This window comes from Oncorhynchus keta, chromosome 7 (genome assembly GCF_023373465.1).
Source record: "Oncorhynchus keta strain PuntledgeMale-10-30-2019 chromosome 7, Oket_V2, whole genome shotgun sequence".
NCBI lineage: Eukaryota > Metazoa > Chordata > Actinopteri > Salmoniformes > Salmonidae > Oncorhynchus > Oncorhynchus keta.
Window position 1 is genome coordinate 41,125,809 of NC_068427.1, and position 72,089 is coordinate 41,197,897.

The 72,089-nt window shown below is 44.9% G+C and overlaps 2 protein-coding genes and 1 pseudogene across 3 annotated transcripts; all 3 read left to right on the forward strand.

Annotated features, from left to right (window-relative positions):
* Positions 1-6,143: 6,143 nt before the first annotated feature.
* Positions 6,144-32,915, forward strand: mrasa (muscle RAS oncogene homolog a). Its single transcript, XM_035774090.1, has 6 exons — positions 6,144-6,296; positions 22,731-22,948; positions 23,398-23,551; positions 25,506-25,605; positions 30,044-30,123; positions 31,079-32,915. Exons 2-6 carry the CDS (start codon positions 22,753-22,755, stop codon positions 31,176-31,178), a joined length of 630 nt encoding a protein of 209 aa, XP_035629983.1. The 5' UTR covers positions 6,144-6,296; positions 22,731-22,752; the 3' UTR covers positions 31,179-32,915.
* On the forward strand, positions 25,614-29,998 carry LOC127931156 (uncharacterized). Of its 2 annotated transcripts, XM_052522916.1 has the most exons (4): positions 25,614-26,140; positions 26,620-26,680; positions 26,772-27,074; positions 28,801-29,998. In XM_052522916.1, the coding sequence occupies exons 1-4, from the start codon at positions 26,029-26,031 to the stop codon at positions 29,336-29,338; spliced, it is 1,014 nt and encodes a 337-aa protein (XP_052378876.1). In that variant the 5' UTR covers positions 25,614-26,028; the 3' UTR covers positions 29,339-29,998. The 2 variants fall into 2 exon arrangements, with proteins under 2 accessions (XP_052378876.1, XP_052378875.1); XM_052522915.1 differs by lacking the exons at positions 26,620-26,680; positions 26,772-27,074 and adding an exon at positions 27,627-27,688 and having other exon boundaries at positions 25,614-26,558; positions 28,953-29,998.
* Positions 32,916-32,968: 53 nt separating the features above from the next.
* On the forward strand, positions 32,969-33,095 carry LOC118386558 (uncharacterized; annotated as a pseudogene).
* Positions 33,096-72,089: the final 38,994 nt, after the last annotated feature.

Genomic DNA, 72,089 nt, shown 5'->3' on the forward strand with positions numbered 1-72,089 from the left:
GATGTGAGCAATGACCAGCCTTTCAAAGCACATCGTGGCTACAGATGTGAGTGCTACGGCTCGGTAGTGGGCACAGTCACTATGGTGGTCTGCTTAAAACATGTTGGTATTACAGACTCGGACAGGGAGAGGTTGAAAATGTCAGTGAAGAGACTTTCCAGTTGGTCAGAGCATGCTCGCAGCACACGTCCTGTTTAATCTGTCTGGCTCTGCGGCACTTGTGAATGTTGACCTGTTTAATGGTCTTACTCAAATTGGCTGCGGAGAGCGTGATCACACAGTTTTTCTGAACAGCTGGTGCTCTCATGCATTTTTCAGTGTTCTTTGCCTCAAAACGAGCATAAAAGTAGTTTAGCTCGTCTGCTAGGCTCGTGTTACTGGGCAGCTCTTGGCTGTGCTTCCCTTTGTAGTCTGTAATGGTTTGCAAGCCCTGCCACATCCGACGAGTGTCAGAGCCGGTGTAGTACGATTCGATTTTAGTCCTCTATTGACGCTTTGCCGTTTGATGGTTCGTCGGAAGGCATAGCGTGATTTCTTATAAGATTCTGGGTTAGAGTCCCACTCCTTGAAAACAGCAGCTCTAGCCTTTAGCTCAGTGCGGATGTTGCCTGTAATCCATGGCTTCTGGTTGAGGTATGTACAGTACGCACCGGTCACTGTGGGGACGACGTCATTGATGCACTCATTGATGTAGCCAATGACTGATGTGGTGTACCCCTCAATTCCATTGGAGTAATCCCGGAACATATTCCAGTCTGTGCTAGCAAAACTGTCCTGTAGCTTAGCATCTGCTTCATCAGACCACTTTTTTATTGATCTAGTCACTGGTGCTTCCTACTTTAATTTTTGCATGTAAGCAGGAATCCGGAGAATAGAATTATGGTCAGATTTGCCAAATGGAGGGCGAGGGAGAGCTTTGTACGCGTCACTGTTTGTGGAGTAAAGGTGGTCCAGCATTTTCTTCTCTCTGGTTGCACATTAAACATGCTGATAGAAATTTGGTCAAATGGATTTAAGTTTCCCTGCTACTAGGAGCTCCACCTCTGGGTGAAGGTTTTCTTGTTTGCTTATGGCAGAATACAGCTCATTCAATGCTATCTTAGCACCACAGACTGAGGCTGGCACTATGTAAACAGCTACAAAAAATACAGATGAAAACTCTCTCGGTAGGTAGTGTGGTCGACAGCTTATCATGAGAAACTCTACCTCAGGTGAGCAATAGCTCGAGACTTCCTTAGATATTGTGTAGCAGCTGTTATTTCCTCTCTCCAGTGTCTGTGTTCTTTTGCCCATCTTAATCTTTTCTTTTTATTGGCCAGTCTAAGATATGGCTTTTTCTTTGCAACTCTGCCTAGAAGGCCAGCATCCCGAAGTCAATAGTCAATATTATGGTAAGAACAGCTCAAATAAGCAAAGAGAAATGACAATCCATCATTACTTTAAGACATAAAGGTCAGTCAATCCGGAAGAATTCAAGAACATTTGAAGTTTCTTCAAGTACAGTCGCAAAAACCATCAAGCGCTATGATGAAACTGGCTCTAATATTTACTTACTTACTTTTTACAAAATTCTGCATTGTTGGTTAAGCCCTCTTAGGGCTAAGGGCAGTATCCTGAATTTCCGGATGACTGACGTGCCCAAAGTAAACTGCCTGTTACTCAGGCCCAGAAACTAGGATATGCATATAATTGGTAGCATTGGATAGGAAACACTCTTAAGTTTCTAAAACTTTTAAAATTGTCTGTGAGTATAACAGAACTGATATGGCAGGCAAAAACCAGAGTAAAATCCATCCGGAATTAAAAAATGTTGAGGTCACAGGCCATTTCAATGCTAACCTATGGGATATACTCTACAATAGGCTCCAGATTGCGCGTTCCAGCTTCACCGGATGTTGTCGATTTTAATCCCGCTAGCGGGATCTGAGCCCTTAGAGGAATATATTAAGAGCTTGTAAGTAAGCATTTAACGGTAAGGTCTATCTATACCTGTAGAATTCAGAGCATGTGACAAATAACATTTGATTTGATTTAAAACGGGTTCCCAGAGGAACACAATGGTGTCTGACCTCATGGCAGGATAGACACATATTTCTAGCCAGTCTCTCTCTCAAGGAGAAAGGACCCACTCTGTATGTATCTGCAGAATCAATATAGGTGTTGTTTACTGTAAGTGAAGTATGGAGAGAAAAAGAACATGATAAATTGTATCTGTGCTATTTCAGAGCCTACACATGCAATCCCAAACACACTTGATTGATATGATCCTATCCGTCACCTGTCCTCTAACTGAAACCCACGAAAGAGATCAGAAGGATATTTAGGCTACTTGTAATGGCATGAAGGAAGCCTTAAATCCATCGCTTCAGCCTCATATCTGTTCATTTCACCTAAAAGTGTAAACATAATAACGTCACAATATCCGGCACCTCTCCGTTTTGTTCCGGAAACCTATTTGGCCGGATCCGGTACCTCTTGTGGCATGAAAAATAATTGTCACTTTTTGCAATGTAAAAATTCTTATAAAAGCGATCAAAGTTAATTCAAGTTGCCTCTTTGTTCATTATCCTGCCTCCACAAAAAAAAAATATATAATGTGAAAAAGTTGATTTTCAGCCTAATTTTCAAATAATTGATTTGGGTTGGGCCGGCCTGGGTTTATGATTTGCACACCATTGTAACCTATGTTTGAGACCAACGCGTGGCTGTGTGAGAAGTGTGCCAGTATCTCTCACAGAACTAGAAAGAGTTTCCCTTTCTATGATATATCTCCTTCTCTGCTCTGAAAGACACGAGCCTCCAACTCTCATCTCTCCAGCTTTGCACATAATGTATTTCCTTATAGAATCGCGTAAAGGGTTCTGAAGGAACTGCAGCACCCCTGATAAATGTAAATACATTTACCAAAGTTATATAATTACTGCTGTCTGTTCAGGAATAAATGAAATAATTCAGAATAACCTACTTCACCATGAGAAGGCCTATAATTCAGCCACAGAGTCTCAATAGATTTTAAAAATAGCCTAGCTGTGGATTGTAGCCCAACAGTGGCAACCCCGTCATTCAGGGGAGGTGGGGCAGAGCCTGTTTATCTATTTGTGTGCCTTTTTTTGCATGTTATTTAGCCATTAATACGTGTTACCTATCAGTTTGCAAACAATGTAAAACCCCAAAATCATTCAGTTAATAAAGCTGCATACAAACATGGTCGCTTTCTTGTGTAAGACAGCTCCAAAATGTAGGTTTTTCAGCCTAGCTCAGTGCTGTCTATGGTGGTGGCAGCCAGTGGAAAATACATTTACATTTACATTTAAGTCATTTAGCAGACGCTCTTATCCAGAGCGACTTACAAATTGGTGCATTCACCTTATGACATCCAGTGGAACAGTCACTTTACAATAGTGCATCTAAATCTTAAAGGGGGGGGGGGGGTGAGAAGGATTACTTATCCTATCCTAGGTATTCCTTAAAGAGGTGGGGTTTCAGGTGTCTCCGGAAGGTGGTGATTGACTCCGCTGTCCTGGCGTCGTGAGGGAGTTTGTTCCACCATTGGGGGGCCAGAGCAGCGAACAGTTTTGACTGGGCTGAGCGGGAACTGTACTTCCTCAGTGGTAGGGGGGCGAGCAGGCCAGAGGTGGATGAACGCAGTGCCCTTGTTTGGGTGTAGGGCCTGATCAGAGCCTGGAGGTACTGAGGTGCCGTTCCCCTCCGTAGGCAAGCACCATGGTCTTGTAGCGGATGCGAGCTTCAACTGGAAGCCAGTGGAGAGAGCGGAGGAGCGGGGTGACGTGAGAAAACTTGGGAAGGTTGAACACCAGACGGGCTGCGGCGTTCTGGATGAGTTGTAGGGGTTTAATGGCACAGGCAGGGAGCCCAGCCAACAGCGAAAATACAGAGCATTGTGGTTGATAATGTTCTCTACTTGCGCCTTGATTGGCTCAGCGAATGGGGACATTACATCACTACAAAATCTATGGGGAGAGCTCAAAAATTCAAGCCCCTTGGGTGCTGCCATATAATTACTGTACATTAGAGGTGCCCATTCAAGAAGGCTCAAGGTCATTGGCCACAGATAAAATGACATCAAATCACGTTATATCTACATTAGCTTTGATTGAACTGATCATATCAACATCATACTTTCAATATGTTAGCTAGCAAGCTAAACAAGCAGTCATCATGATGAATCGTGTTGACAATTACTGGCAAATAATTCTCAATCCTTGTGATATGAGGAGAAATTATAGATAAAACATATCTGTGCTCATCGGCAATTGGACATAAACATTACACTACTAAGTTGGAAATCGCAAATCCTACGATGAGTGATTTGGAAGGAATCAGTGGCTAACTGCAAGCGTTGCAAAGCAATCACTAACCTGCTATTCAGTGGGTTGTGGTCCAAGTCTGGGTTTCAGGGTCTCTTTTCCAAGCTTAAAAGGATAAACATGCACATGTCATTGGACAGATAAGGTTGAATACATTGGCCATGCTGTCAATCCAGCATGACTTCTGCTGTGTTCAAAACAACTGGAAACTCTGAACTGGGAAATCTCAGACTTCAGAGAGTTAAAGACAACTGGGAACTCAGAAAAAAAAGCTCAGACTGGTAAAATACATTTTAAATGGTCATCCATTTTTTTTTTTTTTGCCCCATCAAGATTTACATGCTAAAATTGCCACTGTAGCCCGATAGTAAGGAATAGCCTAGAGTGGGGAACACGAGGCAAATCTGTCAGTGAAAAAACAGCATGCAGACAAAACAGCCCTTTAGCAATATTTCAAATATGTTTTATTTAACCTTTATTTAACGAGGCAAGTCAGTTAAGAACAGATTCTTATTTACAATGACGGCCTAGGAACAGGGCTTACCCCGGCCAAACCATCCCCTAACCCGGACTACACTGAGCCAAATGTGCGCCGCCCTATGGGACTCCCAATCCTGGCCGTTGGTGATACAGCCCAGGATCGAACCAGGGTCTGTAGTAACACCTCTAGCACTGAGATGCAGTGCCTTAGACCGCTGAGCCTCAATTGAGGGAAAACACGGGTTGGAAAGCAAATGGCTCCTGCTGAAAAGAGAAGAATATGCTAGGCTACCAACATATTTGATCAACTTTCAAATATTGTTTTAGAAAAATATATATTTTTTTGGCACGAGCCCATCAGCCATCACCAGCGAGTGAGCACCGTGTCATTGGGTGAGCCAGGCTATTGAATTTAAGACAATGTCGTTTTTATTGATCTCAGATTATAGTTTTCTCAGTGTCAAAGTAGCCTGCCATTTCGATCATTTATTTGTGCGGTATTAAAAAAGATTCTGCCAACGTCATGTGTCATGTAAAATTATGTACAATTGCATGAATAGTGTTTATAAAAGGCCACATTTTTCTGGGATCCTAGGATACAATTTTTTTTCCGTCATGTGTGCAACTTCTGTACGTGCCTCTCCTCTACTGCTCGTTGGCACTTTTTTCTCATGCATTCGTGCTCACTTTTTGTTCCCGGCACCTCGATTTACAAATGAAGCACTGCTGTACCACACCGCAACTTCTCCACACTCAATTATGCATTTTTCCCCCCTAGTTTGTATACCTCTATTTTTCCATGATCAATGTACTTTGAGTCTCACATCTGATTAACTTTCTCACTTTCATTTTGTTAACATGTGATGCATTATAGAATAATTCATAAATGTACTGATCAGTGACCCATAGAAATACAATGAATTAGGCTAGTGACTGTAATTTCCACTAATCAAGTTTCATGGTCAATAAAATAATTACAAAAGCTATGTTGATGTTAAAATCGAAATGTGCTACTCAGAGACGCCACCTTAGAATTTAGACAGAGGTACCGCTTCAAACCATTGCTTGAAACCAGTCTGGGGGAGACATAACGGAACAGTCCACTTTCTCAAAAAAGGTGCGTTCCTAAAAATAATCATCAGATTTCTACATTTTGTAGAAAAAATATGTTTCTGTGAAACATATTTAAAATGTTTAATTTAGACCAAATTTGAATAGCAGTCATTATTTAATGCAGAGAGTAAAATCGGATGATTCTTATTTGTAACCAACATAAGGGTCCACCCCTATGAGACCGTTCTATTTTTAGTATCAGCTGTTGCAATAAAGATTTGCTACATAGCGGACTGCGTCGCATCGCGGATATGACAGGCGCATTCTCGTCACAAGATGATGGCAATGTTCTGAGGTAACGGATAGAAAGAGGGATGTGGAATATTTGTACGTGAAGTGCTGTAGTCTACTTCCACGACAACGGGTTTCATATTGGTAAGTTATTTGCTGAAATTGTCGTCGTTGGCCAGGCAGCTACACATAGCTACTGTAGTTTGCTTAAACATTCTTAGTAAGTATTTTTCATGTCAGGTTTTTACTCTGCTTTTGTAAATATTTAAATTGTGGAGTTGGGTTCTGCAACGTAAACTGGAGTACATTTTTTTGTAACATTGTGTGGCCTCTGTTGGATTCGAGAAATGGACGCCAATATTCAATTTGCGGAAATTGCTTGATGCAGCAAACTTCTCTAAAAGATTTTCACATTCAAGAAGCAACAAAAAACCTTTATCCAGGCGCGGCAACTCGGTTCTTATACACACAGAACTCCGACTTCAAAACAACATAAATAATGTTGTGACGTTTTATGTCAGTGGTGAAGTGAACAGTAGTATAATCTACTTTTCATTAAAAAAATATAATAACTTGATAAAACATCGCAAGATCAAACTTGATTGATACATGCATCTGCTTTGTTACAATGTTTATACCTCAGACTGTATTTCAACCAGGCATGTTATGAATAGATGCATTATAACCATTGTAGAATTTCTTCAGGCACCACATCATAGGATGAGGTCACCCACCATTGAGCAGCCTTCAATAGGGCTACACATATTCTATAGGGCTACACATATTCTATAGGGCTACACATAGTCTATAGGGCTACACATAGTCTATAGGGCTGCACATATTCTATAGGGCTACACATAGTCTATAGGGCTACACATAGTCTATAGGGCTACACATAGTCTATAGGGCTACACATAGTCTATAGGGCTACACATATTCTATAGGGCTACACATAGTCTATAGGGCTACACATAGTCTATAGGGCTGCACATATTCTATAGGGCTACACATAGTCTATAGGGCTACACATAGTCTATAGGGCTACACATAGTCTATAGGGCTACACATAGTCTATAGGGCTACACATATTCTATAGGGCTACACATAGTCTATAGGGCTACACATAGTCTATAGGGCTACACATAGTCTATAGGGCTACACATAGTCTATAGGGCTACACATAGTCTATAGGGCTACACATAGTCTATAGGGCTACACATAGTCTATAGGGCTACACATATTCTATAGGGCTACACATAGTCTATAGGGCTACACATAGTCTATAGGGCTACACATATTCTATAGGGCTACACATATTCTATAGGGCTACACATAGTCTATAGGGCTACACATAGTCTATAGGGCTACACATAGTCTATAGGGCTACACATAGTCTATAGGGCTACACATAGTCTATAGGGCTACACATATTCTATAGGGCTACACATAGTCTATAGGGCTACACATAGTCTATAGGGCTACACATAGTCTATAGGGCTACACATAGTCTATAGGGCTACACATAGTCTATAGGGCTACACATAGTCTATAGGGCTACACATATTCTATAGGGCTACACATAGTCTATAGGGCTACACATAGTCTATAGGGCTACACATATTCTATAGGGCTACACATATTCTATAGGGCTACACATAGTCTATAGGGCTACACATAGTCTATAGGGCTACACATAGTCTATAGGGCTACACATAGTCTATAGGGCTACACATAGTCTATAGGGCTACATAGTCTATAGGGCTACACAGTCTATAGGGCTACACATAGTCTATAGGGCTACACAGTCTATAGGGCTACACATAGTCTATAGGGCTACACATAGTCTATAGGGCTACACATAGTCTATAGGGCTACACATAGTCTATAGGGCTACACATATTCTATAGGGCTACATATAGTCTATAGGGCTACACATATTCTATAGGGCTACACATAGTCTATAGGGCTACACATATTCTATAGGGCTACACATAGTCTATAGGGCTACACATATTCTATAGGGCTACACATAGTCTATAGGGCTACACATAGTCTATAGGGCTACACATATTCTATAGGGCTACACATATTCTATAGGGCTACACATAGTCTATAGGGCTACACATAGTCTATAGGGCTACACATAGTCTATAGGGCTACACATAGTCTATAGGGCTACACATAGTCTATAGGGCTACACATAGTCTATAGGGCGACATATTCTATAGGGCTACACAGTCTATAGGGCTACACATAGTCTATAGGGCTACACAGTCTATAGGGCTACACATATTCTATATATATGTAATGCATGAGTTGTAATGTAATGCAATATGTAATGCATGAGTTCTGATCAGATTATAGAATGAGAGACGTTCAGAGCACATTGAGCACACAGCTGTCCATTATGTGATTGTGTATACTGTCATCACAGATGCTGAAGACCCAGAATCTAGTGACCTCATTTGTACCCAGAATCTAGTGACCTCATTTGTACCCAGAATCTAGTGACATCATTTGTACCCAGAATCTAGTGACCTCATTTGTACCCAGAATCTAGTGACCTCATATATACCCAGAATCTAGTGACCTTATTTGTACCCAGAATCTAGTGATCTCATTTGTACCCAGAATCTAGTGACTTCATGTGTACAGTCAACAGGACTTTAGTTGGCACACTCGCTGGCCATTTACCAGTGATGATGAGGACATGCCCTTTACTGGCAGAACTCCCTTAGTCATTGGTCAGCAGTCAGCGCTCACGTGAGGATCTTAGATGAGTGAGACAGATCAGAGCTGGACCTGTGGTATAAAATTGGTATGTATTGGGTGGTAAACGGTCAGTAGTAGTTTAATTGATTGATGAGGTGGTACAGTATGTTTTGGGTATGCAGGTTGTTCCTCTAGCTAGGTGTTCCCTTGTGAGGGATGGGAAGTTGTTCTAGCTAGCTGTTCCCTTGTGAGGGAGGGAAGTTGTTCTAGCTAGCTATTCCCTTGTGAGGGAGGGAAGTTGTTCTAGCTAGCTGTTCCCTTGTGAGGGAGGGAAGTTGTTCTAGCTAGCTGTTCCCTTGTGAGGGAGGGAAGTTGTTCTAGCTAGCTGTTCCCTTGTGAGGGAGGGAAGTTGTTCTAGCTAGCTGTTCCCTTGTGATGGAGGGAAGTTGTTCTAGCTAGCTGTTCCCCTGTGAGGGAGGGAAGTTGTTCTAGCTAGCTGTTCCCTTGTGAGGGAGGGAAGTTGTTCTAGCTAGCTGTTCCCTTGTGAGGGAGGGAAGTTGTTCTAGCTAGCTATTCCCTTGTGAGGGAGGGAAGTTGTTCTAGCTAGCTGTTCCCTTGTGAGGGAGGGAAGTTGTTCTAGCAAGCTGTTCCCTTGTGAGGGAGGGAAGTTGTTCTAGCTAGCTATTCCCTTGTGAGGGAGGGAAGTTGTTCTAGCTAGCTGTTCCCTTGTGAGGGAGGGAAGTTGTTCTAGCTAGCTGTTCCCTTGTGAGGGAGGGAAGTTGTTCTAGCTAGCTATTCCCTTGTGAGGGAGGGAAGTTGTTCTAGCTAGCTGTTCCCTTGTGAGGGAGGGAAGTTGTTCTAGCTAGCTATTCCCTTGTGAGGGAGGGAAGTTGTTCTAGCTAGCTGTTCCCTTGTGAGGGAGGGATGTTGTTCTAGCTAGCTGTTCCCTTGTGAGGGAGGGAAGTTGTTCTAGCTAGCTGTTCCCCTGTGAGGGAGGGAAGTTGTTCTAGCTAGCTATTCCCTTGTGAGGGAGGGAAGTTGTTCTAGCTAGCTGTTCCCTTGTGAGGGAGGGAAGTTGTTCTAGCTAGCTGTTCCCTTGTGAGGGAGGGAAGTTGTTCTAGCAAGCTGTTCCCTTGTGAGGGAGGGAAGTTGTTCTAGCTAGCTATTCCCTTGTGAGGGAGGGAAGATGTTCTAGCAAGCTGTTCCCTTGTGAGGGAGGGAAGTTGTTCTAGCTAGCTATTCCCTTGTGAGGGAGGGAAGTTGTTCTAGCAAGCTGTTCCCTTGTGAGGGAGGGAAGTTGTTCTAGCTAGCTATTCCCTTGTGAGGGAGGGAAGATGTTCTAGCTAGCTATTCCCTTGTGAGGGAGGGAAGTTGTTCTAGCTAGCTGTTCCCTTGTGAGGGAGGGAAGTTGTTCTAGCTAGCTGTTCCCTTGTGAGGGAGGGCAGTTGTTCTAGCTAGCTGTTCCCTTGTGATGGAGGGAGGTTGTTCCTCTAGCTAGCTGTTCCCTTGTGAGGGAGGCAGATTGTTCCTCTAGCTTGCTGTTCCCTTGTGAGGGAGGCAGGAATATCTTCCAGTACATCCTTCTCCAAGGGTCTGTCTGGGCCGCTTGAGGCAGGAAGGTCTGTATGGGCCGCTTGAGGCAGGAGGTCTGCCTGGGCCGCTAGAGGCAGGAAGGTCTATCTGGGCCGCTAGAGGCAGGAAGGTCTATCTGGGCCGCTAGAGGCAGGAAGGTCTGTCTGGGCCGCTAGAGGCAGGAAGGTCTGTCTGGGCCGCTAGAGGCAGGAAGGTCTGTCTGGGCCGCTTGAGGAAGGAAGGTCTGTCTGGGCCGCTTGAGGAAGGAAGGTCTGTCTGGGCCGCTTGAGGAAGGAAGGTCTGTCTGGGCCGCTTGAGGAAGGAAGGTCTGTCTGGGCCGCTAGAGGCAGGAAGGTCTGTCTGGGCCGCTAGAGGCAGGAAGGTCTGTCTGGGCCACTAGAGGCAGGAAGGTCTGTCTGGGCCGCTTGAGGCAGGAAGGTCTGTCTGGGCCGCTTGATGAAGGAAACCTCTTTCCTTCCCTTTATTGTGTGGAGCAGGAAGGGGCGGGCTGCCTTCACCAGCTAACTGCTGTTTCCTGCGACCCAGTGCCATGGTCTCTACCCACTGCTTGGGCTGAGTCTGGGCTGTTCTCTACCCCCAGCCTGGGCTGAGTCTGGGCTGTTCTCTACCCACTGCTTGGGCTGAGTCTGGGCTGTTCTCTACCCACTGCCTGGGCTGAGTCTGGGCTGTTCTCTACCCACTGCCTGGGCTGAGTCTGGGCTGTTCTCTACCCACTGCCTGGGCTGAGTCTGGGCTGTTCTCTACTCACTGCCTGGGCTGAGCTTGGGGCTGTCCTCTACCCACTGCCTGGGCTGTTCTCTACCCACTGCCTGGGCTGTTCTCTACCCACTGCCTGGGCTGTTCTCTACCCACTGCCTGGGCTGTTCTCTACCCACTGCCTGGGCTGTCTTCTACCCACTGCCTGGGCTGTTCTCTACCCACTGCCTGGGCTGTTCTCTACCCACTGTCTGGGCTGTTCTCTACCCACTGTCTGGGCTGTTCTCTACCCACTGTCTGGGCTGTTCTCTAACCACTGTCTGGGCTGTCCTCTACCCACTGCCTGGGCTGTCCTCTACCCACTGCCTGGGCTGTTCTCTACCCACTGCCTGGGCTGTTCTCTACCCACTGCCTGGGCTGTTCTCTACCCACTGCCTGGGCTGTTCTCTACCCACTGCCTGGGCTGTTCTCTACCCACTGCCTGGGCTGTTCTCTACCCACTGTCTGGGCTGTTCTCTAACCACTGTCTGGGCTGTCCTCTACCCACTGCCTGGGCTGTCCTCTACCCACTGCCTGGGCTGTCCTCTACCCACTGCCTGGGCTGTTCTCTACCCACTGCCTGGGCTGTTCTCTACCCACTGTCTGGGCTGTCCTCTACCCACTGCCTGGGCTGTTCTCTACCCACTGTCTGGGCTGTCCTCTACCCACTGTCTGGGCTGTCCTCTACCCACTGCCTGGGCTGTTCTCTACCCACTGCCTGGGCTGAGCCTGGGCTGTTCTCTACCCACTGCTTGGGCTGAGTCTGGGCTGTTCTCTACCCACTGCCTGGGCTGAGCCTGGGCTGTCCTCTACCCACTGCCTGGGCTGAGCCTGGGCTGTTCTCTACCCACTGCCTGGGCTGTCCTCTACCCACTGCCTGGGCTGTTCTCTACCCACTGCCTGGGCTGTTCTCTACCCACTGCCTGGGCTGTTCTCTACCCACTGCCTGGGCTGTTCTCTACCCACTGTCTGGGCTGTCCTCTACCCACTGTCTGGGCTGTTCTCTAACCACTGTCTGGGCTGTTCTCTATCCACTGCCTGGGCTGTCCTCTACCCACTGCCTGGGCTGTTCTCTACCCACTGCCTGGGCTGTTCTCTACCCACTGCCTGGGCTGTTCTCTACCCACTGCCTGGGCTGTTCTCTACCCACTGCCTGGGCTGTTCTCTACCCACTGTCTGGGCTGTTCTCTACCCACTGTCTGGGCTGTCCTCTACCCACTGTCTGGGCTGTCCTCTACCCACTGTCTGGGCTGTTCTCTAACCACTGTCTGGGCTGTCCTCTACCCACTGTCTGGGCTGTTCTCTACCCACTGCCTGGGCTGTTCTCTACCCACTGCCTGGGCTGTTCTCTACCCACTGCCTGGGCTGTTCTCTACCCACTGTCTGGGCTGTTCTCTACCCACTGTCTAGGCTGTTCTCTAACCACTGTCTGGGCTGTCCTCTACCCACTGCCTGGGCTGTTCTCTACCCACTGTCTGGGCTGTCCTCTACCCACTGTCTGGGCTGTTCTCTAACCACTGTCTGGGCTGTTCTCTATCCACTGCCTGGGCTGTCCTCTACCCACTGCCTGGGCTGTCCTCTACCCACTGCCTGGGCTGTTCTCTACCCACTGCCTGGGCTGTTCTCTACCCACTGCCTGGGCTGTTCTCTACCCACTGCCTGGGCTGTTCTCTACCCACTGCCTGGGCTGTTCTCTACCCACTGCCTGGGCTGTTCTCTAACCACTGTCTGGGCTGTCCTCTACCCACTGCCTGGGCTGTCCTCTACCCACTGCCTGGGCTGTCCTCTACCCACTGCCTGGGCTGTTCTCTACCCACTGCCTGGGCTGTCCTCTACCCACTGCCTGGGCTGTCCTCTACCCACTGCCTGGGCTGTTCTCTACCCACTGCCTGGGCTGTTCTCTACCCACTGCCTGGGCTGTCCTCTACCCACTGCCTGGGCTGTCCTCTACCCACTGCCTGGGCTGTCCTCTACCCACTGCCTGGGCTGTCCTCTACCCACTGCCTGGGCTGTTCTCTACCCACTGCCTGGGCTGTCCTCTACCCACTGCCTGGGCTGTCCTCTACCCACTGCCTGGGCTGTTCTCTACCCACTGCCTGGGCTGTTCTCTACCCACTGCCTGGGCTGTTCTCTACCCACTGCCTGGGCTGTCCTCTACCCACTGCCTGGGCTGTCCTCTACCCACTGCCTGGGCTGCTCTCTACCCACTGCCTGGGCTGTTCTCTACCCACTGCCTGGGCTGTCCTCTACCCACTGCCTGGGCTGAGCCTGGGCTGTTCTCTACCCACTGTCTGGGCTGTTCTCTACCCACTGCCTGGGCTGTCCTCTACCCACTGCCTGGGCTGTCCTCTACCCACTGCCTGGGCTGTTCTCTACCCACTGCCTGGGCTGTTCTCTAACCACTGTCTGGGCTGTCCTCTACCCACTGCCTGGGCTGTCCTCTACCCACTGCCTGGGCTGAGTCTGGGCTGTTCTCTACCCACTGCCTGGGCTGAGCCTGGGCTGTCCTCTACCCACTGCCTGGGCTGAGCCTGGGCTGTTCTCTACCCACTGCCTGGGCTGTTCTCTACCCACTGCCTGGGCTGTTCTCTACCCACTGCCTGGGCTGTTCTCTACCCACTGTCTGGGCTGTTCTCTACCCACTGCCTGGGCTGTTCTCTACCCACTGCCTGGGCTGTTCTCTACCCACTGCCTGGGCTGTTCTCTACCCACTGCCTGGGCTGTTCTCTACCCACTGCCTGGGCTGTTCTCTACCCACTGCCTGGGCTGTTCTCTACCCACTGTCTGGGCTGTCCTCTACCCACTGCCTGGGCTGTTCTCTACCCACTGCCTGGGCTGTTCTCTACCCACTGCCTGGGCTGTTCTCTACCCACTGCCTGGGCTGTCCTCTACCCACTGCCTGGGCTGTCCTCTACCCACTGCCTGGGCTGTCCTCTACCCACTGTCTGGGCTGTTCTCTACCCACTGCCTGGGCTGTCCTCTACCCACTGCCTGGGCTGTCCTCTACCCACTGTCTGGGCTGTTCTCTACCCACTGCCTGGGCTGTCCTCTACCCACTGCCTGGGCTGTCCTCTACCCACTGCCTGGGCTGTCCTCTACCCACTGTCTGGGCTGTTCTCTACCCACTGTCTGGGCTGTTCTCTACCCACTGCCTGGGCTGTCCTCTACCCACTGTCTGGGCTGTTCTCTACCCACTGCCTGGGCTGTTCTCTACCCACTGTCTGGGCTGTCCTCTACCCACTGCCTGGGCTGTCCTCTACCCACTGTCTGGGCTGTTCTCTAACCACTGTCTGGGCTGTTCTCTACCCACTGTCTGGGCTGAGCCTGGGCTGTTCTCTACCCACTGCCTGGGCTGTTCTCTACCCACTGCCTGGGCTGTTCTCTACCCACTGTCTGGGCTGTTCTCTACCCACTGCCTGGGCTGTTCTCTACCCACTGCCTGGGCTGTTCTCTACCCACTGTCTGGGCTGTCCTCTACCCACTGCCTGGGCTGTTCTCTACCCACTGTCTGGGCTGTCCTCTACCCACTGTCTGGGCTGTCCTCTACCCACTGCCTGGGCTGTTCTCTACCCACTGCCTGGGCTGAGCCTGGGCTGTTCTCTACCCACTGCTTGGGCTGAGTCTGGGCTGTTCTCTACCCACTGCCTGGGCTGAGCCTGGGCTGTCCTCTACCCACTGCCTGGGCTGAGCCTGGGCTGTTCTCTACCCACTGCCTGGCCTGTCCTCTACCCACTGCCTGGGCTGTTCTCTACCCACTGCCTGGGCTGTTCTCTACCCACTGCCTGGGCTGTTCTCTACCCACTGCCTGGGCTGTTCTCTACCCACTGTCTGGGCTGTCCTCTACCCACTGTCTGGGCTGTTCTCTAACCACTGTCTGGGCTGTTCTCTATCCACTGCCTGGGCTGTCCTCTACCCACTGCCTGGGCTGTTCTCTACCCACTGCCTGGGCTGTTCTCTACCCACTGCCTGGGCTGTTCTCTACCCACTGCCTGGGCTGTTCTCTACCCACTGTCTGGGCTGTTCTCTACCCACTGTCTGGGCTGTTCTCTAACCACTGTCTGGGCTGTCCTCTACCCACTGTCTGGGCTGTTCTCTAACCACTGCCTGGGCTGTTCTCTACCCACTGCCTGGGCTGTTCTCTACCCACTGTCTGGGCTGTTCTCTACCCACTGTCTGGGCTGTTCTCTAACCACTGTCTGGGCTGTCCTCTACCCACTGCCTGGGCTGTTCTCTACCCACTGTCTGGGCTGTCCTCTACCCACTGTCTGGGCTGTTCTCTAACCACTGTCTGGGCTGTTCTCTATCCACTGCCTGGGCTGTCCTCTACCCACTGCCTGGGCTGTCCTCTACCCACTGCCTGGGCTGTTCTCTACCCACTGCCTGGGCTGTTCTCTACCCACTGCCTGGGCTGTTCTCTACCCACTGCCTGGGCTGTTCTCTACCCACTGCCTGGGCTGTTCTCTAACCACTGTCTGGGCTGTCCTCTACCCACTGCCTGGGCTGTCCTCTACCCACTGCCTGGGCTGTCCTCTACCCACTGCCTGGGCTGTTCTCTACCCACTGCCTGGGCTGTCCTCTACCCACTGCCTGGGCTGTCCTCTACCCACTGCCTGGGCTGTTCTCTACCCACTGCCTGGGCTGTTCTCTACCCACTGCCTGGGCTGTCCTCTACCCACTGCCTGGGCTGTCCTCTACCCACTGCCTGGGCTGTCCTCTACCCACTGCCTGGGCTGTCCTCTACCCACTGCCTGGGCTGTTCTCTACCCACTGCCTGGGCTGTCCTCTACCCACTGCCTGGGCTGTCCTCTACCCACTGCCTGGGCTGTCCTCTACCCACTGCCTGGGCTGTTCTCTACCCACTGCCTGGGCTGTTCTCTACCCACTGCCTGGGCTGTTCTCTACCCACTGCCTGGGCTGTCCTCTACCCACTGCCTGGGCTGTCCTCTACCCACTGCCTGGGCTGCTCTCTACCCACTGCCTGGGCTGTTCTCTACCCACTGCCTGGGCTGTCCTCTACCCACTGCCTGGGCTGAGCCTGGGCTGTTCTCTACCCACTGTCTGGGCTGTTCTCTACCCACTGCCTGGGCTGTCCTCTACCCACTGCCTGGGCTGTCCTCTACCCACTGCCTGGGCTGTTCTCTACCCACTGCCTGGGCTGTTCTCTAACCACTGTCTGGGCTGTCCTCTACCCACTGCCTGGGCTGTCCTCTACCCACTGCCTGGGCTGAGTCTGGGCTGTTCTCTACCCACTGCCTGGGCTGAGCCTGGGCTGTCCTCTACCCACTGCCTGGGCTGAGCCTGGGCTGTTCTCTACCCACTGCCTGGGCTGTTCTCTACCCACTGCCTGGGCTGTTCTCTACCCACTGTCTGGGCTGTTCTCTACCCACTGCCTGGGCTGTTCTCTACCCACTGCCTGGGCTGTTCTCTACCCACTGCCTGGGCTGTTCTCTACCCACTGCCTGGGCTGTTCTCTACCCACTGCCTGGGCTGTTCTCTACCCACTGCCTGGGCTGTTCTCTACCCACTGTCTGGGCTGTCCTCTACCCACTGCCTGGGCTGTTCTCTACCCACTGCCTGGGCTGTTCTCTACCCACTGCCTGGGCTGTTCTCTACCCACTGCCTGGGCTGTTCTCTACCCACTGCCTGGGCTGTCCTCTACCCACTGCCTGGGCTGTCCTCTACCCACTGCCTGGGCTGTCCTCTACCCACTGTCTGGGCTGTTCTCTACCCACTGCCTGGGCTGTCCTCTACCCACTGCCTGGGCTGTCCTCTACCCACTGTCTGGGCTGTTCTCTACCCACTGCCTGGGCTGTCCTCTACCCACTGCCTGGGCTGTCCTCTACCCACTGCCTGGGCTGTCCTCTACCCACTGTCTGGGCTGTTCTCTACCCACTGTCTGGGCTGTTCTCTACCCACTGCCTGGGCTGTCCTCTACCCACTGTCTGGGCTGTTCTCTACCCACTGCCTGGGCTGTTCTCTACCCACTGTCTGGGCTGTCCTCTACCCACTGCCTGGGCTGTCCTCTACCCACTGTCTGGGCTGTTCTCTAACCACTGTCTGGGCTGTTCTCTACCCACTGTCTGGGCTGAGCCTGGGCTGTTCTCTACCCACTGCCTGGGCTGTTCTCTACCCACTGCCTGGGCTGTTCTCTACCCACTGTCTGGGCTGTTCTCTACCCACTGTCTGGGCTGAGCCTGGGCTGTTCTCTACCCACTGCCTGGGCTGTTCTCTACCCACTGCCTGGGCTGTTCTCTACCCACTGCCTGGGCTGTCCTCTACCCACTGTCTGGGCTGTCCTCTACCCACTGCCTGGGCTGTTCTCTACCCACTGCCTGGGCTGTTCTCTACCCACTCGCTGTATGCACGGTGCAGAGAACCAGGACAGAATCACGGAATCCAGACATTAATTAAAAGGGAATTCAACAATATTAAAAAATTTATTGAACTTTGTAGGAAATCAACTAAATCTATTGAACTTATTAGAAAATATATTTGTGAATTAAGACAGTAACAAAATGCATCAGTGATTCTTATTTTCCTGAAACTTTATGAAACAGCACAAGAATGTCCATGTCTGTGTGTGCACGCTTATGTCTACACTTGTCAGAGTCGTGTGTATAGGTGGCAGGGAAGTCAGGCCTTGGAGAATCAAATGGAGTGTAATGGAGTATTTAGTAACAAATAAACTAAACATACTCCAAACACTAAATGTAACAAATAAACAAAATGGGTATGAGGACCCGTCTCGCACCAATACACCACAACACTGAATAACAAACAATCTCTGACAAAAACATGATGAGAAAACAGAGGGTTAAATACACAACAGGTAATGAATGGGATTGAAACCAGGTGTGTAAGAAGACCAGACAAAACCAATGGAAAATGAAAAATTGATCAATGATGGCTAGAAGACCGGTGACGTTGACCGCCGAGCACCGCCCGAACAAGGAGAGGCTTCGACTTCGGCAGAAGTCGTGACAACACTGTGTAGCCGTTAGCGATAATGCTAATGATAACCTTCTTATGGAAGCGATGGAGAGGCTTTCCCACAAACCTTCTCAATTAAATGTTAAATACAACGTAGCCTATGCTACCTGGCAGAATGATACAGTATCAACATTATTTTCATCAATCTAGTAGCTATTTGTTTTGCAAACTCTGCAATCACGTGAGCGCTACAGCAATGATTAATAAAATACTGATCTCTTCCTGGTGTGCACTTTCATTACAGGCTAACTACACACCAAAATTGACATTTCTTAATTTTTCTCTAGAACTAAAAAATGGCCTCCTGATGTGGTTTTAACATAGTTGTGTACTTGGAACATCCAATTCTGCTCTTTTTCCATATAAATAACGTGTGATGTTGAGAGTGAAAACCTGAAAAAAAAAACAGGAGAAAACAGAAACCTAGAGAAGAAAATGGAAACCTGACTTTGGGGAAAAAAATAACTGGAATCAGGCAAAAAAAATCTGAATGATTTTAAAGGGTCAGATCTGTATCACACATCCTGGGCAGTGACCTTGCCATGTAACCTACAGTTGAAGTCGGTAGTTTACATACACTTAGGTTGGAATCATTAAAACTAGTTTTTTCAACAACTCCACAAAATGCTTGTTAACAAACTAGAGTTTTGGCAAGTCGGTTAGGACATCTATTTTGTGCAATACACAAGTCATTTTTCCAACAATTGTTTACAGACAGATTATTTCACATAATTCACTGTATCACACACAATTCCAGTGGGTCAGAAGTTCACATACACTCAGTTGACTGTGCCTTTAAACAGCTTGGAAAATTCCAGAAAATTATGTCATGGCTTTAGAAGCTTCTGATAGGCTAAATTACATCATTTGAGTAATTTTGTGTTTCAAGGCCTACCTTCAAACTCAGTGCCTCTTTGCTTGACATCATGGGAAAATCAAAAGAAATCAGCCAAGACCTCCACAAGTCTGGTTCATCCTTGGGAGCAATTTCCAAATGCTTGAAGGTACCACGTTCATCTGTACAAACAATAGTACGCAAGTATAAACACCATGGGACCACGCAACCGTCATACCGATCTGGGGGGAGACACGTTTTGTCTACTAGAGATGAACGTACTTTGGTGTGAAAAGTGCAAATCAATCCCAGAGCAACAGCAAACAACCTTGTGAAGATGCTGGGGGAAACAGGTACAAAAGTATCTATATCCACAGTAAAACGAGTCCTATATCAACATAACCTGAAAGGCCGCTCAGCAAGGAAAAACCACTGCTCCAAAACTGCCATTAAAAATGCCAGACTACGGTTTGCAACTGCACATGGGGACAAAGATCATACTTTTTGGAGAAATGTCCTCTGGTCTGATGAAACAAAAATAGAACTGTTTGGCGATAATGACCATTATTATGTTTGGAGGAAAAAGGGGGAGACTTGCAAGCCGAAGAACACCATCACAACCGTGAGGCACGGGGATGGCAGCATCATGTTGTGGGGGTGCTTTGCTGCAGTAGGGACTGGTGCACTTCACAAAATAGATGGCATCATGAGGTAGGATAATTATGTGGATATATTGAAGCAACATCTCAAGACATCAGTCAGGAAGTTAAAGCTTGGTCGCAAATGTGTCTTCCAAATGGACTATGACCCTAAGCATACTTCCAAAGTCATGGCAAAATAGCTTTAAGGACAACAAAGTCAAGGTATTGGAGTGGCCACCGCAAAGCCCTGACCTCAATTCTATAGAAAATTTGGGGCAGAAATTAAAAGGCGTGTGCGAGCAAGGAGGCCTACAAACCTGACTCAGTTCCACCAGCTCTGTCAGGAGGAATGGGCCAAAATTCACCCAACTTATTGTGGGAAGCTTGTGGAAGGCGACCTGAAAAGTTTTACCCAAGTTAAACAATTTAAAGGCAATGCTACCAAATACTAATTGAGTGTATGTAAACTTCTGACCCACTGGGAACGTGATGAAACGTCATTCTCTCTACTATTGTTCAGACATTTCACATTCTTAAAATAGAGTGGTGATCCGAACTGACCTAAAACAGGGATTTTTTTACTAGGATTAAATGTCAGGAATTGTGAGAAACTGAGTTTTTAAAAGTATTTTGCTAAGGTGTATGTAAACTTCCGACTTCAACTGTATCTATGCCATGTCCTTTACACACATCCTGTTTCTACCCACAGCCTGTCCTCTACCCACATTTTCTACCCATAGCCTGTCCTCTACCCACAGCATCTACCCACAGCTTGTCCTCTACCCACAACCTGTCTTCTACCTACAGCCTGTCCTCTACCCACAGCCTGTCCTCTACCCACATTTTCTACCCACAGCCTGTCCTCTACCCACATTTTCTATCCATAGCCTGTCCTCTACCCACAGCCTGTCTTCTACCCACAGCCTGTCCTCTACCCACAGCCTGTCTTCTACCCACAGCCTGTCCTCTACCCACAGACTGTCCTCTACCCACAGCCTGTCCTCTACCCACTGCCTGTCCTCTACCCACTGCCTGTCCTCTACCCACTGCCTGTCCTCTTCCCATAGCCTGTCCTCTACCCATAGCATGTCCTCTACCCACAGCCTATCCTCTACCCACTGCCTGTCCTCTACCCACAGCCTGTCCTCTACCCACAGCCTGTCCTCTACCCACAGCCTGTCCTCTACCCACTGCCTGTCCTCTACCCACAGCCTGTCCTCTACCCACAGCCTGTCCTCTACCCACAGCCTGTCCTCTACCCACAGCCTGTCCTCTTCCCACAGCCTGTCCTCTTCCCATAGCCTGTCCTCTACCCATAGCCTGTCCTCTACCCACAGCCTGTCCTCTACCCACAGCCTGTCCTCTACCCACAGCCTGTCCTCTACCCACAGCCTGTCCTCTACCCACAGCCTGTCTTCTTCCCACAGCCTGTCCTCTTCCCACAGCCTGTCCTCTTCCCATAGCCTGTCCTCTACCCACAGCCTGTCCTCTACCCACAGCCTGTCCTCTACCCACTGCCTGTCCTCTACCCACAGCCTGTCCTCTACCCACAGCCTGTCCTCTACCCACTGCCTGTCCTCTACCCACAGCCTGTCCTCTACCCACAGCCTGTCCTCTACCCACAGCCTGTCCTCTACCCACTGCCTGTCCTCTACCCACAGCCTGTCCTCTACCCACAGCCTGTCCTCTACCCACAGCCTGTCCTCTACCCACTGCCTGTCCTCTACCCACTGCCTGTCCTCTACCCACAGCCTGTCCTCTACCCACTGCCTGTCCTCTACCCACAGCCTGTCCTCTACCCACAGCCTGTCCTCTACCCACAGCCTGTCCTCTACCCACAGCCTGTCCTCTACCCACTGCCTGTCTTCTACCTATAGCCTGTCCTCTACCCACAGCCTGTCCTCTACCCACATTTTCTACCCACAGCCTGTCCTCTACCCACATTTTCTATCCATAGCCTGTCCTCTACCCACAGCCTGTCTTCTACCCACAGCCTGTCCTCTACCCACAGCCTGTCCTCTACCCACAGCCTGTCCTCTACCCACAGCCTGTCCTCTTCCCACAGCCTGTCCTCTACCCACAGCCTGTCCTCTACCCACAGCCTGTCCTCTTCCCACAGCCTGTCCTCTTCCCACAGCCTGTCCTCTTCCCACAGCCTGTCCTCTACCCACTATCTTAGTGGCTTTACATGTCTTGTGAAAGCTGTTACCTTATGCCATTACAGCATAAGGTTAATGAAATAATGCCCCCACACACAAGACAACAGAGCACTTTCCTGCTGTAATGTCCATATTTATCAAGGACCAGGTCCTTACTAAGTCACAGTAGAAAACAACAATTTAAAGAAAGTGTGGGAGGGAAAATGTTGTCAAGCGACAGAAAAATAAACAGAAAGGGTCAGTGAATCTGAATCACAAATATTTTTGTGACAATCACAATCATTTTCACCACGACAGCTGCTGTATAGTCTACTCTTTCAGAGAAAAGTCACGGGCAGTGAATTTCTTTCTGAAAGCCATAATTACAAAACACAGTAGTCTATATGTCTAGACTGTATTTCCCTTGCTCATAATGGCGCTGGGAGAGTGGTTGGTGCTGCATGCTATTCTGGCAGTCTCAGAAGAAGGAGAAAACAGAATAGTCTACATAGTGGGAAGGAGAGCCTCTCCATTACACCACTGGTTGGCTGGCTGTGCAAGGCACTTCTTCATACAGACAACCAATCAGTGACCAGGGTGTTTTCTCCAGCTCAGTCAGTTGCCTAATCTCTATCTTAGGCTCTGCTGCTCCAGCTCTTTGGTTTATTTCAGTATTATGACACATGTTGCTTGCACATCACACACATCCTTTACTACAGCCTTTTCTGCAAGCCTCTCTAGTTGAGATTGACGGAGGTGTCGATGCTAGCTGATGCTCTTTCTCTCTGATGGGGTTGGGGTTTGATGCATTGGTTCTCCGTGAAGTCTGGTCTCCCTGGCAATGAATTAGCACCAGCAGCAGCAGTCTAACACTCTTATCTTGTGCTCCTTTCTTCCTCCATCTCTCCCTCCCTGCCCGCCTGCCGTGTTCCAGGTGTAGCCAGCTGCCTGTCACCATGGCAACCAGCAGCGCGGTCCCTAGCGACAACCTCCCCACTTACAAGCTGGTGGTGGTTGGGGACGGAGGGGTGGGGAAGAGCGCTCTCACCATCCAGTTCTTTCAGAAGATCTTTGTGTCTGACTACGACCCCACCATCGAGGACTCCTACCTGAAACACACAGAGATAGACGGACAGTGGGCCATCCTGGACGGTAGGGAGACATCTTGTCCTCTGTCTCTCAGGGTTAGGGGGGGGGGGTGGTTGTCTCCTCTATTAATTGTGTTTAACTTGTTAATGAAACATATTGTAGCACAGTGCTCCCATATAGATTCACAGATTTAAATCCTGGGATTTACACCCATGATGTGCATTTGTTTTTTAGCTAGATTTTTCACAGTTGAGCAAGAAGATGAATTTCCCTAAAAAACATATTGTAAAACCTGCAACATTGGTACCTCTATGTGTGTTATTGTAAGGTGCCTATGTGTGTTATTACACAGTGCCTACATTATGGGTTATTACAGTGCCTGTGTGTTATTACAGTGTCTGTGTGTTATTACAGTGTCTGTGTGTTATTCCACAGTGCCTCTGTGTTATTACAGTGTATGTGTGTAATTGCACAGTGCTGAAACACTGGTACCTGTATGTGTGTAATTGCAGTGCTGGACACGGCAGGCCAAGAGGAGTTCAGTGCTATGAGGGAGCAGTACATGAGGACGGGGGACGGCTTCCTCATCGTGTTCTCTGTGACAGACAAGGCCAGCTTTGAACATGTGGACCGCTTCCACCAGCTCATCCTCAGGGTGAAGGACAGGTGAGACACAGCTCTTGGTATTGTTTACTCAATGTGTAACCCTGTGTTGTCTGTTCACACTGCTATGCTTTATCTTGGCCAGGTCGCAGTTGTAAATGAGAACTTGTTCTCAACTCGCCTACCTGGTTAAATAAAGGTGTTCTCAACTAGCCTACTTGGTTAAATAAAGGTGTTCTCAACTAGCCTCCCTGGTTAAATAAAGGTGTTCTCAACTAGCCTACCTGGTTAAATAAAGGTGTTCTCAACTAGCCTACCTGGTTAAATAAAGGTGTTCTCAACTAGCCTACCTGGTTAAATAAAGGTGTTCTCAACTAGCCTACCTGGTTAAATAAAGGTGTTCTCAACTAGCCTACCTGGTTAAATAAAGGTGTTCTCAACTAGCCTCCCTGGTTAAATAAAGGTGTTCTCAACTAGCCTCCCTGGTTAAATAAAGGTGTTCTCAACTAGCCTACCTGGTTAAATAAAGGTGTTCTCAACTGGCCTACCTGGTTAAATAAAGGTGTTCTCAACTAGCCTCCCTGGTTAAATAAAGGTGTTCTCAACTAGCCTCCTGGTTAAATAAAGGTGTTCTCAACTAGCCTCCCTGGTTAAATAAAGGTGTTCTCAACTCGCCTACCTGGTTAAATAAAGGTGTTCTCAACTAGCCTACTTGGTTAAATAAAGGTGTTCTCAACTAGCCTACCTGGTTAAATAAAGGTGTTCTCAACTAGCCTCCCTGGTTAAATAAAGGTGTTCTCAACTAGCCTCCCTGGTTAAATAAAGGTGTTCTCAACTCGCCTACCTGGTTAAATAAAGGTGTTCTCAACTAGCCTACTTGGTTAAATAAAGGTGTTCTCAACTAGCCTACCTGGTTAAATAAAGGTGTTCTCAACTAGCCTCCCTGGTTAAATAAAGGTGTTCTCAACTAGCCTCCCTGGTTAAATAAAGGTGTTCTCAACTAGCCTACCTGGTTAAATAAAGGTGTTCTCAACTAGCCTCCCTGGTTAAATAAAGGTGTTCTCAACTAGCCTCCCTGGTTAAATAAAGGTGTTCTCAACTAGCCTCCCTGGTTAAATAAAGGTGTTCTCAACTAGCCTCCCTGGTTAAATAAAGGTGTTCTCAACTAGCCTCCCTGGTTAAATAAAGGTGTTCTCAACTAGCCTCCCTGGTTAAATAAAGGTGTTCTCAACTAGCCTCCCTGGTTAAATAAAGGTGTTCTCAACTAGCCTCCCTGGTTAAATAAAGGTGTTCTCAACTAGCCTCCCTGGTTAAATAAAGGTGTTCTCAACTAGCCTCCCTGGTTAAATAAAGGTGTTCTCAACTAGCCTCCCTGGTTAAATAAAGGTGTTCTCAACTAGCCTCCCTGGTTAAATAAAGGTGTTCTCAACTAGCCTCCCTGGTTAAATAAAGGTGAAATAAAAAAGTATAAAGCTGCTGGTGCTCTGAGTGCCTCCGACTGGGTTGTCTGCCGTAATGTTTTGTGTCGTCCCTCAAACACTCTCACTGGTAAAGGGCTCATCTATACAGCAGATTGTCATTCTGTTCTCTATTGTATCTCTTGTTCACAAAAAATGACAACAAACAACTGCTTCCTCAGCCAATGTGTCCATCCCACTGGGCGCAGACGTCCGTACAATTTCTAGTTTTTATTTAGATTTGGTTGAGTTGTTAGCTAACGTGAATTCAACGTCAAATCAACAACAAAAAATATGGTTAAAAAATTGTTGGTTAAAAAATTATACTAATAAAAAAAAAAATGTTTTTGTTGGTAATCCAAATCAGTTTCCCACATTGATTCAACATCATCACATAGATTTTGGGGGTTTGAAGTGACGTGGAAACAGCGTTGACTCAACCAACTTTTGCTCAGTGGAATTCCAGTCAGATCGTCAGCTGCGTAATGGTGTTACTGAACACGTTGTGTTAAATGAGATACATCTGTTCCTCAGTCCCTCTTTTTCATTCTCTCCTTCAGGGAGGCCTTCCCCATGGTGCTGGTGGCCAATAAGGTGGACTTGGTTCACCTGCGCAAAATCACCAGCGACCAGGGGCAGGAAATGGCTGCCAAACACAACGTGAGTACAGCTTCGACAAGAAGCATTATGGGACAGCTTGACGTCTAAATCCGTTGTATTCAATGTCTTGTTTGATGTAGTACTGTGTCCAAATTATTTCATGTACTTTTGATAGGGACTCCTGGATAGTTTTTTTCTGACCAGGAAAACCGTATTTACTGAATTACCTAGTTAGTGCAGGGTTGGCTGGGAGAGAGGTTGTTGGTGCAGGGCAGGCTGGGAGAGAAGTTGTTGGTGCAGGGCAGGCTGGGAGAGAAGTTGTTGGTGCAGGGCAGGCTGGGAGAGAAGTTGTTGGTGCAGGGCAGGCTGGGAGAGAAGTTGTTGGTTGCAGGGCAGGCTGGGAGAGAGGTTGTTGGTTGCAGGACAGGCTGGGAGAGAGGTTGTTGGTTGCAGGGCAGGCTGGGAGAGAGGTTGTTGGTTTGCATGGCAGGCTGGGAGAGAGGTTGTTGGTTTGCATGGCAGGCTGGGAGAGAGGTTGTTGGTTGCAGGGCAGGCTGGGACAGAGGTTGTTGGTGCAGGGCAGGCTGGGACAGAGGTTGTTGGTGCAGGGCAGGCTGGGACAGAGGTTGTTGGTGCAGGGCAGGCTGGGACAGAGGTTGTTGGTGCAGGGTAGGCTGGGAGAGAGGTTGTTAGTTGCTGGGCTGGCTTGGACAGAGGTTGTTGGTGCTGGGCTGGCTGGGGCAGAGGTTGTTGGTGCAGGACAGGCTGGGAGAGAGGTTGTTGGTGCAGGGCAGGCTGGGACAGATGTTGTTGGTTGCAGGGCTGGCTGGGACAGATGTTGTCGGTGCAGGGCAGGCTGGGAGAGAGGATGGTTGCAGGGCAGGCTGGGAGAGAGGTTGTTTGTGCAGGGAAGGCTGGGAGAGAGGATGGTTGCAGGGCAGGTTGGGAGAGAGAGGATGGTTGCAGGACTTTCTGGGACAGAGGTTGTTGGTGCAGGGCAGGCTGGGACAGAGGTTGTTGGTTGCAGGGCAGGCTTGGAGAGAGGTTGTTGGTGCAGGACAGGCTGGGAGAGAGGTTGTTGGTGCAGGACAGGCTGGGACAGAGGTTGTTGGTTGCAGTGCAGGCTGGGACAGAGGTTGTTGGTGCAGGACAGGCTGGGAGAGAGGTTGTTGGTTGCAGTGCAGGCTGGGACAGAGGTTGTTGGTGCAGGACAGGCTGGGAGAGAGGTTGTTGGTTGCAGTGCAGGCTGGGACAGAGGTTGTTGGTGCAGGGCAGGCTGGGACAGAGGTTGTTGGTGCAGGACAGGCTGGGAGAGAGGTTGTTGGTTGCAGTGCAGGCTGGGACAGAGGTTGTTGGTGCAGGGCAGGCTGGGACAGAGGTTGTTGGTTGCAGGGCAGGCTGGGACAGAGGTTGTTGGTGCAGGGCAGGCTGGGACAGAGGTTGTTGGTGCAGGGCAGGCTGGGACAGAGGTTGTTGGTGCAGGGCAGGCTGGGACAGAGGTTGTTGGTGCAGGGCAGGCTGGGACAGAGGTTGTTGGTGCAGGGCAGGCTGGGAGAGAGGTTGTTAGTTACTGGGCTGGCTGGGACAGAGATTGTTGGTGCTGGGCTGGCTGGGGCAGAGGTTGTTGGTGCAGGACAGGCTGGGAGAGAGGTTGGTTGCAGGGCAGGCTGGGAGAGAGGTTGGTTGCAGGGCTGGCTGGGACAGAGGTTGTTGGTGCAGGGCAGGCTGGGAGAGAGGATGGTTGCAGGGCAGGCTGGGAGAGAGGATGGTTGCAGGGCTGGCTGGGACAGAGGTTGTTGGTGCAGGGCAGGCTGGGAGAGAGGATGGTTGCAGGGCAGGCTGGGAGAGAGGATGGTTGCAGGGCAGGCTGGGAGAGAGGATGGTTGCAGGGCTGGCTGGGACAGAGGTTGTTGGTGCAGGGCAGGCTGGGAGAGAGGATGGTTGCAGGGCAGGCTGGGAGAGAGGATGGTTGCAGGGCAGGCTGGGAGAGAGGATGGTTGCAGGGCTTGCTGGGACAGAGGTTGTTGGTGCAGGGCAGGCTGGGAGAGAGGTTGTTGGTTGCAGGGCAGGCTGGGAGAGAGGTTGTTGGTTGCAGGGCAGGCTGGGACAGAGGTTGTTGGTTGCAGGGCAGGCTGGGACAGAGGTTGTTGGTGCAGGGCAGGCTGGGAGAGAGGTTGTTGGTTGCAGGGCAGGCTGGGACAGAGGTTGTTGGTTGCAGGGCAGGCTGGGAGAGAGGTTGTTGGTGCAGTGCAGGCTGGGACAGAGGTTGTTGGTGCAGGGCAGGCTGGGACAGAGGTTGTTGGTTGCAGGGCAGGCTGGGAGAGAGGATGGTTGCAGGGCTGGCTGGGACAGATGTTGTCGGTGCAGGGCAGGCTGGGAGAGAGGATGGTTGCAGGGCAGGCTGGGAGAGAGGATGGTTGCAGGGCAGGCTGGGAGAGAGGATGGTTGCAGGGCAGGCTGGGAGAGAGGATGGTTGCAGGGCAGGCTGGGAGAGAGGATGGTTGCAGGGCTGGCTGGGACAGAGGTTGTTGGTGCAGGGCAGGCTGGGAGAGAGGTTGTTGGTTGCAGGGCAGGCTGGGAGAGAGGTTGTTGGTTGCAGGGCAGGCTGGGACAGAGGTTGTTGGTTGCAGGGCAGGCTGGGAGAGAGGTTGTTGGTTGCAGGGCAGGCTGGGACAGAGGTTGTTGGTGCAGGGCAGGCTGGGACAGAGGTTGTTGGTGCAGGGCAGGCTGGGAGAGAGGTTGTTGGTTGCAGGGCAGGCTGGGACAGAGGTTGTTGGTTGCAGGGCAGGCTGGGAGAGAGGTTGTTGGTGCAGTGCAGGCTGGGACAGAGGTTGTTGGTGCAGGGCAGGCTGGGAGAGAGGTTGTTGGTGCAGTGCAGGCTGGGACAGAGGTTGTTGGTGCAGGGCAGGCTGGGACAGAGGTTGTTGGTTGCAGGGCAGGCTGGGAGAGAGGTTGTTGGTTGCAGGGCAGGCTGGGACAGAGGTTGTTGGTGCAGGGCAGGCTGGGAGAGAGGTTGTTGGTGCAGGGCAGGCTGGGCGAGAGGTTGTTGGTTGCAGGGCAGGCTGGGAGAGAGGTTGTTGGTTGCAGGGCAGGCTGGGAGAGAGGTTGTTGGTTGCAGTGCAGGCTGGGAGAGAGGTTGTTGGTGCAGGACAGGCTGGGAGAGAGGTTGTTGGTGCAGGACAGGCTGGGAGAGAGGTTGTTGGTGCAGGGCAGGCTGGGACAGAGGTTGTTGGTGCAGGACAGGCTGGGACAGAGGTTGTTGGTGCAGGGCAGGCTGGGACAGAGGTTGTTGGTGCAGGGCAGGCTGGGACAGAGGTTGTTGGTGCAGGGCAGGCTGGGACAGAGGTTGTTGGTTGCAGGGCAGGCTGGGACAGAGGTTGTTGGTTGCAGGGCAGGCTGGGAGAGAGGTTGTTGGTTGCAGGGCAGGCTGGGACAGAGGTTGTTGGTGCAGGGCAGGCTGGGACAGAGGTTGTTGGTTGCAGGGCAGGCTGGGACAGAGGTTGTTGGTTGCAGGGCAGGCTGGGACAGAGGTTGTTGGTTGCAGTGCAGGCTGGGACAGAGGTTGTTGGTTGCAGTGCAGGCTGGGACAGAGGTTGTTGGTGCAGGGCAGGCTGGGACAGAGGTTGTTGGTGCAGGACAGGCTGGGACAGAGGTTGTTGGTTGCAGGGCAGGCTGGGACAGAGGTTGTTGGTGCAGGGCAGGCTGGGACAGAGGTTGTTGGTTGCAGGGCAGGCTGGGACAGAGGTTGTTGGTTGCAGGGCATGCTGTGACGGAGGTTGTTGGTGCAGGGTAGTAAAAATTCACATTCCTTATTATGAGGGTCTGGTTCGGAAAGACGTAATTACTATTTGTTGTCTATACCTTGTGGCACTAGCTAAATCAAATCTAATTTTATTTGTCAAATGCGCCAAATACAACAGGTGTAGTAGACCTTACCATGAAATGCTTACTTACAAGCCCTTGCAGTTTTAAGAAAAATAAGAGTAAAGAAAATATTTACTAAATAAACTAAAGTAAAAAAATGTAGAAGTAACAATGACGAGGCTACATACAGGGAGTACCAGTACTGAGTCAATGCGCAGGGGTACAGGTTAGTCGAGGTAATTGAGGTAATATGTAGGTAGGGGTAAAGTGACTATGCATAGATAATAACAGCGAGTAGCAGCAGCATAAAAAGGGGGGGGGTCAATGCAAATAGTCTGGGTAGCCATTTGATTAGCTGTTCAGCATTTTTATGGAATGGGGGTAGAAGCTGTTAAGAAGCCTTTTTGAACGGGACCTGGCGCTCCGGTACCGCTTGCTGTACTGTGCCAAACACACTACACTCTGTAGCGCCTTGCGGTTGGAGGCCGAGCAGTTTCCATACCAGGCGGTGATGCAACCAGTGCTCTCGATGGTGCAGCTGTAGAACTTTTTAAAACAGAGACAATTTGATGTTTGCTTGTGTACTATGTTGTCTTTCCTGGCAATGTTGGATCATTGTGTTTTTTCTTTACAGATTACATACATTGAGACAAGTGCCAAGGATCCTCCTATGAATGTGGACAAGGCGTTCCATGGATTAGTCAGGGTTATAAGGTAGGTCAAACTTCTAGATGGATACTCACTGACTTGCAGGTTATGTTTAAGAATTATGAATCTATAGGCATGAACATATTGGATTAAATTGATGCTGGAATAAGAGAACCACCATTTTGGTTTCTCTTTGCAAACGTACATAACTATATGTTTGACATGAACGCCAGGAAAGGTCTGTTAAAAGGATGGGGAAAAAACTGTAGCTATTTCCTGAATGAACAGATGTGTAATTTCAGAGGACTCCAGTATGTGTTGATGTTTGGTGTGGTCATATCCTGCTGGAGGGCCCACTCAACTGTTTGTCAAGCATTTAGAGGAGTAACACAGAGGCCATCTAGTCTAGCTGCTTAGATAGCGTGGCCATCTGATTTTAACCCTCATTCTCTCTCATCTCCATCTCTTTTTTCTCCTCCCTTTACGTACCCTCCTTTCTTACTCATTTCCTTCTCTCTCTCTCTCCTCCCTCCCCCTCTCTCTTTCTCCTCCCTCTCTCTCTCTCCCCCCTCTCTTTCTCCTCCCTCTCTCTCCCCCCCTCTCCCTCTCCCCCTCTCTCTCTCTCCCCCCTCTCTCTCTTTCTCGTCCCTCTCTCTCTCTCTCCCCCCTCTCTCTTTCTCCTCCCTCTCTCCCCCCTCCTCTCTCTTTCTCCTCCCTCTCTCCCCCCCTCTCTCTCTCTCTCTCTCTCTCTCCTCCCTCCCCCTCTCTCTCTCTCCCCCTCTCTCTTTCTCCTCCCTCTCTCTCTCTCTCTCTCCCCCTCTCTCTCTCCCCCTCTCTCTCTCTCCTCCCTCCCCCTCTCTCTCCCCCTCTCTCTTTCTCCTCCCTCTCTCTTTCTCCCCCTCTCTCTTTCTCCTCCCCTCTCTCTCTTTCTCCTCCCTCTCTTCTCCCCCTCTCTCCCCCACCCCTCTCTCTCGATCCCCCCCCCTCTCTCTCTCTCGACCCCCCCTCCCTCTCTTTGCAGGCAGCAGATCCCAGAGAGGAGCCTGAAGAAGAAAAAGAAGATGAAGTGGCGAGGAGAACGCTCTACGGGTTCTCACAAAGTCCACTGTGTCATCTTATGATGGTGTCACCCTTCTCGCCTCTGCGTAGCATTGTTGTTAGAGAGAACTGCAGACTGGCAGGGAGCAACAACTGGAGGAGGAAGGGGGGACTTGGGGAGAGAAGGAACTGACTGTTGACTGTTAGTGTCATGGAAAACCTCTCTCAGTTGAGGGGTTCAACTCCAAGACATCCCCTAGTGGGGGTCTTATAGCAGGTAGCCTAGTGGTTAAGAGCATTGGGCCAGTAACTGAAATGTCGCTGGTTCGAATCCCAGAGCTGGCAAGGTGGAAAAATCTGCCATTCTGCTCTTGAGCAAGGCAGTTAACCCCCAACAACAACTACTCCCCGGGCGCTGATGACGTGGACGTCAACTAAGGCAGTCCCCCGCACCTCTCTGATTCAGAGGGGTTGGTTTAAATGCAGAAGAAACATTTCGGTTGAATGCATTCATTTGTACAAATTAATAGATGTACCCTTTCCCTTCCCCTGATTGGTCAGAAAAAAGGCCCTTCAGTTAGAGCTCCTTATGGACTGACTTTGAATTACAGACAGTGATGTGATGGTGTTCTCTGTGGAGGTGGACATCAAGGTATTCTCCAGGTTGGGGAGATGTGAAGTTAGATGTTGTTGGGGACCCATGATCTGACTGTCAGTCAGGTCGGGGACTTGGGACACATTATTTGAGTGTAACATTGTGGTTGTGCATTCTCCATGGTGTTGAAGATTGAATTCTGAAACGATAAGGGTATATGATTTTGAAGTATATTCTATTTGCACTAGCCACTGGCATGAAAGGATGTGGCTTTGTTTCCTGGGGTCCTGAAGAAAAGTGGGAGGATGTGGCTGTCAGTACTGGTCTGGGATCAGTCGATGGGGAATCTGGCTTGTAGGTCGAGGGGACCAGTCACGCCAAGCAACAAGACGTCCAATTTCTCTTGTCTAATAAGGAGTATTTCACAAAATATGAAATGGCTTGTACTGTTAAAGCACTAAACAAAACAAAACGCAAACATTTTGGCTTGTTCATCTGGTTAGAAATGGGCTCTTAAAAGAACAAAGTACCATTGTATTTTTAACAGAGTTTTTGAGTTTCATATCTGCATCTGTTGAAACATTTCTAAATATAAAAGGGAAGGCATAATGGAATGTGAAAAACTGATCTTATCATATGTCAATCCCATGTAGCTGAATCTGTCTGTCTCATGTCTGTTGCACTGAACAGTTTCTATACTCTCAGCCCTGGGTCGTGTTCCGTAGCAAAGCAGTTTGCAATGGAAAACAAAAATGGCCGTTTCTTATTGGACAAGTCCAAGTAATGCCTTCATGTTTCAGTCCATTTTCATTCGTTTGGTGCTTAATAAACATGGCCCTGGAGTGACCCTGCTGTATTTCACCAAGAGGTGCAGTACAGTGGAAGTTCCACTTCCCAGGGTATGAAGTAGCAGACATGTTGTCTTTGGCACTATTTTACAACAAAAAAAGAGAAGAAAAAAGCTTGTGTCTGCAGAAATCAATGATATTATATCGAGTATGTTTGAAACCTTTGTATTATTGATATGAATTTCTTTAGTAGTGTTTTTTAATAATTGATAATTTATTACTGTACCTGTTACCTCAACATGATTTGTTATAACTGGCTGTGTCTGACTGATGAACTAGGAGAAGACGAGGCATAACAAAGATGGCCACCGTCTTTCTATCTATCGTCACTTCAGGGTTTCAATAATGAATAAAGAAATACAATATTGTGAGTTAAATTATACTATCTCTGACTGTGTGTCTGTATGATGTCTTGGCTTACTTAACCCGGGGACCTCTGCCTTTTGGCTAAGATCAAGTGTAGTATCTGTTCTTATCAGTTTAATATCTGACACATCCCCCATCAGGATCTATATATTAAATGTTCCAGAGTGGCGCAGCGGTCTAAGGCACTGCATCTCAGTGCTAGAGACGTCACTGCAGACCCTGGTTTGATTCCAGTCTGTATCGCAACCGGCCGTGATTGGGAATCCCATAGGGTGGCGCACAATTGGACCAGTGTCGTCCGGGGGTAGGCCGTCGTTGTAAATAAGAATTTGTTCTTAACTGATTTGCCTAGTTAAATAAATAGAAACAGTCAAATCTAATTTTATTGGTCGCATGTGTTTAGCAGATGTTATTGCGGGTGTAGAGAAATGCTGGTCAGTCTGTCACGAGAGACTGTGGTTGCTCCTCAACTGGAACCATATGGGCCCTGCTTCAAAGTAGTGCATTATAGAGGGAATAGCATGCCATTTGTGGCATTCTATGACTACAAATTGGTATTAGCTCCTAGTGGAGGCTGGGTGTTGTAGGACATAACTAATATCAGCCAGAGGAGACAGAGGTGCCTGTTAGGCGCTAAATCTCCTGCTGTGTGTGTGTGTGTGTGTGTGTGTGTGTGTTGTAGCACACTATTTAATAACAATCTCTAAAATATATATATATATATGCCATTTAGCAGACGCTTTTATCCAAAGCGACTTACAGTCATGTGTGCATACATTCTACGTATGGGTGGTCCCGGGAATCGAACCCACTATCCTGGCGTTACAAGCGCCATGCTCTACCAACTGTGCTACAGAAGGACCACATATGTATTGTGATTGGCATAACTGTCTGTTCAGCAGAAGCCATATTGCTGGCTCACTGGTGTCGGTAAACTTTCCTAGTTAAATAAAGGTTAAATAAAAAATGCAATTACTGTAAACTATTAAAAAACATATTGATCTCTCTACTCTCCGTGGAATAGATACAGCCTGTAGAGCTGAAACGGATACAATTGATTGAAAATTGATGTCCTTGTCATCGTACTTGTCCATCGGAGTCCACTGAATACATGACCAGGATGCACCCTGGAGACTAAGAATTTCTCTCCCTCTGATAAAATATACCTACAGAGTGGCTGTATCTTGTACAGTTATTTCAGCGCCTCGGTGTCTGTTGAAGTGGTTTCAAAGTTATGGAATGTGGAGAATCTGCAAATGGAATTATATTGTGTAGAACAGACATGCTACTCTGATTTACAGTACGCTCTATAAATCACAAAATATCATAATAATATTGTCACACACTGGATAGGTGCAGTGTAATGTTTTGTTTTACGAGGTCTGCCATAGAAGTACGGCGCCCATAGAGCAAAATAGGTTTTAAGTGCCTTGCTCAAGGGCACATCGACAGACTTTTACATTGTCAACTTGTATATTCGAACCAGCGACCTTTCGGGTTACTAGCCTATGAGCCCTGGTCAAAAGTAATGCAGTACATAGGGAATAGGGTGGCATTTGGGATGCAGATTACAAGTAGCATATCACACTTCACGCCTCTCTATGTGTCATTTTATTTTCATAGCCAATGAATATGTCACGTGCATATGAAAGTTGCTAGTACAGGTTGAAGAGGGTATCTGGTATTGCTTTGAAGATGTTTTTTCAGAGGGGCTCAGAAAAAGGAGATGTCAAACACCAGACGGATTATTTGATTCCAGTGGCATTTATTTTTTACCTCACCATCCCCATCTTCTTGTTTTAGTCTGCATGTCCAGACGTGGTCATGGCAACAGACACAGAGTTTCCCCATCTAAAACAAGACCAGTTCACTGAGGAGGAACCGAAAACCAACTAAAAACTAAAAGAAACCGTGCATTTTAAAACCTCTACGGGATCGGCCCCCACCACCCGCAGGACGGTTGAACTAACCTACGCTAATGTGATTAGCATGACTTAAGTAACAAGAACATTTCCCAGGATATAGACATATCTGATATGGGCAGAAATCTTACATTCTCATTAAACTAACTGCACTGTCCAATTTACAGCTATCACAGTGAAAGAATACTATGCTATTTTTTGAGAAGAGTGCACAGTTATGGACTTGAAAATGTATCAATAAACCAATTAGGGACATTTGGGTGGACTTAATACAACATTTTGAACAGTCATGGTTCATTGGATCAATCTAAAACTTTCCACATACACTGCTGCCATCTAGTGGCCAAAATCTAAATTGCGCCTAAACTGGCATAATACATTGTGGCCTTTCTCTTGCATTTCAAAGATGATAGAACAAAAAACAAATGTTTTTTTTTCTTTGTATTATTTTTGACCAGATCTGTGCTATAATCTCCTACATTAATTTCACATTTCCACAAACTTCAAAGTGTTTCCTTTTCAAATGGTATCAAGAATATGCATATCCTTGCTTCAGGCCCTGAGCAGTTAGATTTAGGTATGTCATTTTAGGCGAAAAGTGTCCGATCTTTAGAAAAAAGTGTCTTTGTTAGATTTGACTTGCAGTCATGATACCCAATCTATCAACCTGAGCAATATCTATATCAGGGATGGGCAACTCCAGTCCTCGGGGGCCTGATTGGTGTCACACTTTTTCCCCAGCCCCAGCTAACACACCTGACTTCATAATTCAACTAATCATGATCTTCAGTTTAGAACGCAATTAGTTTAATGAGCTGTGTTTGCTAGGGATGGGGAAAAAGTAACACCACTCCGGTCCCCAAGGACCCCTGATATACACCTTTAAGTCTGATAAAAAATAAACGAGTGGTTAATTGACCAGTTTAATAAATAAGCCCCATTCTGCAACTCAACTCTAATTTGGGCGCCCACACTCCGGTCCCCAAGGACCCCTGATATACACCTTTAAGTCTGATAAAAAAAATAAACGAGTGGTTAATTGACCAGTTTAATAAATAAGCCCCATTCTGCAACTCAACTTTAATTTGGGCGCCCACACAACATGAGCATATTGTATGTAGGCCCATTAAAACAGCTGGTCTAATGCATCTCTCTAGTGGTTGGGTATTGACATTGAATCAAGGAAATAATACATTATGCACCTGTGACTTCACGTTTACAGGGAAGTTTCACTCCGGCCACGGACCTCTACCTGGTTACGGAAGTAACGCCCTTTTTTCCAAATGAATCCAAAAGTGCCTTTGGGTTAAATCCACGAGACTAAAACATAGGCCGTCATAAATTTCTGTAATGTTCTCATTCGCGATGTAGCAAAAACATGGCTGTCCTGTGGTAAAACATTTCTTTAACGGAAGCAAACGGAATGAAACGGGGTGGGACCTACCTGGATTTGCCAAATAGAAACTCTCGTTTTAGGTGCACGGTTCGTACTAATGATTATAACCCAGGGCTGTATTCATTAGTCAGATTCCTTTGCAAAACGTTTTGTAATGGAAACCGTTTACTCTAAACAGGAAACATTTTTGTAATGAAAACGAGAGTTTCTATTGGACAAATTCATGTAGGTCCCGTTTCGTTCCTAGAGTAAACAGTAAACGGTTTCCGTTGCAAAACGTTGTGCAATTATGATAAGGATTATCAGGATTATGATAAGGTAAGAAGCAGTTATAGCCATTTTAGGCGTTTCTAAGCAGTGTAAAACCATGAAGAAATCCAACGTCAGAATCACCTTCACCAAGTACATTTACACAAACTCAGAATTTTACCATTTCATATGGTGATTTAGAGACTGAATACAGACAGCAGATTTTAAACAATGTGTACATACATAGATACAACTAGGTAAGTGAGCAAAGAGCTATAAAAAAATTAACAGATATACAAATACAAACTTGCATGAAATTACATGACTGATACGTAGAGATATATAGAGGACTCATCTTTATATCTGTGCCATCATAGCGTCTGTGACTGCATGGGCAGCGTCATTGAGTCTACAACCCATAGGAATCCCATCCACACTGACTACTTTAAAATGGCGGAAGCATGGTGGAAGCAGGGCTTCCCTCAATGTTGCTAAAACTGTGTTTTGGCAACAAGAGGCTTCTGTCATTCTCTATAGATTGATAGGACTTGCAGCTTTCTATACAGGTTCAAGTTCTGTATTTACCTCATCAGGCCAAATGGTGGTGCTATTGTCTTGCCTTGTCAATCTCATTCCACGGAGGGCCGAGTGTCTGCAGGTTTTTGCTCCTCCCTTGTACTTGATTGATAAATTAAGTTCAGTAATTAGTAAGGAACTCCTCACACCTGGTTGTCTATGTCTTAATTGAAATGGAACAAAAACCTGCCGACACTAGGCCCTCCATGAAATGAGTTTGACCCTCCTGCTGTTCATCACATCCCATGGCAGCCTATCACCAGAGGTTGTTTACAAAGGCAAGTTGATTTGATGTAATGCCTGTTCTGTCCCTCTCTGCCTATTGTTGCCTCTGGTGCAAGTTGAAAGTCATTAAAACTTTTCAATAATTTAACAGTAATAATATAACAGTCTCCGGGCAGATTTGTGGACATATTTAATCTAAATGTAAATGCAAGATCAAACTTGCAGCCATAAACAGGAAGTATGGCTGCTTTGTTGAATGAATCAGCATTTATAGGTCCAATGCAGCCGTTTTTATCTAAATATCAAATAATTTCTGGGTAATAATTAAGGACCTTACTGGGATTGTCTTACATTATAAATGGTACAAAATGAACAAAAATAGCTTCTTAGCAAAGAGCAATTTCTCAATCAAGAGTTTTGCTAGGGCTGTCTGGGAGTGTTCTGAGTGTGGAGGGGAAAGCTATCTGTTATTGGCAGAGCCTGGTAATATCACCAGGCAGGCCAAAGCTCCATCCCACAAAAACAGGCTGACATTTTTGGGTGTTTTTTTTCCCCAAACGGCTCTTACACTAAAATGGCATTATCATCATTTTCACAATTTCACAGTATTATTCCAACCTCATAGTGTGTAAATATAGATGAGATGGTTTGGGATGAGTTGGACCGCAGAGTGCTCAGCATACAGGCCTTCGGAAAATATTCAGACTCTTGACTTTTTCCACATTTTGTTACGTTACAGCCTTATTCTAAAATATAATAAATATTTTTTCCCCCTCAATCTATACACAATAAACCCATAATGACAAAGAAAAAGCAGGCTTGTAGAAATGTTTGCTAATTATATAGAAAATAAAAAACTGAAATATTACGTTTAAATAAATATTCAGACCCTTTACTCAGTACTTTGAAGCACTTTTGGCAGAGATTACAGCATCGATTCGTCTTGGCTGTGATGCTACAAGCTTGGCATATCTGTATTCGGGGAGTTTCTCCTATTCTTCTCTGCAGATCCTCTCAAGCTCTGTTCGATTGGAAGGGGAGTGTCGCTGCACAGCTATTTTCAGTTCTCTCCAGAGATGTTCGAACAGGTTCAGGTCCAGGCTCTGGCTGGGCCACTCAAGGACATTCAGAGACTTGTCCCGAAGCCACTCCTGCGTAGTCTTGGCTGTGTGCTTAGGGTCATTGTCCGGTAGGAAGTTGGTTGAACCTTCGTACCAGTCTGAAGACGTGAGCGCTCTGGAGCAGGTTTTCATCAAGGATCTCTGTACTTTGCTCTGTTCATTTTTGCCTCGCTCCTGACTAGTCTCCCAGTCCGTGCCGCTGAAAAACATCCCACAGCATGATGCTGCCACCCCCATGCTTCACCGTAGGGATGGTGTCAGGTTTCCTCCAGTCGTGACGCTTGGCTTTCAGGCCAAAGAGTTAAATCTTGGTGTCATCAGACCAGATAATCTTGTTTCTCATGGTCTGAGAGTCCTTTAGGTGGCTTTTAGCAAACTCTAAGGGGGCTGTCATGACCCTTTTACTGAGGAGTGGCTTCAGTATGGCCACTCTACTATAAAGGCCTGATTGAAACCCAGCCTAAAACACCAAACAGCAAGCAATGCAAGTGTAGAAGCACGGTGGCTAGAAAAAACTCCCTAGAAAGGCCAAAACCTAGGAAGAAACCTAGAGAGGAACCAAGCTATGTGGGGTGGCCAGTCCTCTCCTGGCTGTGCCGGGTGGAGATTATAACAGAACATGGCCAAGATGTTCAAATGTTCATAAATGACCAGCATGGTCAAATAATAATAATAATCACAGGCAGAACAGTTGGAACTGGAGAGCAGCACGGCCAGGTGGACTGGGGACAGCAAGGAGTCATCATGCCCGGTAGTCCTGAGGCATGGTCCTAGGGCTCAGGTCCTCCGAGAGAGAGAGAGAGAAAGAAAGAGAGAAAGAGAGAATTAGAGAGAGCACACTTAAATTCACACAGGACACCGGATAGGACAGGAGAAGTACTCCAGATATAACAAACTGCCCTAGCCCCCCGACATAAACTACTGCAGCATAAATACTGGAGGCTGAGACAGGAGGGGTCAGGAGACACTGTGGCCTCATCCGATGACATCCCTGGACAGGGCCAAAGAGGAAGGATATAACCCCACCCACTTTGCCAAAGCACTGCCCCCACACCACCAACTTACTGAGACAAGGCAGAGTATAGCCCAAAGATCTCCGCCGCGGCACAACCCAAGGGGGGGGGCGCCAACCCAGACAGGAAGATCACAACAGTGACTCAACCCACTCAAGTGACGCACCCCTCCTAGGGACGGTATGAAAGAGCCCTAGTAAGCCAGTGACTCAGCCCCTGTAATAGGGTTAGAGGCAGAGAATCCCAGTGGAAAGAGGGGAAGCGGCCAGGCAGAGACAGCAAGGGCGGTTCGTTGCTCCAGAGCCTTTCCGTTCACCTTCACACTCCTGGGCCAGACTACACTCAATCATATGACCCACTGAAGAGATGAGTCTTCAATAAAGACTTAAAGGTTGAGACCGAGTTTGCGTGTCTTACATGGGTAGGCAGACCATACCATAAAAATGGAGCTCTGTAGGAGAAAGCCCTGCCTCCATCGTCACATTCCCAGTGGGTCAGAAGTTTACATACACTCAATTAGTATTTGGTAGCATTGCCTTTAAATTGTTTAACTTGGGTCAAATGTTTTGGTTAGCCTTCCACAAGCTTCCCACAATAAGTTTTGGCCCATTCCTCCTGACAGAGCTGTTGTAACTGAGTCAGGTTTGTCGGCCTCCTTGCTCGCACACGCTTTTTCTTGCGGAGACTTGCGGAGGTCTTGGCTGATTTCTTTTGATTTTCACATGATGTCAAGCAAAGAGGCACTGATTGTGAAGGTAGGCCTTGAAATACATCCACAGGTACACCTCCAATTGACTCAAATGATGTAAATCAGAAGTTTCTAAAGCCATGACACCATTTTCTGGAATTTTCCAAGTTGTAAAGGCACAGTCAACTTAGTGTATGTAAACTTCTGACCCACTGGAATTGTGATACATTGAATTGTAAGTTAAATAATCTGTCTGTAAACAATTGTTGGAAATATGACTTGTGTCATGCACAAAGTAGATGTCCTAACCAACTTGCCAAAACTATAGTTTAACTATGAATTTGTGGAGTGTTGTGGAGTTTTAATGACTCCAACCTAAGTGTATGTAAAGTTCCGACTTAAACTGTATGTACAGTATATATATATATATGTACAGTTGTTAGGATATTATGATTAATATGACTGAACAAATCATTTTAAATGGAACTGTAAGTAAACTTATACTCTGTTATATTATATCTGATTAACAATATGAGTTCATAAGAAGAAATTGTGTGACAGGACAAGGAGGAATAGAATGTTAATGAACACCATTCCAACTGGGCAGAAACAAATGGGTTGTAGACTGTGTAAACACATAAGGTCGTTAACCTATGGTTGACCCAACCTGAAACTTAGCTCTGGGGTTTTTAGATTAGGCAGAGGGTGCATTCCTAGGGTTTCTGTTAATTAAACCTGTCAGTTCAGTGGTGATCGATAATGTTGAGGGGTCAAAAGTTATCTGGGAGTGTGTTAGTAAGATAGAATGAACTTTTCACCTTACTTTGTCCTGTCGAGAGGGGGGTTTCGTTTAAGACAGTGAAATGACGTCATGATCTGTATTTAAACTGATGCTTTTGCTTTGAGTGGTAGCGCGCTCCGATAATAAATTCTATTACCTATTATTTAAAGACTGGTCTGCGTCTATTTTATGCAACAAGAAATCTTACAATTTCTCATAAAATAGATGAAGGGCTTTCAATTGATGGAAGCACATTGGACGAGGTTGGACTCATTGTTAAAGTCCTGGCCTCCAGCAGAGGTTTAATAACAGGCCGGTATATATATATCTTAGGTCGACAGAGAACGTGACGGAATCGAACCGGCATTGCTTTTCCCAGTCTACAGGACAAAGGTAAATAGTCTTTATTCTCGAATTTGGGAGGAATTATTTAAGATATTTTTGATTGAAGGTGCTAAAGGAGTTTGGATTTAATCAATGATAGTTGCTTGAATATTTTGAACAAATACAATGGGTTTCTACTTTGTGGGTAACCAAAATCGATAGGAAGTAAGCGAGTCTGAAATGACTCGTGGTAAGGTGCACTACCGAAAGTAAACTAGGACTTAATCAATCTTGGCCTTGCAAACCAAAATATTTTTTAAGGGTGGGATATAGTAAGTATTGTTAGATGGGACGTTCATTCTGTACAAATAGGATAGCTATTAATTCAATAAACATACCTAAATAAAGTGTTTACCTAGTAGTCTATCTGTATATGGGAAGTAGTCTGACTATGAAAAGTAGCAGATAGATATATTAAAACAGGTGAGGATAAATTAGGCTTGGTGAGAAGGCAGGGCAATTCTAGGCGAACATAATCATTGAACCCATTCAATACTGAAAGAGATTAATATCCAGGGAGGAGAGGGAAGCTAATTCTAGAGTTGTGAGATATTAATTAACGTTGAAAGTCCCAAGGAACAATAGTTTATGAGCTTATAATTGTATACGGGTGAAATGTAATGTCCAAATCAAAAGTCATCTATAGATGAGGTTTCCAGGAAGGAGAATACTGATTATCATTAAAGAGTCACACAAATAGTCAGACGGAAAAGTAACTAAATAATGTAAAAAAGCAGAATAAACAGGGGTTATATACAGCCTGAATCTGGCTTTCGGAAGCTACAAAAAGAGATGATAAAGAAAAGAGTTGTAAACCCAAAGAGAGCCAAGATGCGCTCCCTCTGCTCCCGCAGATGAAAAAATTGGCCGTTTGTGCGGGGTGCGAGTAAAAAACTATATCCTTCTCTAGTAGAGCAAGCATACAGAGGTAATTCGGACGAGGAGGTGGTGATTGCTCGGAGGAAAGGGCAATTGCCGCTCCATGCTGGGCCACCCCAGTTTATAATACAGGAGCGGATGATGGGAGGCCAGTGATAAAGGGAGGTAGAAGAGAGGGAACAGAAATTGGAGAGAGTCTGGACAGAGGCTCAGGCAGTGAAGGAGACAGATAGATCGGAGAGGGGAGAATATCAGACACATTCACCGAATCATAACCGATCAGGGCTGATTAGAAAAACCTCAGAAATAGGAGAGGAAAATACACCGAAGCCTAGGAGAGCTTTCCAGCATAATAAAGGGGAAAATGAAAGTGTAGAAAGAGAGGATCTGTACCCCCTAATAGAGTTACCCAATCCCCAGGCGGGGGAGGGAGATCATGAACCTATTGATCGGGTCTATAGACCTTGGACGCAGAGAGACGTAGAAAAGGCAGTAGAAGGTATTGCCCACCCGAAGACAGGAATGGCAGGTTTTGAGAGAGATCTGAATGGACTAGCGTCCAGTTTCAGGCTAAACACAGGGGAGGTGGAAAGAGCAGTTAGAACCATAGTGGGAAAGGATTGGTTTGCTGTGCGCGGGGCCTAGGTGCCAACGAGGAATAATGGGGACATTATACAGTGGAGCGCGGGACCTGGAGAGACATTCAGGGAAAAAATTACAGAATTATGCGCTAACCTAACAGAACATTACCACCGACACGCCGATTTTCTAAGGTAACTGACAGGGAGAAGGTGAGAAAGTCAGTCAGTATCTAGAACGTTTAAAAGATGTATTCAATGCCAACAGTGGTATGCCAGAACCAGCCCCGGGGGGATCAAAATACCCCTTATAATCAACAGCTAAAAATAGCCTTTTTAACTGGAATGCGCGTCGAAATCATTAAGGAGGTGAAAAAGAATTTAGTGGGGTGTGGGTTGGTAACTCCAGCGGAGGTAAAAATATATGCTGTCCACCATGAACAGCACCGACAGGCAGAAAAAAGAAAAAGAGAAAATAGGAAAAATGAGTTCTTGATGGCAATGTTAGAAGACAGAGCGACAGGAGGAGGTAACAGAGAAAATAGCCAGCTGAAATGCTACAATTGTAACGAAATTTAACATTTCGCCCGGGAGTGTAAACACTCCCTACAAAAGACCACCAATATTGTAGTTTAACTGAGGGAAAGGTAAGAGGCGACAATTGGGTAAAGAAAAAGAAGGGTCAGATACGAAGGGAGCGAGATTAATGCGAATCCTAATTGAGGGAAAACTTTGGGCGTTTAAATTAGTGCTATTTTCTGTTGTTCAGATGCCGGAGTAACAAATACAGATAACTGTAAATTGGTTCTATTTGCGGAGAATCTCAGTTCTATAGCATTGGTGGTATAGTGGTGAGTGTAACAGTCTCACAACCTGCAGTCCAGGGTTCGGTTCCCAGCTGAGGTGTAAAAAATAGTTATATATGTCTGAGTTTTTGGTTGTAATTAAACTAATTGTTTTGCAGAGAAAGTTATAGTCACTAGTATTGGTAAAAGATATAAACTGAACGTTTTAAATAGTTTGTTTGGTTCAAATTGAAAGACTAATTCATTCAACTTAATATAAGAACGGAGATTTTGATGCAAGATGATGTCTGTTCACTAAATGATTTGTTGGGAATGATACATTGGGAATAGAGTCGTAATTAAAATGCTAAATTAAAGACGAGACAGTAACTTAAATCAAATTAATTCTGAATAATAACGGGGAACAATTACGATAGATTTGTGTCCATCGAAATGTTTTTATAAGATTAGCCAATTGAGAGATGTTGATTGATGTTGTAAACTCTAATTCAGGATTCAACAGATGTGATACATTAGGTTTGGTTTATCGAACCCGAAATATATACACCAAGTCACTTGGCTCTGTCATAACCTCACATGGTCTCTCCTATCATTGCTATGCAGACGACACACAATTAATCTTCTCCTTTCCCCCTTCTGATGACCAGGTGGCGAATCGCATCTCTGCATGTCTGGCAGACATATCAGTGTGGATGACGGATCACCACCTCAAGCTGAACCTCGGCAAGACGGAGCTGCTCTTCCTCCCGGGGAAGGACTGCCCGTTCCATGATCTCGCCATCACGGTTGACAACTCCATTGTGTCCTCCTCCCAGAGCGCTAAGAACCTTGGCGTGATCCTGGACAACACCCTGTCGTTCTCAACTAACATCAAGGCGGTGGCCCGTTCCTGTAGGTTCATGCTCTACAACATCCGCAGAGTACGACCCTGCCTCACACAGGAAGCGGCGCAGGTCCTAATCCAGGCACTTGTCATCTCCCGTCTGGATTACTGCAACTCGCTGTTGGCTGGGCTCCCTGCCTGTGCCATTAAACCCCTACAACTCATCCAGAACGCCGCAGCCCGTCTGGTGTTCAACCTTCCCAAGTTCTCTCACGTCACCCCGCTCCTCCGCTCTCTCCACTGGCTTCCAGTTGAAGCTCGCATCCGCTACAAGACCATGGTGCTTGCCTACGGAGCTGTGAGGGGAACGGTACCTCAGTACCTCCAGGCTCTGATCAGGCCCTACACCCAAACAAGGGCACTGCGTTCATCCACCTCTGGCCTGCTCGCCTCCCTACCACTGAGGAAGTACAGTTCCCGCTCAGCCCAGTCAAAACTGTTCGCTGCTCTGGCCCCCCAATGGTGGAACAAACTCCCTCACGACGCCAGGACAGCGGAGTCAATCACCACCTTCCGGAGACACCTGAAACCCCACCTCTTTAAGGAATACCTAGGATAGGATAAGTAATCCTTCTCACCCCCCCCCCCCCTTAAAATATTTAGATGCACTATTGTAAAGTGGCTGTTCCACTGGATGTCATAAGGTGAATGCACCAATTTGTAAGTCGCTCTGGATAAGAGCGTCTGCTAAATGACTTAAATGTAAATGTAAATGTACTGTTGTTGCAGACAGCCAACCATTATTTACAATGAGTTGAAAATCGTTGCGATATGAGTCAAGATTGAGCGCTTGTTGATGACATCACTCGCGAGGTTTCCGTCGCCACGGAAATTATGTCTTGACTGGGGGTAACGGAGAAAATGGTTCGTGTCTTTTAGAAGGAAATGCGTGCATTATTGTTGAGTCACTTTTCAGAAGTTGATAAAAATTTCAAAATACATTTTTAAAAGGAGTATGTAAGTCGTCAGGAAAGATGCTAAAAACTAGCAGCTGATTCGCTGGGTGGGTATCATTGATTTGTGGCGTTTATTTGGACTGTAATTAGGCCATGAGAAAGAGAGATTGAATGTCTGAATCATAAAACATTGTGATAATGGATTCTGATGGTTATTGATTATTGGTTTGATCGTTTAAATAACACCAGTGAATTTGAGCACTGTTTCCATTATGTGGAACAGTGTCAGGGTATTAATGGTGAAAAGCAACCTCTATAGTAAAACATAATTGTATATGTTTTGGTAAACTAGCTAGGTTGAATTTGGTTATTTGAGCATTTCCCTTGATACGTAGACATACGTAACAGGGGCAAGTTGTTTTTCCTTGAGGAACACGCAGATGGTGTTTTGTTTTATTGAGATGTAAATGTGAGTTGAAGGAGCCAAGGGAAAATACGTTATTTTTATTAAATATCTGGGATTATAATCTTGGGGAGAATGAGGCCATAAACGACCAAATTGGAAAGGCCTGGAAGTTTTGATTAATCATTAAGGTTTGCAAATATATACACATAAAACATTTGTTAGGACTATTTGTTTTGGTGCAAAGGTATTTTAAAGAGGTACGCTCAAAAATAGAACTTTATGAGTTTTTATTTTATGAGTTTTAAATTACACAAGTGAATTTGGATTTTAAGGATAAAGGGTTCTTTAATATGTCTAATGTAGTATAGAACTTGACTATAAAAGGGTGAGTTATGAGTTGACTTATTGACCTTATCATGACTGTCTACTGAGGTCTGATCAGCCTCAGGGGAGAGTCATTGGTATAATGAATGTGGTCATATTGAGTTTTACTAGTTTTAAGGTAAATTCATTATAAAGGAGTTTAGGTTAGGAGGTTAGAATTATTGTTTGAACTGCAAATGAGAAAGTGGTTCAGGATTCTGTTTTACAACATTAGCTGTGAAGTTTTTGAATGGGCTATTAACAGAGAAAAAATAATCCTATTAATCATTGAGAATAAATAGGGGAAGATAAGATACATTGAGGTTGGGATAGGAGATATATTAAGCCAATAGGGCAGGGAATTACATAGAAAAATAAGTCTCAGTTCTTAGGGGTGATAAATTACTGTAGATAAGGAATTCTGCACTTTGCAACATATATTAAATTCATGTTATTGTCAGATAGAAGGAAGGATTTTGATATGATAAGCATTTGTTTTTAATTTGTTTGACTATTAGGAGTTTTTTAAAATAGTATTAAATTTAACAGGTATATAGGACATCTGTGATGATTTAGGATTATTGTTAGGATTAAGATAGGTTGATTAAGGAAATGAAAGGACTTTAGAGATTGACACTCATAGACATGTTTTTTCTAAAATCTATTATTTTAGATAAAGTCAAACAGTTAGAAGCTTAGTGGTATTTGAGAAATATGAGAGAAAAGGTTTAAATTGGTAAATATATATTTAAGAAAATATATAAGGAGCGCAGATAGTTCTTAAGTAGATAAGAAACTTGACAGGGAATTGGTACTGGATTGACATGAATGGACGCCCAAGGGAGAATTGGACATGTGGAAAATTAAAAGGGGCTCCTACATGATGATGTCAGACATTAGGATAATTTACTAATCTTACCTAAGTCATTGTTTAAGAGTAGGCAAGGTTGTTACCCTGGCAGAGCCAGGTAACAAAAGGGGGGATGGGTAAATGGTGTTCTAGAATAGGATGTGACCTACGGGATAATTAACTGATAAAAAAAAAAGAAATTATTAGCTAATAATAGAACACATGAGAAACTGTTTGTTAACCAAACCTGTATGTCCAAGATTTTATGCACTACAGGTGAATTACAGGTGAAGTCACTCAATCCAGTCCCTGAGGCCTGTTGGGGACCATACCAAGGATTCCTGGTGACAGCTAGCAGAAAGAACTACCCGGATTCATATCACACGGCGGGAGGGTAGGACACATTGGCACTGTCGAACAATAACAGAGTTCGGGAGGAGAACTGGAATTAACAGAGTTCGGGAGGAGAACTGGAATTAACAGAATTCTGGGGCCATCTCTCGAATGAAAAATACCTTACCTGTCCTTTCCTCACTGTTCTTGTTCATAGAAGTGAAAATGTGTCTGACTCTTGCTAATGATGTGTTTTCTGGAAGAGGGTGGGGCTTTATAGGTGAGCTGTCCATCCTGTGCTGTATGGTTGGAGATCTTAATACCACACCATGAACCCGAGAAGGCCAGAGGGTAATATTGACATAGTTAAACAAGGAGAAATTAGTATTAACCAAGCATAAGAGATCACTTGATCTGGATAAACAGGAAGTGAGAGTAGGATAGGGAGGGATGTCTCAGTGGAGTTCTATGTAAACCAAGTGGTGTCTGACTCCTTGGCAGTACAGGACTAAAAGTAGCTATTATGGAAGACATATATGCAAGTCTCTGTGTAGTTCATGGAAACAAGTTATAGCTCACACCACGTGAGAAGGCTACATAAATCTACATACCCAGCATGGAAGGAGATGGAGTGTAGTGAAAGTAAGGGTTTCAGTTGATAACCTAGTGCATTCCAGGTAGAAAAAGTTAGAGCAGCTGGTTGTTCTATAGGCAGCAGAATACAAGCAGAGTCCCTGACAAAGCAGATACTGACGGTGGAGTTGTCCAGAGCCAAGAGCCGGTGTGGATAGTTCAGAAATGGAATTATTCACCTAAGGGAACAGCCTGTATGGTAAAGCTATTCATGGAAGCAGGAAAGCCAGATAATAAGTTGTATGGATTTGCACTATTTATATCCACATGTTCCTCTGAAATCTGAGCTTCCTCCTTACACAGAGGCAACGGGAGACTTAATTGTTTGATTCAGTATAGTACTCCTGACAAATATGTGAGGTAAAATCAGTACTGCAATGGGACGGATAATGTTACTTCTGATGCGACCAATGAGTGATTTGGCAGACTGGTTGAGATCTGGGGATTTCAGTAAGATAAGGAGGCTCAGGGCTCACATCTGTTGAATGTGTGGGAGAATGACATGATGGCCGAGTATTACTGGCTAATTGAACAGAGGTATGTGTACTGGTACATTTTGAGAATGCCTTTTACACTCATTGTGTTGACTAAACGGGAGAAAAGAAGTACTCTGACTGGTTCTTTTGATGATAGGGTTTGTATTGTATTAATAACATTGTGGTTCCAAGGGTGGCAGATGAGATCAAAGCTATAGCTTAGATCCTGGCAGGATTAGAGTCAAGTATTTTTTGGTGGTCCACTCTCAATGAGAATGTGGATTGGATCAATTATATCTATAAAAAATCCACAGCGCTTCACCAATTATTTTAGAGATGTAATGAATGACTTGGCAGAATAGAATAGTCTTGGATGTTTGCTGGCTGAAGAGGGTGGGGGTGTATAGGTAGTTTGACTCCAGGATATACAGTTAGGATGGATCAGTGACCAAGGCCTTGTCTGGTTTACACACCCTAGTTCACGAGTTGGAAATAAACTCAGGGTGGATACTTCTTTGGCTTATTGGGTTGACAGTGTGTCTGGAAGATGGAAAAAGGTTATGATTACTGTGTTACCTTCACCTGTGTGACTGTGTTAGTTTTGTACGGACGTGGTTGATTGAGTGTATGAAAGTTATCATTTCCAGGACTCTGGAGAAATTGATGACACTTCAGATGGAGATATATGGACCAATCCTAAGCTCTGACCAGTGGAATACAAAATACATGGCTTGGACGTAATAGAAGAATCCGGATCCTTTCACTCGCGAGGAGACCATATTTGATGTTTAGGAAATTTAGATGTTTTCTTATTTCAATATATAGACTGTTTTTTTCATGAAGATGAACAGAAAATCCTGATAAGTAGAATTAAGATTCTGATGTAGGATAGAACAGTCATGGAAGTTGATTATGTACATACATGTATTGGTTGTCTTCTTTTAGTATATCATTGATATTTCCATGTAGTGTTAAATGTTGGTATGAGTTGTTAAGTCATTTTGAGGGTGGATTGTTAGGAAATTATGATTAATATGACTAAACAAATAATTTTAAATGGAACTGTAAGTAAACTTATACTCTGTTATATTATATCTGATTAACAATATGAGTTCATAAGAAGAAATTGTGTGACAGGACAAGGAGGAATAGAATGTTAATGAACACCATTCCAACTGGGCAGGAACAAATGGGTTGTAGACTGTGTAAACACATAAGGTCGTTAACCTATGGTTGACCCAACCTGAAACTTAGCTCTGGGGTTTTTAGATTAGGCAGAGGGTGCATTCCTAGGGTTTCTGTTAATTAAACCTGTCAGTTCAGTGGTGATCGATAATGTTGAGGGGTCAAAAGTTATCTGGGAGTGTGTTAGTAAGATAGAATGAACTTTTCACCTTACTTTGTCCTGTCGAGAGGGGGGTTTCGTTTAAGACAGTGAAATGACGTCATGATCTGTATTTAAACTGATGCTTTTGCTTTGAGTGGTAGCGCGCTCCGATAATAAATTATATTACCTATTATTTAAAGACTGGTCTGCGTCTATTTTATGCAACAAGAAATCTTACAATTTCTCATAAAATAGATGAAGGGCTTTCAATTGATGAAAGCACATTGGCATAATTAAATTATACTAACAACAGTATATATATATATATATATACAATAAAAACACTGGAAAATCACATTTTTGACTGCACAAAAATGAATCAGTGAGGTAATTTCATCTCTTTTCTCCCCAACTTTCAACCCAGATCCCATGACACGTTTTGTTGAATTCACGTTGAACTGACATCTCTGCCCAGTGGGCGGTCTGTCTGTGTCAGCCAATCAATAGAATATCAATAGAATAGTCTGATAGAATTTGGTAATATAACCAAATGATTGATGTTGTTTTGTAAAAAATGAATCTAAATATTTCTCAAGGTCATGTTGACTTCTGTACTGTATGTTATTACATCTTTCTACTCTAACTCTTTGAAGTTCGTTAAAAGCACAGGTAACATTTTCTTGAAAATATGCCTTCAGAGCATACCAAGTATTCTATAGCCATAGAAATGTTACCTCGCCCCCCATGGCAAATTTGGATATTCTGGGTTGTTCTTTGGCCAACACCTATTGCGTCACACGTGTGAGGTGACACCCCAGACTGCTCTATTCACTTTCATCAACCATGAGGTGAATGATGAGTCTGGATGATGAAAGAGTAGCTGGAGAGAGCAGGTAACTCAAACAGCCAGGACAGGGAGAGTGAATGAGGTGAATGACTGGAATCTGGACAATGAAAGAGTAGCTGGAGAGAGCAGGTATCTCAAACATCTAGGACAGGAGAGAGAGAGAGGGGGGTGAATGGACAGGAGAGTCCCACAATGGCCGGGTTGTGTGAGGCAATTATACAGTTGTTTCTAATGAGGGCACACAGCTGATGGCATCTCTCCTTTTCACCCTCTCTCACGCTCCCTCTCTCCCTTATCTCTCTCCATATCCCTCTGCATCTCTTCTCTCTCCACCCCCTCTCTCTCCACCCCCTCTCCCTCACTCTCTCCACCCCCTCTCTCTCCACCCCCCTCTCTCTCCACCCCCCTCTCTCTCCACCCCCTCTCCCTCACTCTCTCCACCCCCTCTCTCTCCACACCCCCTCTCTCCACACCCCTCTCCCTCACTCTCTCCACCCCCCTCTCTCTCCACCCCCTCTCCCTCACTCTCTCCACCCCCCTCTCTCTCCACCCCCTCTCTCTCCACCCCCTCTCCCTCACTCTCTCCACCCCCTCTCTCTCCACCCCCCTCTCTCCACCCCCTCTCCCTCACTCTCTCCACCCCCTCTCCCTCACTGTCTCCACCCCCTCTCTCTCCACCCCCTCTCTCCCTCTCCCTCTCTCTACCCACCCCCTCTCTCTCCACCCCCTCTCTCCCTCTCTCTACCCACCCCCCTCTCTCCCTCTCTACACCCCCTCCTCTTGGTTGTGTTGTCAACTAATGTGAATTCAAAGTGAAATTAACAAAAATGTCACCATGACATTAGATTTAGGTTAAAAGTCAAAATAAAAAAACTTTAAAAGTAATAGTGAGAATGAAATAACCACAAACAACTAAATTACCGTCTAACACTGGTTTATTTGAAAACACACGGTAATGGGGGGCAGGAAAAGGGGCTGAGCTGGACCCAAGGAAATAAATAATAAGTATCCAAAAACACCCCCAAGCTAGACTAGCCTACTTCATCAACAGATAACTAACTAACCAAAAATACAGTGGGTGGTCCGCCCAGTTCTAGCTAGTGTATTTATACAAAGTATTCCTACGGGTAGTGTATGCCCATGGGTGACTTATCTTGGTTCCCCCTTTTCCCACCGTCAAACGAACACCATAACAAAACCAATACTCACGGGTGGGGACAAAGTGACATGTAGTTGTGAAAACCAAACAAGAGATCTACAGACAGATGGCATTGACAGAGAGATCTACAGACAGATGGCATTGACAGAGAGATCTACAGAGATGGAATTGACAGAGAGATCTACAGACAGATGGCATTGACAGAGAGCTCTACAGACAGATGGCATTGACAGAGAGATCTACAGAGATGGAATTGACAGAGAGATCTACAGACAGATGCCATTGACAGAGAGATCTACAGACAGATGGCATTGACAGAGAGATCTACAGACAGATGGCATTGACAGAGAGATCTACAGACAGATGGCATTGACAGAGAGATCTACAGACAGATGGCATTGACAGAGAGATCTACAGACAGATGGCATTGACAGAGAGATCTACAGACAGATGGCATTGACAGAGAGATCTACAGACAGATGGCATTGACAGAGAGATCTACAGAGATGGAATTGACAGAGAGATCTACAGACAGATGCCATTGACAGAGAGATCTACAGACAGATGGCATTGACAGAGAGATCTACAGACAGATGGCATTGACAGAGAGATCTACAGAGATGGAATTGACAGAGAGATCTACAGACAGATGGCATTGACAGAGAGATCTACAGACAGATGGCATTGACAGAGAGATCTACAGACAGATGGCATTGACAGAGAGATCTACAGACAGATGGCATTGACAGAGAGATCTACAGACAGATGGCATTGACAGAGCGATCTACAGACAGATGGCATTGACAGAGAGATGGAGCTCCAGAGGAAACAGACAGGGTTTTTAAACCAAGGGAAAGGGGATGTGATTGGTTCATGGAAACAGCACAAGGTGTGTCTTCTGATTAACGACTGATTGATAACTGATTGGGGAATGATGAATGCCACATGTGAGGGGAGAAGGAGAGAAAAGAAATACACACACAGGATACACACACAGGATACCTGTATCCGTAACAGTTGGGTGAAATAAAGACTGAATTCCCTCACATTGATGACTCTTTTTCAAATCCAATCAGTTTTCCACGTTGATTCAACGTCATCATATATAATTTTGGGGTTGAAATTACATTGAAATAATGTTGATTTAACCAGTTTTGCCACATAAGGTTGAAAAATTCAAAGGATGTTTTGTGCACAAAGGTGATGACTATAAGTGTCTTATTAGGAATTTTCTAATCTGAATTCTCTTTGTGGCTGTGTATGGAAATGGTCTTTCTAGGCCGGGCGTCAGTTAAACTGCAGTACAGAAGCAGTACTGTAGGAGCAGTCTAAATCGTGCTTCTCGAACGGAAACCCTGGCCCCTTGGTTTTTGCCCAGTGAGATGGTGACACCCTAACGTCCCCTTCCTGTCAGTGGATGTAACCCCCTGTGACTCTGGGCCGTCGGCAAGACACTCAGCATGCCCCCTCTGCACAAATGGTTCCATAGGGCTCTGGTCATAAGTAGTGCACTAGGTAGGGTATAGGGGGATATTTGGACCATATTTGGACAGTGTTTAGTGATGCAAGATATCGGGCGGTAAACGTTGCTAAAAGCCTGTTAGAAGCTGGCAACAATGTTTAAGCCTGTTAAAAGCTGGTGAAATGAGTTTTTCCAGCAGATTAGCGTTTTTCATCATGAATCTTATGATGGAGGCCACTCTGCAGAGTGGTCTCTAGCTGGCACAGGCACAAAGTCATACAATCTGGGTTAACACTAATGTCTAACCCTAAATGAAGACCAAAACGCTCAGGATGGAATTTGTTTTTATGAAGTTTTCTCAATATAGCCCATTTGAGTTTTTGCTGCTGGCCTATCTACCGGAACATGGTCAGGTCTGCCTCCAGGAGAAGACTCAACCAAATTAAAGACAACCTGAGTGTTTCTAAAACATCTCCTACGACTATAATAACTACAGTTAAAGGACGTGTGGCTAAGCTTTGACTCTGGCTCTGACTCAGAGCATTTACAATTTCATCTGTGGAGAATAAAGCTGTCTTCACTGTCGCCGCGCGGGTTTACAGAAGGAGTACTGTATCAATGTACAAGGGGGTCATCAATAAGACCACTGGCTATGCATCTGATTAAACCTCTGAGGATGGAATTTAGTTGACCCTGTAAAGTAAATGTTTACGTAATGTTGTGACTTAAATCCTTCAGGTCAAAGTGCTCATATATACTTTGGAAGGGAAAGCAAGTGATTCACCACAATACGCAGAGAACTGTGGGCTGCCTGTCTTATCACACTGGTGTTATCATAAAGTACAATATCTCCAGTTTCTCTCTGAGATCCTACTTTCATATGATTCTCTGAACACATCTGTTATCAGGATTAAAATAATACACAATGCACAAAACAGGAGGCACTCGGCACAAAGGCGGTTTGAATTATTCACCTCAGTACGGCATGTCATAGTGAAGAGAATCTCATACGGTCTGTTTTCTCTACAATCTTATCATTTAATCAACCGTGAGGTGAGGGATTGTTGGGAGACAGAGAGGACGAGAGCGATGCACAAGCTCTTATCGTATCAGCTCTGACAGCCCGCTCCTGTTCAATCACACTAAATGGCAAAGAGCAGGGGGAGCAGCCATCCGATTTGACATCGAAGATAATAGATCACAGACACTAGATAGGTATTTGAGGATGCAGCTCCCCTGTCTCCTGTAGGTGCCACTTGTGTCCCTATTTCATCATACCTTTTCCTGAAACTCATCATACCTGTTCCTCTATCAATCTCATCATACCTGTTCCTCTAACTCTCATCATACCTGTTCCTCTATCAATCTCATCATACCTGTTCCTCTAACTCTCATCATACCTGTTCCTCTATCAATCTCATCATACCTGTTCCTCTAACTCTCATCATACCTGTTCCTCTAACTCTCATCATACCTGTTCCTCTAACTCTCATCATACCTGTTCCTCTATCAATCTCATCATACCTGTTCCTCTAACTCTCATCATACCTGTTCCTCTATCAATCTCATCATACCTGTTCCTCTAACTCTCATCATACCTGTTCCTCTATCAATCTCATCATACCTGTTCCTCTAACTCTCATCATACCTGTTCCTCTATCAATCTCATCATACCTGTTCCTCTAACTCTCATCATACCTGTTCCTCTAACTCTCATCATACCTGTTCCTCTATCAATCTCATCATACCTGTTCCTCTAACTCTTATCATACCTGTTCCTCTAACTCTCATCATACCTGTTCCTCTATCAATCTCATCATACCTGTTCCTCTAACTCTCATCATACCTGTTCCTCTATCAATCTCATCATACCTGTTCCTCTATCAATCTCATCATACCTGTTCCTCTAACTCTCATCATACCTGTTCCTCTATCAATCTCATCATACCTGTTCCTCTAACTCTCATCATACCTGTTCCTCTAACTCTCATCATACCTGTTCCTCTATCAATCTCATCATACCTGTTCCTTTATCAATCTCATCATACCTGTTCCTCTAACTCTCATCATACCTGTTCCTCTATCTATCATACCTGTTCCTCTATCTATCTCATCATACCTGTTCCTCTATCTATCATACATGTTCCTCTATCTATCATACATGTTCCTCTATCTATCATACCCGTTCCTCTACTATCATACCTGTTCCTCTATATCATCATACCTGTTCCTCTATCTATCATACCTGTTCCTCTAACTATCATACCTGTTCCTCTAACTATCATACATGTTCCTCTATCTATCTCATCATACCTGTGCCTCTATCTATCATACCTGATCCTCTAACTATCATACCTGTTCCTCTATCTAACTATCATACCTGTTCCTCTATCTAACTCATCATACCTGTTCCTCTATCTATCATACCTGTTCCTCTAACTATCATACCTGTTCCTCTAACTATCATACCTGTTCCTCTATCTAACTATCATACCTGTTCCTCTATCTATCATACCTGTTCCTCTATCTATCATACCTGTTCCTCTAACTATCATACCTGTTCCTCTATCTATCTCATCATACCTGTGCCTCTATCTCATCATACCTGTTCCTCTATCTATCATACCTGTTCCTCTATCTATCATACCTGTTCCTCTAACTATCATACCTGTTTCTCTATCTATCATACCCGTTCCTCTATCTATCATACCCGTTCCTCTATCTATCATACCTGTTCCTCTAACTATCAGACCTGTTCCTCTAACTATCTCATCATACCTGTTCCTCTAACTATCTCATCATACCTGTTCCTCTATCTATCATACCTGTTCCTCTATCTATCATACCTGTTCGTCTAACTATCATACCTGTTCCTCTATCTATCTCATCATACCTGTGCCTCTATCTCATCATACCTGTTCCTCTATCTATCATACCTGTTCCTCTATCTAGCATACCTGTTCCTCTAACTATCATACCTGTTTCTCTATCTATCATACCCGTTCCTCTATCTATCATACCCGTTCCTCTATCTATCATACCCGTTCCTCTATCTATCATACCTGTTCCTCTAACTATCATACCTGTTCCTCTAACTATCATACCTGTTCCTCTAACTAACTATCATACCTGTTCCTCTAACTAACTATCATACCTGTTCCTCTAACTATCTCATCATACCTGTTCCTCTATCTAACTATCATACCTGTTCCTCTAACTATCATACCTGTTCCTCTATCTATCTCATCATACCTGTTCCTCTATCTAACTATCATACCTGTTCCTCTATCTATCTCATCATACCCGTTCCTCTAACTATCATACCTGTTTCTCTATCTATCATACCCGTTCCTCTATCTATCATACCCGTTCCTCTATCTATCATACCCGTTCCTCTAACTATCATACCTGTTCCTCTAACTATCATACCTGTTCCTCTAACTATCATACCTGTTCCTCTAACTAACTATCATACCTGTTCCTCTAACTAACTATCATACCTGTTCCTCTAACTATCTCATCATACCTGTTCCTCTATCTAACTATCATACCTGTTCCTCTAACTATCATACCTGTTCCTCTATCTATCTCATCATACCTGTTCCTCTATCTAACTATCATACCTGTTCCTCTATCTCTCTCATCATACCCGTTCCTCTAACTATCATACCTGTTCCCCGAACTATCATACCTGTTCCTCTATCTAACTATCATACCTGTTCCTCTATCTAACTATCATACCTGTTCCTCTATCCCTCTCATCATACCTGTTCCTCTATCTCATCATACCTGTTCCTCTATCTATCTCATCATACCTGTTCCTCTATCTATCATACCTGTTACTCTAACTATCATACCTGTTCCTCTAACTATCATACCTGTTCCTCTAACTATCATACCTGTTCCTCTATCTAACTATCATACCTGTTCCTCTATCTATCATACCTGTTCCTCTATCTATCATACCTGTTCCTCTATCCCTCTCATCATACCTGTTCCTCTATCTATCTCATCATACCTGTTCCCTAATCATACCTGTTCCTCTAACTATCATACCTGTTCCTCTAACTATCCTACCTGTTCCCCTATCTAACTATCATACCTGTTCCTCTATCTAACTCATCATATCTGTTCCTCTAACTAACTCATCATACCTGTTCCTCTAACTATCATATCTGTTCCTTTATCTAACTATCATACCTGTTCCTCTATCTAACTCATCATACCTGTTCCTCTATCTATCATACCTGTTCCTCTATCTAACTATCATACCTGTTCCTCTATCTAACTCATCATACCTGTTCCTCTATCTAACTCATCATACCTGTTCCTCTAACTATCATATCTGTTCCTTTATCTATCTCATCCTAGCTGTCAGTCTGTCTCTACATATGTATCGTCTCAGCAGGGGAGGTGATGATAACTATGCTCAGACACAAGGTTCATGGAGAGGAGAGTCTCGGGGGTATCAACATGTTTGCTACAGCAGGAACATAGTCCTGCAGTAACAGGAAATGTAAATGATTATGTGGATTATAATGAATATACATGTTTGAAGTGGTTGATACATTTCCTGTTGGGGCCAATTAAGTCTGAAATTACAACATTTCTTAGCCTTTTTTAAAACTTAAATATATTACAAGTTCACATTTCCTGCTGTGCAGGAACATATTCTCAGCAACAGAAATGAGGATCCTTCATCTGTAGGAGATAGACGTGTCTTTCCACTCGAGCTCCCCACTCCAGGGACTGAGTTTGTCTGCGTCGGTCATGGTTGAATATGGATAACAGGAGGGGACTAAGCACTCACCCCTGATGCTTCGGTTCATGCATGAGTGTGCATAAGTTATTCATGATTCATCTCTCAGTGCATAGTGTAAAGCAGTGTTCTAGATCAACACTCTTTCTCTGAGAGGCTTTTTAAATACGGGTCCAGGATGATTTGGGCCTCAGCTCCTTTCGCCTTTTCTCATCAGGAAGATCGAGACCACTCATTGCTTTTCCATCTGTGACATAACAGACACATCATGAAACAAGGTCTGTGAAACCAAATGACACCCGATTCCCTCCATCAGTCCCCCCAGGATTCCAACTCGTGGTTCTGCGATCGCAGCACTTTTGGAAAAATCAGCAATTCACCTGCTAATTATGAGGGGGGGTTGCAAATTTGACCAATCACCGAACTACTTCCACATAAAACGGTAAGATCATCCCAATGTTAGAGCCTAAAACGGACCTATCACAGAGGTACAAAAAGAAGGCTCGTATTTTCAACCAATCACCACACATTTATCGCACAATATGGTTCAAATCAAACCACACGTCAACAAACATTTTCCCTTGTCATTTCTGCGATACATTTGACAAAATCATTGCACATTGCCATGAAAAATGTCAGAATCGCAGAAGAAAAATTTGTCATTTTCAACTACAAATAATTATCACCCAAAATCCTAGAGACACTTCTTTATAGTGCACTACTGTTGTTCAGGGCTCACAAGGATTCCAGTCAAAAATAGTGCACTATAAAGGGAATAGTGTCCCATTTGGGATGCAACCCAGGAGGTTGAGGTTGTCTCTCCTGTCTTCCAATAGAGGAGCAGATGGTTTTCATTCTGCCTCCTGCAGCTCCACTTTGGGGGCCTCAATAAGTGGCTGTTGTTGTTAGAGTGGGAGATGAATATGGCCCTTTATAGATTGATTGTCATGATAGTCTTACCTTACGTCAGCTTGGTTGTTTTTCTGTTTCTAAGTACCAGCTAATTGACATCCTAATTAGTTCTCTAGATGACAGGTGTGTCCATTTGTGTCAGCATGGCTTTGCGACCATTTTCTTCTTCAATACATGTTCAAAGGGTTGAAAACATGCTTGAATGGCATGTAAATGACACCGTGTGTTTCTGTGTGTAATATGTTCCATGTAAAAGGGGATGCTTGAATATGAACCGGGTCCTTTTTTGGTGGTGTGACGAGAGGGAATTGTGATTGCTATAGTGGGCATAGTGGAGTGCCTCTCTAATCACACACATATGTCGACCGTTTAAGGAGAAAAACACATGGTAATTGTATGCAATCTCTCCCATTCTACACTACACTAGTTTCATACAGTAGAATATCAAGTGGTATTATGAACGCAATTGTCGCAATTGTATTGTCAGTATGCCATGTGCACTCTTGACTGAAATGGTTATGTTTACATGTCAACAATCTATGTTCCCATCTCAACAATCTATGTTTACATCTCAACAATCTATGTTTACATCTCAACAATCTATGTTTACATCTCAACAATCTATGTTCACATCTCAGCAATCTATGTTCACATCTCAGCAATCTATGTTTACATCTCAACAATAACAATCTATGCCATTTAACATCTCAACAATCTATGTTTACATCTCAGCAATCTATGTTCACATCTCAGCAATCTATGTTCACATCTCAACAATCTATGTTCACATCTCAACAATCTATGTTTACATCTCAACAATCTATGTTTACATCTCAACAATCTATGTTCACATCTCAACAATCTATGTTTACATCTCAACAATCTATGTTTACATCTCAACAATCTATGTTTACATCTCAACAATCTATGTTCACATCTCAACAATCTATGTTTACATCTCAACAATCTATGTTTACATCTCAACAATCTGTCTTGTTTGTTTCTGCAGGTCCTGAAAGACCCATGGGAATGCTTTCTAAGAGGTCCTAGGTAAAAGTACCTTCTCAGTTAATTTCAATTGCATGTTGACTGTAGACAGCTTCCTGGGTGTGACTATCCTGTGAAAACGAGGATCCTGACTTAACATAAATCAAACATAGAACCCAACGGCTTTCATAAAAAATGTATTACACAGTCACCCAAAAATGTGCCAACAAACTGACAATTTAGTTACATTTGAAAAGATTTTCATCAAAGATGTCTTCAGCTTACTCTACTATCTGACATAACACATACTGCCCTTCTATCAGTAACAATATATATCCACCATGTCTCTTCACAACACAGTGCCTTCAGAAGGTATTCACACCTCTTGACTATTTCCAAATGTTGTTGTTTCAGCCTTAATTTAAAGTGGATTACATTGAGATTGTATGTCACTGGCCTACACACAATACCTCATAATGTCAAAGTGGAGTTATGCTTTTAAATAATTGACAAATTAATAGAAAATGAAAAGCTGAAATGTTTTGAGGTAATAACTATACAACCCTGTTGTCATGGCAAGCCTAAATACTGTTAAGTTCAGGAGCAAAACATTTGCTTATTGAAACAAGTCACATAATAAGTAGCATGGACTCACTCTGTGTTTAAAAATAGTGTTTAACATACATTTTTGAATGACTACCTCATCGCTGTACCTCACACATATATTTAGCAATAAAATAAACTTCCTCTCACTGTCAACTGCTTTTATCTTCAGCAAACTTAACATGTGTAAATATTTGTATGAACATGACAAGATTCAACAGCTGAGACATAAACTGAACAAGTTCCCCAGACATGTGACTGACATAAATGGAATAATGTGTCCCTGAACAAAGGGGGGGGTCAAAATCAAAAGTAACAGTCAGTATCTGGTGTGGCCACCAGCTGCATTAAATACTGCAGTGCAACTCCTCCTCATGGACTGCACCAGATTTGTCAGTTCTTGCTGTGAGAGGTTACCCCACTCTTCCACCAAGGCACCTGCAAGTTCCTGGACATTTCTGAGGGGAATGGCCCTAGCCCTCACCCTCTGATCCAACAGGTCCCAGACTTGCTCAATGGGATTGAGGTCTGGGCTCTTTGCTGGCCATGGCAGAACACTGACCTTCCTGTCTTGCAGGAAATCACGCACAAATCGAGCAGTATGGCTGGTGGCATTGTCAAGCTGGAGGGTCATATCAGGCTGAGCCTGCAGGAAGGGTACCACATGAGGGAGGAGGATGTCTTCCCTGTAACGCATAGCGTTGAGATTGCCTGCAATGACAACAAGCTCAGTCCAATGATGCTGTGACACACCGCCCCAGACCATGACGGACCCTCCACCTCCATATCGATCCCGCTCCAAAGTACAGGCCTCGGTGTAACGCTCATTCCTTCGACGATAAATGCGAATCTGACCATCACCCCTGGTGAGACAAAACCGCGACTCATCAGTAAAGAGCACTTTTTGCCAGTCTTGTCTGGTCCAGCGATTTGTGCCCATAGGCGACGTTGTTGCCGGTGATGTCTGGAGAGGAGTTGCCTAACAACAGGCCTACAAGCCCTCAGTCCAGCCTCTTTCAGCCTATTGTGGACAGGCTGAGCACTGATGGAGGGATTGTGCGTTCCTGGTATAACTCGGGCAGTTGTTGTTGCCATCCTGTACCTGTCCTGCAGGTGTGATGTTCGGATGTACCGATCCTGTGCAGGTGTTGTTACACGTGGTTTGCCACTGTGAGGACGATCAACTGTCTATCCTGTCTCCCTGTAGTGCTGTCTTAGGTGTCCTCACAGTCAGGACATTGCAATTTATTGCCCTGGCCACATCTGCAGTCCTCATGCCTCCTTGCAGCATGACCAGTGACCGTGGGCATCTTTCTTTTGGTGTTTTTCAGAGTCAGTAGAAAGGCCTCTTTAGTGTCTTAAATTTCCAGAACTGTGACCTTAATTGCCTACCGTCTGTAAGCTGTTAGTGTCTTAACGACCGTTCTACAGGTGTATGTTCGTTAATTGTTTATGGTTCATTGAACAAGCATGGGAAACAGTGTTTAAACCCTTTACAATGAAGATTAGTGAAGTTATTTATATTTTTATGAATTATCTTTGAAAGACAGGGTCCTGAAAAAGGGATGTTTATTTTTTTACTGAATTTAGAATTATCTGTGAGGTCCCTCCGTCAAGCAGTGAATTTCAATCATAGATTCAACCACAAAAAAAAAAAAAAAGAATTTGTTCTTAACTGACTTGCCTAGTAAAATAAAGGTAAAATAAAAATAAAATAAACAAAGACCAGGGAGGTTTTCCAAAGCCTCACAAAGAAAGGTACCTATTGGTAGATGGGTAAAAAAGCAGACATTGAATATCCCTTTGAGCATGGGGAAGTTATTAATTACACTTTGGATGGTGTATCTGTCACGCCCTGACCTTAGAGATCTTTTTTATGTCTCTATTTTGGTTTGGTCAGGGAGTGAGTTGGGGTAGCATTCTATGTTTTGTGTTCTATGTTTCTATTTCTGTGTGTTTGGCCGGGTGTGGTTCTCAATCAGAGGCAGCTGTCTATCCGTTGTCTCTAAATGAGAACCATACTTAGGTAGCCTTTTCCCACCTGTGTTTTGTGGGTGGTTGTTTTCTGTTTTTGTGTCTGCACCAGACAGAACTGTTTCGTTCGTTCTCTTTGTTGTTTTTGTTATTCAGTGTTCAGTTCTATTAATAAATCATGAACACTTACCACGCTGCGCTTTGGTCCACTTCTTCATGCAATGATGACCGTTACAGTATCAATACACTCAATAACTATAAAGATACAGGGGCCTTAACTCAGCTGCTGGAGAGGAAGGAAACCACTCAGGTATTTGACCAGTTACACAGTTTAATTAATGGCTGTAATAGGAGAAGTGAACTGAAGAAGGATGAACAACATTGTAGTTACTCCACATTACTAACCAAATTGACAAAGTGAAAAGAATGAAGGCTGTACGGAATAAAAAATATTCCAAAACTTACAAATTGTTTGCAACAAGGCGCTAAAGTAATGCTGTAAAAAAATGTGGCAAAGCAATTAACTTTTTCTCCTGAATACAAAGTGTTACACTCGGGGAAAATGCAATACAACACATTACTGAGTACCACTCTCCATATTTACAAGCACAGTGGTGGTTGCATCATGTTATGGGTATGCTTGTAATCGTTAAGGACTAAGGAGTTTTTCAGGATAAGAAAGAAACTGAATGGAGCTAAAATCCTGGAGGAAAACCTGGTTCAGTCTGTTTTTCATCAGACGCTAGGAGATAAATTCACCTTTCAGCAGGACAATAACCTAAAACACAAGGCCAAATCTACACTGGAGTTGCTTACCAAGAAGACAGTGAATGTTCCTGAGTGGCCGAGTTACAGTTTTGACTTAAATCTACTTGAAAATCTATGGCAAGACCTGAAAATGGTTGTCTAGCAATGATCAACAACCAATTTGACAGAGATTGAAGAATTTTGGAAAGAATAATGGAACAATGTTGCACAATCCAGGTGTGGAAAACTCTCAGAAAGACTCACAGCTGTAATCTTTGCCAAAGGCGATTCTACAAAGTATTGTTAAACACAGAACCTTCCAGAGACATTTCTGTCCAGTAATTGAATAGCTGTCTACATCTTCAGATAAACCTGTCAGAATTCCCTGAGCTACCAGGCTTTTACTAGAAAATAGAACAATAGAACAATGTTCAGCAACTCTGATGTGCTCCCAATAGTGATATGTCATCTTAGTCTTCGGTTGTCTGTAAATGTGAATGCTGTTTCGAAAGCTGTCAATGACTTCAAAAATGTTTTTAACTCACATCGACCAGGCAGGTCCAGACAGACACAGAGACCAGACGGACACAGAGACCAGACAGACACAGAGACCAGACAGACCCTTGAATCCAGACACCTCACCTTACAGTATCATAAACGACTGACCAGGACACTTCTTACGTTTGTTGATTCAAGTGGTTTTAGGATGAACCTAAGGAACGCTAGTACAAGTGTTACTCTAGTACCAGTACAGTACTTTGGCAAACTCACCTACTGAAGACTGGAAGATGGTTAGGGTCCAGATGAGATCTATAGGCCACATAGGCTACATGTTACATGCTTGTCTCGCTGGTGTTGGGTTCGACATTTTGAACATTGAGAATAAATGATTGATAGAATGAAAGGAGAAAGTGAAGGGTTCTCTGTAGAAGGACAGATAGCTGTGGAATGTGTTGGGGGACGAGAGCAGAGCACCGTGTTGATACAGGGGAGACAGATGGACATCTGTGGATTAGATGGAGGGGTTGAGGTCAGGAGGTGAGGACAGCACCGTGTTGATACAGGGGAGACACATGGACATCTGTGGATTAGATGGAGGGGTTGAGGTCAGGAGGTGAGGACAGCACCGTGTTGATACAGGGGAGACAGATGGACATCTGTGGATTAGATGGAGGGGTTGAGGTCAGGAGGTGAGGACAGCACCGTGTTGATACAGGGGAGACAGATGGACATCTGTGGATTAGATGGAGGGGTTGAGGTCAGGAGGTGAGGACCGCACCGTGTTGATACAGGGGAGACAGATGGACATCTGGGGATTAGATGGAGGGGTTGAGGTCAGGAGGTGAGGACCGCACCGTGTTGATACAGGGGAGACAGATGGACATCTGTGGATTAGATGGAGGGGTTGAGGTCAGGAGGTGAGGACAGCACCGTGTTGATACAGGGGAGACAGATGGACATCTGTGGATTAGATGGAGGGGTTGAGGTCAGGAGGTGAGGACAGCACCGTGTTGATACAGGGGAGACAGATGGACATCTGTGGATTAGATGGAGGGGTTGAGGTCAGGAGGTGAGGACAGCACCGTGTTGATACAGGGGAGACAGATGGACATCTGTGGATTAGATGGAGGGGTTGAGGTCAGGCGTTGAGGACAGCACCGTGTTGATACTGGGGAGACAGATGGACATCTGTGGATTAGATGAAGGAGGGGTTGAGGTCAGGCGTTGAGGACAGCACTGTGTTGATACAGGGGAGACAGATGGACATCTGTGGATTAGATGGAGGGGTTGAGGTCAGGAGGTGAGGACAGCACCGTGTTGATACAGGGGAGACAGATGGACATCTGTGGATTAGGTGAAGGAGGGGTTGAGGTCAGGAGGTGAGGACAGCACCGTGTTGATACAGGGGAGACAGATGGACATCTGTGGATTAGATGGAGGGGTTGAGGTCAGGAGGTGAGGACAGCACCGTGTTGATACAGGGGAGACAGATGGACATCTGTGGATTAGGTGAAGGAGGGGTTGAGGTCAGGAGGTGAGGACAGCACCGTGTTGATACAGGGGAGACAGATGGACATCTGTGGATTAGATGGAGGGGTTGAGGTCAGGAGGTGAGGACAGCACCGTGTTGATACAGGGGAGACAGATGGACATCTGTGGATTAGATGGAGGGGTTGAGGTCAGGAGGTGAGGACAGCACCGTGTTGATACAGGGGAGACGGATGGACATCTGTGGATTAGGTGAAGGAGGGGTTGAGGTTAGGAGGTGAGGACAGCACCGTGTTGATACAGGGGAGACAGGTGGACATCTGTGGATTAGGTGAGGGAGGGGTTGAGGTCAGGAGGTGAGGACAGGTCACCTGAAGGGAGTAATAATGGTTTAGGTTGTTACGCTGTAAAGAACCTTTGGGAAGAATTCAACTTGGTTAAGCTTCTCTAGTGTCCGTGGGTTATTTACTCTGAAAAATAAGAACCTAACACTGGTTTCAAATGTTTTCATGGGTGGCCATTCCTTGGTGGACAATCTAAAGGTTTCTGTCAATCAGAGTTGGGTGATTAAGAAGATGACAGGAAACCCCGGCATATCTTTGAGCTAAAAAGATGTGCTATTGTTCCTTTACTTGGTCACTCACTGTCTATATGTGAGTAACAGTTTTCCTTCCATCCCTCTCCTCGCCCCAACCTGGGCTCGAACCAGGGACCCTCTGCACACATCAACAACTGACACCCTCGATGCATCGCTACCCATCGCTCCACAAAAGCCAAGGCCCTTGCAGAGCAAGGGAAACAACTACTTCAAGGTCTCAGAGCGAGTGACGTCACCAATTGAAATGCTATTAGCGCGCACCCCGCTAACTAGCTAGCCATTTCACACCGGTTACATGTGTTTCTGTAAAATAGAACTTCATGACTTTAAAGGCCTTCTTTGTATGTGAAGAGAAAATGTACAGAATACCAGCATCCCTTCTTCACAGTTATACATTTCTCAAGATGCTCCTTTGTCAAAGTATGCATTGAAAATCTTGTTACTCTCTACCGTACCTTACATTTACATTTAAGTCATTTAGCAGACGCTCTTATCCAGAGCGACTTACAAATTGGTGCATTCACCTTATGACATCCAGTAGAACAGTCACTTTACAATAGTGCATCTAAATCTTAAAGGGGGGGGGGTGAGAAGGATTACTTATCCTATCCTAGGTATTCCTTACCTTATGTTCTCTCCAATCAATAATCCATCAAATAAATGTCCTGCCCTCTGGAGTTACTTGGAGTTAGGCTATTTGTTGTGAAGTGTTTGTTTGAGGTCAAGGGCAGAGTATTATGTTATACATGGCATCTAGGTGGGAAGACATCTTAGAAGACGAAGATAAATAGTTTATAATGGGCTGCCATCATAGAACTCTTAGCAGCTTTCAGGAGCAACAGAGCGAAGCACACTGGCTGTTGATTGGCTAAGCTGAAAGGACCACAGGCTATATAGCGAGTATAAATACTCTTAGAGCAATCAAGCATCAAGCCCACACATCCTTCGTAAATACAACAATACACTCACACAAACACACTCCCTCACACTTAAATAAACTGTCTTATCGTCTTGTCAGAAGTTGGCAGGAGTTTCTTCATGTGCTTTCTGAGCCATGTCCATCTGGAGACTGCAGACAGACATGGTTGAGGGTCAGCTGGGTCTTACAAATGGTGATCAACGAGATGAATAATTAAGATTTTAATTGCTCTAGTGAGGGCTTCCCTCCAATTTTAATTTAGGCACATCAAATCGGGGAAGCGCTGTGTCGTCTTTTTGAAGTTTCACAGTTTGGACGAACACCAATTTAACACAGTGGCGTCTCCTAATTAGACTGACTGTGTGGGAGGGAGGGAAGGAAAAAACTGAATAAGGATATCATCTTTTCAACTGGTGTTTGGCTAAGAAGGAAAATAATAGGGAGGAGATCACATTGACACAGAGTTGAGAAGTCAAAGATGATTTTACAGAGGAGACTTACAGAGATGATTTTATAGAGAGGACTCACAGAGGTGATTTTATAGAGGGGACTCACAGAGGTGATTTTATAGAGAGGACTCACAAAGATGATTTTATAGAGGGGACTCACAAAGATGATTTTATAGAGGGGACTCACAAAGATGATTTTATAGAGGGGACTCACAAAGATGATTTTATAGAGGGGACTCACAAAGATGATTTTATAGAGGGGACTCACAAAGATGATTTTATAGAGAGGACTCACAAAGATGATTTTATAGAGGGGACTCACAAAGATGATTGTATAGAGGGGACTCACAGAGGTGACTTGCAGAGATGTTTTTATAGAGGGGACTCACAGAGATGATTTTATAGAGGGGACTCACAGAGGTGACTTGCAGAGATGATTTTATAGAGAGGACTCACAAAGATGATTTTATAGAGAGGACTCACAAAGATGATTTTACAGAGGAGACTTACAGAGATGATTTTATAGAGGGGACTCACAAAGATGATTGTATAGAGGGGACTCACAGAGGGGACTCACAGAGGGGACTCACAGAGATGATTTTATAGAGGGGACTCACAGAGATGATTTTACAGAGGGGACTCGCAGAGATGATTTTACAGAGGGAATTTACAGAGATTATTTTACAGAGGGGATTTACAGAGATTATTTTACAGAGGGGATTGACACAGATTATTTTACATAGGGGATTTACAGAGATGATTTTACAGAGGGGATTTACAGAGGGGATTTTACAGAGATTATTTTACATAGGGGATTTACAGAGATGATTTTACATAGGGGATTTACAGAGATTATTTTACATAGGGGATTGACAAAGATAATTTTACATAGGGGATTTACAGAGATGATTTTACAGAGGGGATTTACATAGGGGATTTTAAATAGATTATTTTACATAGGGGATTTACAGAGATTATTTTACAGAGGGGATTTACAGATATTATTTTACATAGGGGATTTACAGAGATTATTTTACAGAGGGGATTTACAGAGATTATTTTACATAGGGGATTTACAGAGATGATTTTACAGAGATGATTTTACATAGGGGATTTACAGAGATGATTTTACAGAGGGGATTTACAGAGTGGATTTACAGAGATTATTTTACAGAGGGGATTTACAGAGATTATTTTACAGAGGGGATTGACAAAGATTATTTTACATAGGGGATTTACAGAGATGATTTTACAGAGGGGATTTACAGAGGGGATTTTACAGAGATTATTTTACATAGGGGATTTACAGAGATGATTTTACATAGGGGATTTACAGAGATTATTTTACATAGGGGATTGACAAAGATAATTTTACATAGGGGATTTACAGAGATGATTTTACAGAGGGGATTTACATAGGGGATTTTAAATAGATTATTTTACATAGGGGATTTACAGAGATTATTTTACAGAGGGGATTTACAGATATTAATTTACATAGGGGATTTACAGAGATTATTTTACAGAGGGGATTTACAGAGATTATTTTACATAGGGGATTTACAGAGATGATTTTACAGAGATGATTTTACATAGGGGATTTACAGAGATGATTTTACAGAGGGGATTTACAGAGTGGATTTACAGAGATTATTTTACATAGGGGATTTACAGAGATTATTTTACATAGGGGATTGACAAAGATACTTTTACATAGGGGATTTACAGAGATGATTTTACAGAGGGGATTTAACTAGGGGATTTTAAATAGATTATTTTACATAGGGGATTTACAGAGATTATTTTACAGAGGGGATTTACAGAGATTATTTTACATAGGGGATTTACAGAGATGATTTTACAGAGATGATTTTACATAGGGGATTTACAGAGATGATTTTACAGAGGGGATTTACAGAGTGGATTTACAGAGGGGATTTACAGACATGATTTTACAGAAGGGATTTGCAGAGATTATTTTACAGAGGGGATTTACAGAGATTATTTTACAGAGGGGATTTACAGACATGATTTTACAGAAGGGATTTGCAGAGATTATTTTACATAGGGGATTTACATATGGGATTTACAGAGATGATTTTACATAGGGGATTTACAGAGATGATTTTACATAGGGGATTTACAGAGATTATTTTACATAGGGGATTTACAGAGATTATTTTACAGAGGGGATTTACAGAGATTATTTTACAGAGGGGATTTACAGAGATTATTTTACATAGGGGATTTACAGAGATTATTTTACATAGGGGATTTACAGAGATTATTTTACATAGGGGATTTACAAAGATTATTTTACATATGGGATTTACAGAGATTATTTTACATAGGGGATTTACAGAGATTATTTTACATAGGGGATTTACAGAGATTTACAGATTGATTCTTCATCTACCATAGTCCAGCACAATTTTCCTATGTATTATATTTAAATGGGTTTTGAAGTATTGTTTGAATTTATATATTGCAAGGTTTCTGGTTTTCTCAGATAAATTATTACAATTTGTATTCATCTAAATTCAAATGTCATTTAGCCTATTTCTCTCTTCTGTCTGGATAACACATGGATGCTGGAAATCTATTCCTGTTTTTTACTGAATGTCTCTTACCAACTGAATACTGTTGTGAATAGAGTTTGGCCATTTTAAATGGTCTACATTATAAAAGAAAATAAGCATGTATTTTTCAATTATCTTGATGATTGATGACCAATCAAGAGCATTGTGCATGACTACAACAGAAGAACCATATATCCACCTTAAAACAATCCTTGCTGCTTTGTTCTGTGCATTCTGCAGACTCCTAATGTCACATGAGAGGGGAGACCTTTTGAACATGACGTTAATAAAACCCTAACCCATACAAGTGCTCTCACCCTCTTAGCACATGGTGTCCCTGTCCCAGAGAGATCTGCACAGCCTGCTTACTCAGGTCTACTCTACGTGGGTTAAGAGGGTTAATGAAGGAGAGTCGGAGACCAGGGCAACCTAAACTACAGTAAATTGTGAGCGGTTTGGAGTGTTTATCCGACCAGATAAAATATTTTATTAAAATAAAAAAGTTATGTCCCCCTTACTTCTAAAACCAAAGTTGCGCCCCTGGTTATTCCAAGTTGTGTTTCAGAATTCTAATCAATGGAACAAGGTCAGGAATCTTAATGATTCTGTTTGAAAACTTAACATCTGCGACTTGGAACCACAATTTGTGGGCAGAACTGAAAAAGCGTGTGAACGGAAGGAGGCCTACAAACCTGACTCAGTTACACCAGCTCTGTCAGGAAGAATGGGCCAAAATTCACCCAACTTATTGTGGGAAGCTTGTGGAAGGCTACCCGAAACATTTGACCCAAGTTAAACAATTTAAAGGCAATGCTGCCAAATACTAATTGAGTGTATGTAAACTTCTGACCCACTGGGAATGTGATGAAAGAAATAAAAGCTGAAATAAGTCATTCTCTCTACTATTATTCTTTCATTTCACATTCTTAAAATAAAGTGTTGATCCTATCTGACCTAAGACCGGGAATTTTTACTAGGAGTAAAATGTATTTGGCTAAGGTGTACGTAAACTTTCGACTTCAACTGTATATAGTACCAGTCAAAAGTTTGGACACACCTACTCACTCAAGGGTTTTTCTAGTGAAGTGAAGACATCAAAACTGAAATAACACACATGGAATCATGTAGTAACCAAAAAAATGCTAAACAAATCAAAATAAATGTTATATTTGAGATCCTTCAAAAGTAGCCACCCTTTGCCTTGATGACAGCTTTACAAACTCTTGGCATTCTCTCAACCAGCTTCATCTGGAATTCTTTCCCAACAGTCTTGAAGGAGTTCCCACATATGCTGTGCACTTGTTGACTGCTTTTTCTTCACTCTGCCGTCCAACTCATCCCAAACCATCTCAATTTGGTTGAGGCCAGGTCATCTGACGCAGCACTCCATCACTCTCCTTCTTGTTCACATAGCCCTTACACAGCCTGGAGGTGTGTTTTGGGTCATTGTCATGTTGAAAAACAAATGATAGTCTCACCAAGCGCAAACCAGATGGGATAGAGTATCGTTGCAGAATGCGGTGATAGTCATGCTGGTTAAATTGGCCTTGAATTCTAAATAAATCACAGTGTCATCAGCAAATTACCCCCACACGATCACACTTCTCCTCCATGCTTCATGATGGAAACTACACATGCAGAGATAATCCATTCACCTGCACAGTGTCTCACAAAGACAAAGCGGTTGGAACCAAACAATCTCCAATTTGGACATATCAGACCACAGGACAGATTTCAACCGGTCTAATGTCCATTGCTCGGGTTTTTTGGCCCAAGCAAGTCTCTTATTAGTATTAGTGTCCTTTAGTAGTGGTTTCTTTGTAGCAATTCGACCATGAAGACCTGATTCACACAGTCTCCTCTGCTGAACAGTTGATGTTCAGATGTGTCTGTTACTTGAACTCTGTGAAGCATTTATTTGGGCTGCAATCTGAGGTGCAGTTAACTCTAATGAACTTGTCCTCTGCAGCAGAGGTAACTCTGGGTCTTCCCTTCCTGTGGCGGTCCTCATGAGAACCAGTTTCATCATAGCGCTTGATGGTTTTTGTGACTGCACTTGAAGAAACTTTCAAAGTTCTTGAAATGTTCCGGATTGACTGACCTTCATGTCTTAAAGTAATGGTGGACTGTCATTTATCTTTGCTTATTTGAGCTGTTCTTGCCATAATATGGACTTGGTCTTTTACCAAATACGGCTATCTTCTGTATACCACCCCTACCTTGTCACAGCACAACTGATTGGCTCAAACGCAAATGAACTTTGTGTGTTATTTCATAGTTTTGATGTCTTCACTATTATTCTACAATGTAGAAAAGAGTACAAATAAAGAAAAACCCTTGAATGAGAAGGCGTGTGCTCACATTTGACCGGTAATGTACATATATACATACTGTGAACCACATGTACATGAGAACT

Excerpts from the sequence above, each read along its gene's own strand:
- mrasa (XM_035774090.1), top strand. The coding sequence starts at position 22,753 with ATGGCAACCAGCAGCGCGGTCCCTAGCGACAACCTCCCCACTTACAAG. Across the intron at positions 23,552-25,505 it reads ATCCTCAGGGTGAAGGACAG|GGAGGCCTTCCCCATGGTGC; the intron begins GTGAGACACAGC and ends TCTCTCCTTCAG. Across the intron at positions 25,606-30,043 it reads AAATGGCTGCCAAACACAAC|ATTACATACATTGAGACAAG; the intron begins GTGAGTACAGCT and ends TTTTCTTTACAG.
- LOC127931156 (XM_052522915.1), top strand. The coding sequence starts at position 26,061 with ATGGCAGGCTGGGAGAGAGGTTGTTGGTTGCAGGGCAGGCTGGGACAG. Across the intron at positions 26,559-27,626 it reads CAGGGCAGGCTGGGACAGAG|GTTGTTGGTTGCAGGGCAGG; the intron begins GTTGTTGGTTGC and ends GCTGGGAGAGAG. Across the intron at positions 27,689-28,952 it reads CAGGGCAGGCTGGGACAGAG|GTTGTTGGTTGCAGGGCAGG; the intron begins GTTGTTGGTGCA and ends GCTGGGAGAGAG.